The 72,089-nt window shown below is 40.2% G+C and overlaps 1 protein-coding gene, 1 long non-coding RNA gene and 1 pseudogene across 4 annotated transcripts; 1 reads left to right on the top strand and 2 right to left on the bottom strand.

The window, feature by feature from the left end:
• Positions 1 to 17,534: 17,534 nt before the first annotated feature.
• On the bottom strand, positions 17,535 to 41,732 carry LOC123592068. Its single transcript, XR_006709573.1, has 3 exons — positions 41,683 to 41,732; positions 34,748 to 34,796; positions 17,535 to 17,704 (listed from the first exon to the last, which is right to left on the bottom strand). It is a non-coding gene; the product is annotated as an uncharacterized LOC123592068 (long non-coding RNA).
• Positions 23,697 to 44,437, top strand: ZNF330 (zinc finger protein 330). 3 transcript variants are annotated; one of them, XM_045466914.1, is made up of 11 exons: positions 23,697 to 23,895; positions 24,104 to 24,240; positions 25,987 to 26,119; positions 27,993 to 28,012; positions 28,106 to 28,176; positions 30,343 to 30,422; positions 36,059 to 36,185; positions 36,626 to 36,730; positions 41,046 to 41,092; positions 42,156 to 42,273; positions 43,473 to 44,437. In XM_045466914.1, exons 3-11 carry the CDS (start codon positions 26,000 to 26,002, stop codon positions 43,745 to 43,747), a joined length of 963 nt encoding a protein of 320 aa, XP_045322870.1. In that variant the 5' UTR covers positions 23,697 to 23,895; positions 24,104 to 24,240; positions 25,987 to 25,999; the 3' UTR covers positions 43,748 to 44,437. The 3 variants fall into 3 exon arrangements, with proteins under 3 accessions (XP_045322870.1, XP_045322863.1, XP_045322856.1); XM_045466907.1 differs by lacking the exon at positions 24,104 to 24,240 and having other exon boundaries at positions 23,697 to 23,904; XM_045466900.1 differs by lacking the exon at positions 24,104 to 24,240 and having other exon boundaries at positions 23,699 to 23,895.
• Positions 44,438 to 50,009: 5,572 nt separating this feature from the next.
• Positions 50,010 to 55,985, bottom strand: LOC123596397 (annotated as a pseudogene).
• Positions 55,986 to 72,089: the final 16,104 nt, after the last annotated feature.

Below are 72,089 nucleotides of genomic sequence, written 5' to 3'. Positions count from 1 at the left end.
AAGTCAAATGTTGTTTTTCTGCAAATAAGGAGTTGACAATGTGTTTTTTTGTCTTTAATCTGTTACTGTGATGAATCATTTGTAGATTGTGTGTGTGTGTGTGTATGTGTGTGTGTGTGTGTGTGTGTGTGTCTATTAGGCCATTTCTGTGTGTATTTGTTTGTCTTTTATCTTGATCTCATGCTTGGTTGATTTTAATCTGTGGCCAACCTGGAGGCCTAAATTGGCAATTCTTTCCTCTGGCTATATTTATGTTTGCTTCTTGTTGAAGTCAAGAACACCAGCGAGCTGGGGCTATTTCAGCTGCCTTAAAGGACCCAAGTTATAATCCAAAGCTGTGATTGAGCTCCTTGAACTGGTTGCTGGCAAGAGGCTAAGTTTCACATGTGCCGTGTTGATGTTGGTTTTGGTCCTCAGACAAACACCCCTTATATGTTCGTTTAATTTAATTAATGTATGTATGTATGTATGTATGTATGTATTTATTTATTATTTTAATTTTTTTTTAATTTTTTTTAACGTTTATTTATTTTTGAGACAGAGAGAGACAGAGCATGAACGGGGGAGGGTCAGAGAGAGAGGGAGACACAGAATCTGAAGCAGGCTCCAGGCTCTGTGCTGTCAGCACAGAGCCCGATGCGGGGCTCGAACTCATGGACCGCGAGATCATGACCTGAGCCGAAGTCGGCCACTCAACCGACTGAGCCACCCAGGCGCCCCTTATTTTAATTTTTAAATTTTTATTTATTCTTGAGAGAGAGAGAGTCAGAGTGCAAGTGGGGGAGGGACAGAGAGAGAGGGAGACAGAATCTGAAGCAGGCTCCAGGCTCCAAACTGTCAGCACGGAGCACGACATGGGGCTTGAACTCACAAACCATGAGATCATGACCAGAGCCAAAATCAGATGCTTAACTGACTGAGTCCCCAGGTGCCCCATATTTATTTACTTATTTTAGAGAGAGAGAGTACATGAGTTGTGGAGAGGAGAATGGGGAGAAGTAAAGAGGTCTTAAGCATGCTCCACGCTCAGTGCAGAGCCCAACTCAGGGCTCAGTCTCATGACCCCGGGATCATGAAGTGAGCTGAAATCAAGTGTCAGAAGCTCAACCAATTGAGTCACCCAGGCATCCCATGTTAACTTACTTTTTAACACCCTGGTTGCAGCTCTACCTGTTTTTGGTAGGGAAAGGGTGGTGTTAGTGTTAGAGATTTCCCTTACTTCCTGTGAGCTCAGCAATGCATTCAGAATTATGCTGCTTGTGGATCTAGTTGTTTTGTACTGAAAGGGATTTTTTTTAATGTTTATTTATATTTGAGAGACAGAGAGTGTGAGCAGGGGAGGGTCAGAGACAAAGGGAGACACAGAATCTGAAGCAGGCTCCAGGCTCTGAGCTGTCAGCACAGAGCCCGACGCGGGGCTCAAACTCACAGACCGCGAGATCATGACCTGAGCTGAAGTCGGCCGCTTTACTGACTGAGCCACCCAGGTGCCCCTCTTATTTTTTTTAATTTTTAAAACATTTTTTAAATGTTTATTTATTTTTGAGAGGGCGTGCGTGCAAGAGACAGAACATAAGTGGGGGAGGTGCAGAGAGAGAAGGAGACAGTATCCGAAGCAGGCTTCAGGCTCTGAGCTGTCAGTACAGAGTCTGACTCGGGGCTTGAACTCACTGACCTAGAGATCATGACCTGAGCTGAAGTCGGACGCTTAACCGACTGCACCACCCAGGCGCCCCAACCTCACTTTTATTTAAGGTGGCAATGTGTTCAGATGAAAACTTTCTGGCAGCTACGCATGCTCATGTGATTCAGTTCTTGTCGATTATCCAAACCCAGAGTCACCTGGGTTTTACAGAAAGCCACTGAACGGGCTGGCTCAGCTGTTGTGGGTCCTTTTGCCTTTTTCCCCTTCCTCAATTTTTCTGCCTAACCGCTTCCTCAATGGTGATTACCCTTGAAACCTTGGCCAAAAGAATCCCAAAGACTTTGGCAGTAAAGTCTTTGAGCTACTGTATCTGTTCTGGACTTCTTGTAACATGAGAGAAAAATAAACTATCTTGTTGAATCCACTATTACTGGGTTTTCAGTTACATGCAGCTGAATGCAGTTCCCAACGGATACATTTCATATCTAAGTTTGATGTAATTTTTAAAGCTTATTTTTATTTATTTTGAGAGAGAGAGAGAGTAAGGAGGGGAGGGGCAGAGAGAGGAAGACAGAATCACAAGCAGGCTCAGTGCTGTCAGCGCAGAGCCAGAGGTCTGGCTTGAACTCAAGACACTTATGGACCATGAGATCATGATCTGAGCTGAAGAGTCAGACACGTAACTGAGCCACCCAGGTGCCCCTAATTGTGATGTGTTTTTTTTTTTAAGGCTAACCTCTTTAAGTAAGTAGCAGGCTTAAAAAATCACAGTAACAAATCACATTTTTTTATATGTTTGATAATTTGAAGTGTTTTATTTTGTCATACTTAATTGTGGAAGCAGCTGGAGATCAGATGTATCTATGCTTGTTATTTCAAGAAATTTTTACTGAAGTTATAATTTGATCTTCTCCAAAGAAAAATGAAACTTTAAGTCAATAGTTCCTATCTGATATTATATATCATGATTCACATATTAGAAAATTAATATGATTCTGGTATTTTAATGCCTTGCTATTTCCTCCAGAGATTTAACTTAATGTATTTCAACTTTCATCGTATTGAGTCTGTTTTAGAGTCCTTGAAGGTTATCTATACATTGTTCTTGCAGTAGTGTCCAGGTAGAAAAGTAATAGAATCAACTATCCCTTTAACTATTTTCATTTATTTTAATGTATCGATGTTTTTTTGGACATGTGGAACTATTGTCATCCAGATGGCTGTATTGGATAAAAATAACGTTCTATGTTCAAAACTAACAGTAATTGATTTTTTCGGTTTAGAAGATAAGGCAGTTTCACTTTGCTGTATAATCTTTATTGTCAATATTTTAATCAATTTTTAAAAGCTTATTCCATCTAAAACTCCTCACTAAGGCAGGGTTGTAATAATGATCATTCCTCAAGTGAAGGGAAGAAATTAATAGGAGAGAAACTAGAAACGAAGTGAATGCTTTGCCCATTTTGAGTTGTCTTTATGGTATAACAACTACCTTGTTTGATTTTGTTTTCTTTCCCCCACCTATATTTGTTTGTTTGTTTGTTTGTTTATTATTGAATTCCAGCTTTATGCCAGAGTCTTCATATACCATCTTACTCTTTTAGGCCACAGGGCCCCTGTCTCAGTGCACATGATACTTACTAGAATCCAAGTTCTAGGTCACTGAGTTTGTAGATGGTCTCAGCCAAATGTCAGCTCAGGAACTTGATACTGTTTGGATTCCTACTTTCATCTTCTTCTCAGTTTCCTTGAACTTCTACTACTTTACTGTCCGTTTAGCCACATACCAGAAAAAGTGTTTCTTGTTTATTTGCTTTAGTTTTGTTTTATTCAGAATTTTGTGTGCTCTGTTCTTACACAGTTTCTCTAGACATCTGGCCAGAAATAGATATCTGGACTTTATTGAGAGAATGAGCTTGATAGGTAATTTGGAGATCATGTTACAAAGGCTTAATTATAAGAGTGATGGATAGAAGAGATGAGAGTGTTTGAGTTGATTCTCAGATTTCTGGCTTAAGCAGATGGATCAGTGCCTTGTGTTCACTGAATTAAGACTCCAAAGAGGAGGCATCAGTTTTTGTGGAAAGATGCTGAATTCAATTTTGAACAGGTATCATTTGTCATGACTGACACAACTAATATGCATCTTTCGTATTTGTAAAGTAGAGATAATATCTACTTCACAACAGAGTTTTTATGGGTATTAAATATAATAATGAGTGTGAAATCTTAATGAACTATGAAGGGCATTAGATACTAAGAAACCTTGCTTCTTTCCACAAAGCTAATTGGTCAGACAAAAGAGGTCCTTAGAGGGGTGCCTGGGTGGCTCAGTTGGTTGAGTGTCCGACTTCAGGTCATGATCTTGCAGTTTGTGAGTTTGAGCCCTGCGTCGGGATCTGTGCTAACAGCTCAGAACCTGGAGCCTGCTCCAGACTCCTTGTCTCCCTTTCTCTCTGCCCCTTTCCTGTTTGTGCTCTCTCAAAAATAAATAACCATTAAAAAAAAAATTTTTTTTTTTTTAAGGATCCTTAGAGCCTTCTTTATTAAAAATTGGGCCAGTGTCTAATCGGGTGTGATAACCAGTGAAAGTGGGAGAAATAAGTGGCTAGCTCCTTCTGAACACTATAAGTCTTTTCCAAAACACACAAACCATTTAAGGATCATTTATTAGCCTAACTAAAAAATGTGACACTTCAAAAGAGCGAAGGTGGAATCAATCATGCAGTTATTTTCTGAACCACAGTTATTTCCCTTCTGATTCTTAATGATACAGAAAATATGGACAACATTAGTTGTCTGGATTTGGAAAGTGATTCTCTGAGCTAGAGAATGTATTTTTGTGTGCAGAATTAAAACTAAAGGAAGCCAAACTGAAAAGTCCTTCAATGGGTAGGGTAAGAACTCCTGTGGTGTAGAGGTCCCCAGACTATCTATCCCAACATACTCGTATGCTGCAAATAAGTTGTAAGTGTGCCTTGACCTGGGTCCTTGAGTTGAGGCCAGAAATAAAAAAGTCAGACTACTTCTAGAAACAATGAGTATGAGATATACCTGTTATGAAAACACAAAAAATTCTTCTTTCCAGGAAGAGAAACGAATAGAGATTTTACCTTTGCACTAAAGAAAGGGGGAGTGAGGGTCAGAGGTGGAGAAAAGTCACAAAGAAAAGTGAAGGGAAGGAAACATTCTTCCTCCAGCTAGACTAAGAATTAAATTTAAATGAGACAGATTAATAGGAGAAAAAGCCAAAAGTTTATTACATGCCCATGGAAGCCCAATCATGAAATCGACACCCAAGGAAATGAACAAGGCAGGCAGTTTTTATACTTTTTAGACAAGAGACAATAGATCTTGAGGAATTGATAGCAGAGAAAACAACTTTGGGAGCTTCAATTAGTAAGGAATTCTAAACAGAATTTGGGCTGGGGTAGTAAATTAGTAAAAGTAACAAGGGATATTTATGAAGACTTCCCTGCTCTATGGGCCACCTGGGTGGCTTAGTCAGTTAAGCTTCTGACTCTTGACTCATTTCATGATGATGAGGGAAACCAAGGCAAAAAAAAAAAAAAAAAAAAAAAGATGCAGTTTAAATTAATTCCTTTACAGCCTGTAGCCCATTGATAGATGTCAGAGACCTGCAATGTGTAATGCTTGCCAAGATGTTTATGGCTGCCTTAATGCCTTAATGTTTACATTCCCTTAAAAACTAAAAGCAACCTTATCTGGACAACAGCTAAATCTTCAGGGTCCTATTGATGAAATTTGGAGTGGGGTTCATGAGCAAATGGCTAAGAAAGAATTCTTGAGATGTGTTTGGTGCAAAAAGGAGATTTTATTAAAACATGGGGACAGGACCCATGGGCAGAAAGAGCTGTACTGGGGTGGCGAGGAACCACGGATTATATATGTTTAGGTTGGGTGGGGGTAGAGATAAAGTTAGTTTTTAAAGAATTTCTGTAGGCTGAAAGCAGGGTCTCACAGGACCCTGAAGATTTAGCTATTGTCAGGATAAGGTTGCTTTTAGTTTTTAAGGAAGTGTAAACATTAAGACAGCCATAAATGTCTTAGGGAGTGTTACACGCTGCAGGTTTCTGACATCTGTCAATGGGTTGCATGCTGAAAGGGAATTTAAAACTACACTTTTTTCTTGTCTTTGTTTTCCTCATCACTATGAGACCCTGCTTTCAGCATAAAGCAATATCCTGGAAACTAACTTTCTCTCTATCCCCGCTCCTTCCACAAACTTAAAAGTATATAATGAGTCGCTTCTCACAATCCCAGGGCAGCTCTTTCTGACCATAGGTCCAATCCCTGTGCTTTAATAAAATCACCTTTTTGTATCAAAGATGACTTAAGCATTCTTTCTTAGCTATTTGCTCCGTGAACCCCACTTCAAATTTCAGCAATGATCTTGCAGTTCCTGGGATTGAGCCCCAAGTCAGGTTCAGCAGTGACAGAGCCGACAGAGTCTGATTGGGATTCTCTCTCCCTCTCTCTCTGCCCCTCCCCTGTTCACCCTCACATGCATGCTCTTTCTCTGAAAATAAATACAACTAAAATAAAAAATACTTCTCTGCTCCAAATTTCCTATCTCTGGTCATAAGGATGTCGTCTTTTTACCCTCTGGTGTAGGGAGGTTACCATTTACGACAGAATTTTTTTTCTTGATTTCAGGGAGACAGAGGAGCATTTGAGTGTCCTTTTTGTTTTTTTAATTTTTTACAAAATGTTTTATTTATTTTTTGAGAGAGAGAGGAGGACAGAGGATCCAAAGCGGGTTCCATGCTAACAGGCTGATAGCACCAAGCCCATGTGGGGCTCAAACTCAAGAAACGTGAGATCACAACCTGAGTCAAAGGCCGACACTTAACCAACTGAGCCAGCCAGGCGCCCCATCTGAGTGTCCTTCTTACACAAGCTATCTCTTAAGTGACTTTTATTTAAAATAACCAACGTGCCAAAGTGGCACATCTTAGGGTTGTCTGCCCTTGGTCCCCACAAGAGTTACCTCTGGCAACAAATAGTCCTGTCCTATTTACCCATGTATGCCTTATGAGTGTTATTTTCTATTTATGCCACAGCAAGGAACTGTTGTAGACAGCTTCTTTTAACACTTTCATCTAGGTTTACCACCTCTATTTTTAATTGGTATTTCTTTTACAAAACCTGTAACAAAACATTGCATGTATATGACATAAATCATAAATTTATAGATTGGTGAAATGTTCACAGTTTGAACATAGTTGTAAATAATATATTTCCAGTACTCCCATTCATGACCCCTTCCAGTCACTACCTTTTCCTGAAGGTGTCCAAAAGAAACAATAGGCCCCAAATGTAGTCACATATGTTAAGTCCCACAAAGATTTAATATCTAACTGAATCGTAGTTTCAGCCACTCCTAAAAGTGGAATTTTAAATGGGTCAGTCTGGCATTTCCTGTCAGCACTAGTGCAGTAATCTGCATAGTAAGAGCCCTGCCCCTCCTCCCAAGGTGACCTTGTCTGAAACAATCCTTTCTTTTCTTTTGCAAATAACTTCCTTGTCCTACCCATTGCTGCCCATAAAAAGCTGGACATTTTGTTTTGCTCTTCTATTTGTTGGATGGAAGCTGCCCTACTTATGAATCATTGAATGAAGCCAATTGGATCTCTAAATTTACTCAATTGAATTTTTCTTTAACAAAGATAACCACTATACAGAATTCTAACCCCGTGAGTGTAGACTATTCGTGAACTTTATAGAAACAGAATTATACTATAATTTTTGTTTCATTGCTGACTTTTTCATTGCTAGCTTCTTTTGTTTAATCTTATTTTTGTGAGATTTATTCATATTGTTATTTGAAGTTTAGTTTGTCCAAAGTTCCAATTCATTTATCCACTATGCTGTTGAGGGACAATGGCATTTTTTCCCCCCCGAGTTTTAGGGTTAATTATAAATAGTGCTGCTATAAACATCCTTAATTTAGTATTTAGCAAATTCAGGTATGCATTTAATATATGATGTTAAATAATTTTCAAAGAGATAGTCCAAATTTATACTCTCCCAGACTGAATGAGAGTTCCAGTTGCTTCACATTTTTATCAACACTTGATATTGTCAGTCTTCTTAATTTTAGCCATTCTGATAAATGTGGTATGTAAGTGGGGTGTCTCTCCATTGGATGGGGGCTTCCAAATGTGGGGCAACGATTGGGTAGAAGCCAGTGGCTAAGGAGGCAAAAGAATTCACCTGAAGCAGAAGAGATAGAAGTTTACTGAATACACTGCAAGGGAATGCTGGGCAGGAAGGCAGAGGAGAGGCTGTCTGCAACTGAGGTAGTGGGAGGGGCTATTTTTAAAGGTGGTATGGCAACTTATTGAATTCTCTCTTTTTTGGTAACTGTGCCTGGTTGCAAGTAGGCCATTGGTCAGGGCCTATGGATATCTTCAAATGAGTTGCCTGAGGGGCCTGTTTATATTCAGCTGAGTGGTCTCTGTGGGCCCTTTCTACATTCCATTGTTCAAGTCTGTTTGGCTAAAAGCAGCCGCTACAGTAAATGTGGTATTGTTACCCTAAACTGGGGTTGCTTTTTAGTGTGTTTTAAGACAAGAGACACAACCCAGCCAAAGAAAAGGAAAAAGAAAGGATTTTACTTGCAACAAATAAAGGAGAACAATGGGAATGTTTCCTAAAGTTGTGTCTCCTCGAACAACAAAAGTGGGGGAAATTTTAACCTAAGGATACAGATGTATTCACAAAGGGACTTGCACAGGGGTGCCTGGATGTCTCAGTTGAGTGTCTGCTTCTTGATTTCGGCTCAGGTCATGATCCTAGTGTTGTGGAATTGTGGTAGAGCCTCTCCCTAAGGAATGTGGTGAAAACCTCAAGAAGGAAACCTGGTTATGTGCGCATGCACGACATTCCTCATGACTCTGAACATAGACTGCCCATTCAGACTGTATGTTACCACATATGGGACACAGAGGAGCAAAAATTATACAAAAGGCAAACTCCCACCATGCTCGGGGCTCAGCCTTTTGGGTCTTAGCCCACTGAGCCTGTGCTGGCATGAATAAAGTTGCTTCCTGGAAAGAAAAACCTTGGTGTAGTGACTCTCTGTGTGTGACTCACCCTACATTTCATGGGGGCTCTCCCAGGAGGTGGAGGTGGTGTTTCACCTCCCTTGTCTCTGTGGTACAAACCTTGGGACACTGGGAGAGGTGACCTCGCCTGGCGTCAGTGGACCACCTGATCCAAAGGAAACTAGCCTCTCCTGGTGCACCAGGACAAGAGACCCAGATGCACAAAGGAACCAGGCAAGGCCCAAGAATGAGCTCAGGGAGCATCTCCTGTCAGACTGGTAACCTGGGTTCGTTTTGGGAGACCTGCACCTAAGAGGCAGAGGGGGAGTGTGATCACCTCCCAGAGTTGCCTGAGTAGTTCCCTAAGGAACAAAACCACAACTCTAAGGTACTGGGCGCTGGGCAGTGGGTTGGAGTCACTGTGTGACTGTGTATGAATGAGACAGACAGTGGAAAGGTTTCAACCTGACCAATGGCCCAAGCAAGTGTTTAGTCCCGATCCGGGGTTCTGTGGCAACCTCATACAGCTTAGGGTGGAATCAGACTTCCTCGGGAGTCTTATCAGGGTCAAGGCTTGATACTGAACCCGACAATGCTAAGAGGCACCTAAGATATCTCTAAGAGAGGCTGAAAACAATGAAGCTACTTTGTGTCCTTTCCAAATTAGTCCCGCCCTTCCCCTATTTTTCTCTCTTGTACATGAAAGTTGTCCATTACGGGGAGGAAATGGGTGGAAAGTAGAGTAAACCAATTCCCCTAGAGTGTATGTTGAGGAATTTCAAAAAGGGATATTCAGGAGATTATGGTGTGAAATTAACTTCTAGAAAGCTCCAGATTGGCCATCATTCAGGGTGGGCTGGCCCTCCGAGGGCTCACTTGATAAGGAACTAGTTGGCTGAGTGTTCAGGGTTGTTGTGGAGGATCCAGGCCACCCTGACCAATTTCCTTACATTGACTGTTGGCAAGACCTGGTCCTATCTTGGCCGCCTTGGCTCAAGGGCTGTATTGAAGAGAACTGTTAAGTTATGATGTCTCATGTCGCAGCTTCCTCCAAATGCTGACCAAAAACTGAAAAACCCATACTGTCGGGAGAGCCTGAGGGGACCCCATCAACATATGCCCACCCCTCACTGTCACCTGTGCCTCCAGCCACACCAGCTGCAGAAACCCTACTGGATCCTGCCCCTAGTCCAAGGCCTCGCCACCTCTAGCACCACCAGCCTCTCTGGATGTGACCAACTTGCCCGGACCACTGGTCCTAACCCCATACACCCCTCCCAGAAGGAGACTAGAAGATCAGGCCAGTGTAGACAGTCCCTCCCTGCACCAACGCTGGGAAGCCCTACAGATGTCGCTGAGGGAAACTAGGAAACCCATCTATTGTGATCAGGAAGGCCAGATCCGAGGAGGCCAGCATGTTTTTGTGTACCAACCCTTTACCACTACGGGCCTCCTAAATTGGAAGCACCATACTCCCTCCTATATGGAGAAGCCCCAGGCTGTTATTGAACTAATGCAGTCCATAATTCAAACCCGAAAGCCTACCTGGATGGACTGCCACCAATTCCTCTTGACTCTCTTTGATACAGAGGATTACCCAGGTGGCCTTAAAATGATTAGAGAATGACCTGACTGGGACACTAGACACCCAGGCTTAAGCTCGGGCTCACATCTCTGGGATGGATCCCAAATGGACCCAAATGACTCAAGTGTAGATGGAGGGCTCGCAAGGACTGAGTGGTATCAAGAAGCCCTTCTAAATGGCACAAAGGAAGGGGGTGAAAAGGCCATAAATATGAGTAAAACATCAGAAGTGCTCCAGGGAGACCAAGCCAGTTCTATGAGAGACTATGTGAGACATTTCGTCTCTATACCCCTTTTGATCCAGAGGCACCCATTACCAGCAGATGAGGCTTTCATAAGACAGGCCCTAGGGGACATCCAGCACAAGCTGCAAATGCTAGAGGGTTTCACCAGCATGAATGCCAGTCAGTTCCTGGAGGTAGCATCTAAGGTGTTTGTTAACCATGACCAGGTGGCACGGAGGGAAGAATGCCAGAAGATGCAGAAAAAGGCAGACTTGTTAGATGCTGCCTTGGTGGAGCTATCAGAATATTCTTGGAAAGGTGCCCCGCGGGAATGGGGTTGGGGCCAAAAAGGGGAACCAGTGAGAGGATCATCTCACCCGGGGCAAAAGTTAGGACAGAACCAGGGTGTTCACTATCGTCAGGAGGGCCACTGGGAAAATAAGTGCCCCCTGCAGCTGGGTAATTCTCAGCAGTGCCCCAAGCAGAAAGAAAGAGGCCATGTGGTCTTGGGCTGGTACCAACCAGCATCATGACCTCACAGGGCCCCTGAAGATGATTTTGTGGGGCTAGCTGCCGTGGAGGACTCTAAGGAGGACTAGAACAAACCAGGCCCTATTTTGTTAGACCCCCAAGAGCCTATGGTCAGAATGAATGTGGAGGCCGACCCATCAACTTCATGGTGGATACTGGGGCAGAACATTCGGTGGTGACCCAACCCGAGGGCCCCCTCTCACAGAGACAAGCTACCATTGTGGGGGCCACAGGCAATCGGACACATCCTTTCCTGCTGCCTCGGTGATGCAGTTTAGGTGGCCATGAAGTCATCCATGAATTCTTGTACCTCCCCAACTCCTCCATGGCTTTAATGGGCTGTGACCTTTTGGGAAAGCTCCATGCCCAGATAACTTTAAATTCTCAGATAAACTTTAAAAACTCAGGGACAAGCTGCTCTGACCCTATGAAAGCCGGAAGCAAGGATTATGACTCTCACGATTCCCCAAGGGGAGGAATGTTGCTTCTGCATTCTCATGGAGGAGCCACAACAGGGACTTGAGCTGCCCTTCAGAGTACCAGGGGTGTGGGCTGAGGACAACCCACCAGGACTGGCCCAGAACATACCTCCAGTAATTGTAGAACTAAAGCCAGGGGCAGGGCCCATCCGCCAAAAACAATATTTCATCCCTGTAAGGCACAGGTGGGGATACAGAAGCACCTGGAGAGACTTCTAAAACATGGGATCCTTCAACCCTGTCAGTCATCTTGGAACACTCCTCTCCTACAGTCCAGAAGCTGGGCACTGATGACTACTGGCTGGTCCAAGACCTGCATGCAGTAAACTAGACCACTGTCACCCTGAACCCAGTTGTCCCAAATCCATAGTCTTGGGTCTTATCCGTGCTGAAGGTGCCTTCTTCATATGCCTAGACCTCAAGGATACTTTCTTCTGCATCCACCTGGCTCCCTACAGTCAACCACTCTTCACTTTCCAGTGGGAGAATGTTGAAAATGGTGACAAGGGCCAGTTGACTTGGACCAGGTTGCCTCAGGGGTTCAAAAATTCCCTATTTCTGGCACTGCATTAGCCTCAGACCTAAGAACCTTCCCAGTGGATCAACATGGCTGCGTCTTGCTTCAGTAAGTAGCAAGTAGCATGGAAGGAACCCAATAGCTCCTTACCCTCCTATGGGAGACTGACTATAAGGCCTCAAGGAAAAAGGCCGAACTCTGTCAAAAGAAAGTCAATTACCTTGGCTTTCACCTCTCGCAGGGGCAGTGCCAACTCAGCCCAGAGAGAAAAGAGGCTGTTTGATCCTGGTCCTGCCAACCCGAAGTCAGGTTCGGGAGTTTCTTGGGGCTGCAAGTTTCTGTAGAGTCTAGATACCTAACTTGACTGTCTTGGCAAAACCCCTTTATGAGGCCACAAAGGGGGTAAGCGGGAACCTCTGTTATGGGAACAAGTACAGCAAAGGGCCTTTAGAGAGATCAAATGGGTACTCACCAATGCGCCTGGTCTGGGGCTCCCAGACATGTCCAAGCCCTTCTTCTTGTACGTTCATGAACATACTAGCATCGCAGTGGGAGTCTTAACTCAGATGTTGGGGTCATGGCATCACCCGGTGGCATATCTCTCCAAGCAGCTTGACTCTGTTACCCAAGGCTGTCCACCCTGCCTATGGGCACTGGCATCTACGGCCCTCTAGTGTCTGAAGCTGACAAGTTAACTATGGGACAAGAATTGACAGTCCAACTGCCATGTTCAGTATTGACATTAATGGAGTACAAGGGACAGTACTGTCTAACCAACACCAGGATTGTCAGATATCAGGGAATGCTATGTGAGAACCTGCACGTTCACCTAGAAGTAGTGTGGACCCTAAACTCTGCAATCCTGCTGCCTGTCAGACCAGGTCAACCAGACCACAACTGCATTGAAGTCATGGATGAGGTATTCTCCAGCTCACCAGACTTGAGGGACCAGCCCCTCAATGACCCTGTCGCTGAATATTTCACTAATAGTAGCAGTTTTGTGAAAGAGGAAGAATGTCTTGCAGGGTACTCTGTGGTGACCCTGAATTCTATCATTGAGGCCAAACCCCTGTCAAAGGGGACTTCAGCATAGAAGGCAGAGCTCATCACACTAATCTGAGCTCTCCAACTGGTGGCAGGGATACATGTTAGTATATACACAGACTCTATGCCTTCACCACCCTCCACGTACATGGGGCTTTATATAAAGAGAAGGATCTAATAAACTCAGGAGGAAAAGACATAAAGTTTGATAAGGAAATCCTTGAACTCTTAGATGCTACATGGGCTCCTAAAAGAGTGGCAGTCATGCATTGTTGGGGACATCAAAGGGGAGACACCACGGCCACATGGGGAAACCGTAAGGCAGATCGAGAGGCAAAGCTTGTGGGCTCCAAAGGAACAGCAGAATCAGCAGCTTTAACCACCACACAGTTCCCTAGCCCACTGGCAGAATGGGACCCTAATTACTCACAACATGAGAGTACCTGCTTTAAGACTGAAAAAAGGAAGCTACCTCCCAGGTGGATGGTAGAAATTTGAAGATGGATGAGTAGCAGTTCCTAAGGCCCTGGTTCCAGCTTTTGTCAAGCAGTTCCATTAGGAAACCCATATTGGCCTGACAGCTCTTGAGACTATGTTGAGCAGACATTTCTACATCCCTTGACTCTCCAGCATAACCCAAGCAGTGTGTGAGCAATGTGAAACGTGGGCCCAGAATAACCCACGTCAGGGACCCAAGGTTGCCCCTGAGGTGCAGAGTGTCCAGGGAGCTCCATTTGAAAGTATGATGGTGGACTTCACTGAGCTCCCAGGGTCTGAGGCTGTAAGTATCTGTTGGTCTTTGTGTGCACTTTCTGAGACTGGGTGGGAGCCTTCCCTACTCGCACAGAAAGGCATGTGAAGTGAACTGACTTCTTCTAAAAGAAATCATTCCTTGATTTGGGATCCCTAACACTATGGGATCAGATAACAGGCCAGCGTTCGTGGCTGAGGTGGTGCAGCTGGTGACAAAGGGGTTAAAGATCACCTGGAAGTTACACACGGGCATACTGACCCCAGAGCTCCAGGAAGGTGGAATGAATGAACCGAACCCTGAAGCTGCAATTAAGGAAACTATGTCAGGAGACCACCTATACTGGGACCAGGTGTTGCCAATTGCCTTGTTAAGAATCAGGTAGAGCCCCACTAAGCAGATGGGGTTCTTCACTAATGAAGTCCTTAATGGGCACCCTCCCCCCATTATCAAGGGCATAAGGCAGGATCTAAATAAGATAGACAATCTAACCCTAAGGCAACAGATGAGGGCCCTTGGCTCTACTCTAACCACCTTACACCACTGGGTTAGGGAGCAATTAACTGTGAGTCTGACCACAGATTCTCACCCCTTTAAACCAGGAGATGTTGTATGGGTGAAGGAGTAGAATGTCCAACCCCTAAAACTCTTCTGGAGGGGCCTGTTCACTGTCATTTTGTCCACCCCTACTGTAATAAACGTAGCAGGAGTGGGTCCCTGGATTCACCACAGCAGAGTGAAGCCAGCATCTTGAAGCTCGGAATGCATTCCTGATCCATCAACGCTGTGCAAGCTGACCACATGGAAGAAGCAATCTGCAACTCCAGAGGTTCTGGGAGACTGCAGCCCTGCTTTAGGTACTCTGGAAACTGACTAATCTACGCACAACCGAAGCTTGAGGAATCCATCGTCTGGTGAAACAAATAGACTGTCCTTATTTTCTATATCTGTTTCCTTACTGTGATGCACTGTCACCCCATGTTTCTCCCTGTTATTTTGATTCTTGCTCTTCTTTTTACCATAGGATTGGCAGAGGCCGCCCTGGCCAGCTGGGAGTGTGGTGAGAGGTTTCTGTTAGCACTCACCTTCCCCTTCTGGCTGGGATGCTTTGTTGGTATTGGTTGCTTCTAATCTGGACCCCTTCTGTAGACCTAGATTCCTCTTCTTGTGACCCATATATTCACATAACCAGGTCAGGCCAAGGAGTCACTTGGACCTTACTATATCATACCCACTTCTCATGCCAAGGAAAAGGCCTGGGGACCTGCAGACACAATAAGACCACCTATTCTATCTGCCAACGGGAGAGTCAACACACTTGCTTTGATTCACAGTACTCCCCCAGTGAAGATTGGTTAGAAGTCCCATCCTACCAGGGGGTGAGGTAGGGGGCTTGGTCAGCTGGACACAAATTACTAACCCAAAACGACTGGTGTCAATGCTGTTTGACGTATGTGAGGTTATAGGTATTGGCCCAGAGGCATCTGTCATATGAAAGAAGCAGGCATTTTTCATAGAGGGCCCAAGGACTCTTGATATGCCATGTGGAGGCTTAGATTGGGAGTGGGAATCCCGACTCAATGACAGATATATGTGTGAGGAAAATGGTTTATGTGCCTGTACACCTGAGTTTTTATGCCCCAGCTAGAGCTGTGTTTCATGGGCTACTTGGAAAAAAGAAGGCACAACAGTGCTCCTTCAGAAGGGGCCTGCTACATCAAGTTGTCAATCAAAGGCCTGTAATTCTGTTAACTACCATCATTAACCCAGGAGATTCCAAATGGCAATGGCGCACCTGAATCGGCATCCGGATCCATGGGCGAGGCAGAGACCCAGGGACTGTGTCAAGAAAGTCACTACTGCCCATCCAACCATGTCCCATCAAGTCTTCCACTCCCTCAGCGAAGAAATAAGAAGTAGCCCCCTCCCATCTCAGTCACAGCAAGGAAGTTGTTTCTAACCCTAGCAGAGACTCTGAAGGTCTCTTCTTGCTATGTATGTATGGGGGAATCAATGGCCATTGGAGGCTAGAGAATTAGATCCCTGCAAACCTTATAATGGAACAGAACACCCCAGTCCTACTACCAGGGTTTGGCTTCTCAAAACCTCAATTATTGGAAAAACCTTCCTTGCCCGGTGAGGAAGAAAGTTCACCATCTCTCTTGGAAGCTTAATGTGCGTAGGCCAAAGATTTTATAACTTAACAGCCCAGGAAACCTGAGGGTGGGGGTCCCCAGATCACCTTGAGCCAGATCCCTACCCTGTGGCTAACTTCTCTCATCTCCAAGAGGCCTGGGACAATGTCGACGCAGCCATTGAATGGCAGGCCCCAGGTAGAGGTGGACTATACAGGTTATATGGAAGGACAGCCTATATAATATTTCCCTCAGTTTGGTCAGAGTCATGTGTGCTGGGAACTATTCATCCATCTTTCTTCCTGCTCCCACTTGCCAGAGGGGAACATTTGGGAGTCCAGTTGTATGGGGACAGGGAGACTGGAAGAAAATGACATGCCCTACAAATTGGCAATTGGAAAGATGATGAATGGCCTCACGAGCATATAATCCAATATTATGACCCTGGGCAGAGGATGGGTCCTCGGACTACCGCAGTGCCATTTACATTCTAAACCACATAATCAGACTGCAAGCCATTGTAGCAATTATAACCAATGAAACTGCCAGAGCTCTGAACTTACTGGCCAAACAGCAAACCAAAATGTGCATGCTATCAAAATTGCTTGGCCTTAGATTACTTGCTTGCTTCTGAGGGAGGAGTTTGTGGAAAGTTCAACCTGAGCAACTGCTGCCTACAGATAGGTGATGAAGGAAAGTTATAGAGGAGATCACAGATGGGATGACAAAGGTCACTCATGTCCCAGTCCAGACCTGGAAAGTTTGGGACCCCTGGGAGTTATTTGGAGGATGGTTTTCAACTCTTGGTGGGGGGTGGAGAGAGGAGAGAGAGAGAGAGACAGAGACAGAGACAGAGACAGAGACAGAGACAGAAAGGGATATTCAAAACCCTCATGGGAATTATCCTCTTGATTTTGGGAGCCTGCTTAATCCTACCTTGCCTAGCTCCCCTTGTGATACAGTCTGTCTCCAGCCTCATTAAGGTAATGGTTGAAAGGAAAATGGCCACACATGTGATGATGTTATGGGAATATAAACCTCTAAACCAAGATGATGCTCTTTGACCCAAAATAGGAGGTCTGAGCATCAAAGGGGAGAATGTGGTAGAGCCCCACCCTAAGGAATGTGGTGAAAATCCCAAGACAAGGGGAGGCAATCTGGCTATGTGTGCATGCATGACATCCTTCATGACTCTGTAATATGACTGGCCATTCAGACAGTATGTTACCATATATAGGAGACAAAGGAGCAAAAATTGTACAAAAAGCAACCCCAAGCTGCACTCGGGGCTCAGCCTTTTGGGTCTTAGCCCGCTGAGCCTATGCTGGCATGAATAAAGCTGCTTCCTGGAAAGAAAAGGCTTGGTGTCCTGACTCTCTGTGCATGACTCACCACTACAGAATTGAGCCTTGTGTCAGACTCTGTGCTGAGTGTGGAGCCTGCTTAAGATCTCTCTCCCTCTGCCCCTCTCACCTGGTGTGTGCATGCTCTCTCTCTCTCTCTGTCTCCCAAAAACAAAAAATAAGACAATAAACAAAACAAAACAAAACAAAACAAAATAAAGGGCTTGTACAAAGGGGAATGCAGCATGACATTGGGGCAAAAGTCATCTTAAGTTGGCAGAATCCAGGTTGAAGTCATGAAGGTCTATAGCCAGCAAGGATCAGCATCAATTCTTTAGCTTTCGTTGGCCTGGTATCTGAGTGCTCAAAGGGGTTTAGATCCTGTAAAGATAATGCAAGAATGTGCATCAGGTCAATCTTTACTTTTGAACCAGCACTGGGAGTTTTGTTGATAGAGTCATAGGCAGTTAACGGATATGAGCAGGGAACAGGTGCTTTCTGGCTGATAAAAGCAGTGAGGCACAGGGCACCTTACTGGCTTAGTCAGTGGGAACATGTGACTCTTGATCTTCACCTTGGAGTTGTAGGTTTGAGCCCCATGTTGGGTGTAGAGATTACTTAAAAATAAAATATTTTTTAAAAAGGGGGGTTGTGAGGCCAAGTTCCAAACAGTCTGGACAGACCCCAAGGGATATGCACACATTCTCCCCTATGACTACTGCCCTACAGTAAACTATAGCTTTATTATATAATACATTTACATTGCAGTTTTAATCCTCCTCCCTTCACCCCCAAGAATGGCTGCCATAACAATTTCTGAGAGGGGACATATAAGACCAAAAACTCCCCCTCACAACTCATAGGAGAAGTCCTTTAGACAATTGGTTGCAACCTTAGTCAGACACTGCCCTGCTATGACCCATAACCCATGCAAACACAAAAAGAGAAGACAACCCTGAACCCTGGTGTCATGGCCACCTCTGGGCCTGCCAGCTCTTCCATCTTAAGAGTGTCCTTTTGCTTAAACTGCTATTACATTTTTGCTTAAGAATTTGGCTCTGAATTCTTTCTTGGCCGAACTCAAGAACCGAGGCCAGGTAATGGGACTCACCATTGCCATTAACACTGATTTATGGTCCCTGATATGATTAGGCTATCTATCTCCTGGCCTGATAGTGGCTGTTGGCTCTTAAATTTTGTTGTTTGTTCAAAATTATTACCTACTGGGTAATAATAATAATAATAATAATAATAATAATTGTAATTCTTCTGTAATTTCAACATAAACCAGGAAGTTCTGCAAGAAATGTGTTTTGGGCAAGTAGTGCAGGTCAGACATAGTTGACAAGATGGTCAGGGGCCTAAAATGACTTTTCTTGTGTCAAGAAAGCTATGCCTCATCTTTCTTTTTCCAGGGACCCTTAACTCTTTCTGCTTATGGCATTGCATATGTTTTTTGATTAGTATTGTTCCGACAACTAAAAGTATAGCTAATGCTTCACATCTATCTGTTGTTCTTTTTCTTTCACCAGAGATAATCACAATCTGAAGTTAATATCATTTCTGTGGATGTTTGGATACTTTTACTAGGTATATATGTATCCATAAATAATGTATGTATATAATTGGTTTTTTGTTTTGCAATTTTACCAAATAGTATTTCAATTAGATTTCTCCTTTTTTTTTTTTAAGTTTATTTATTTTGAGAGGGAAAGAGAGACAGAGTAAGCTGGAGAGAAACAGAGAGAGAGAGAGGGAGGTAGAGAATCCCAAGCAGCCTCAGTGCTGTTAAGTGCAGAGCCCGACACAGGGCTTGATCTCACGAACCATGAGATCATGACCTGAGCTGAAATAAGAGTCAAACACTTAACTGACTGAGTCACACAGGCTCCCCTTAATTACTAGAACTTTATAATAAATAAGGGTATTCTTCTTTTGCTGGTGTTTAAAATGGTCTGAGTTATTCATGGGTCTTTAGCCATCCATATGAATTTCAGCATCAATTAATCATATTCTATTAAAAAGTTCCTGTCAGGATTTGATTTGAACTGCATTTGCAGTTGAATTTAGAGACAATTTCCTTGTGGTTTTTATATCCAAAATTGTTTTGTACAGTTCTGTTGTTTTATACAGGTAATGTTTAAGATTTACCCTGTTAAATGAATTGATTACCCACTTTTGCTTTTTGCATCTCCCTCCTTTCTGAATTCCTTTTTTATCATTTTGAAGTATACTCTTTGGAATTCTTTCCATGAGGGTCTGTAAATGGAAAAGATTCTTTGTCTTTGTCTGAATATTTCTCTACTTTGTCATCACTTTTGTAGTGAATACTGGGAGACACTACCTGTACCTCTCTTCAGAAACAAAAGACTTAAGGGTGTGGGTGGCTTAATCATTTGGGCATCCAACTCTTGGTTTTGGCTCAAGTCATGATCTCTTGGTTTGTGAGTTTGAGCCCCGCATTGGGCTCTGTGCTGCTGGTGCAGAGCCTGCTTGGGATTCTCTCTCTCTGCTCCTCCCCTGCTCTCTCTCTCTCTCTTTTTATCTCTCAAAAATAAATAAAGTTAAAAAAAATAATAAACAAAGGACTTATTCCCTGAGCTGCTGGAGGTTCAGCAAGCTGACAAATTTCAGCTGTCAGCCCTCTTCAGTAGTAGTCTAGCCCAGTGTTATACTCATTTTCCTTGTCAGCTCACATCTAATGACTATCACAGGTATATAAAGGTTGAGCCCACTTGCCTCAAATCTGAAGGGACATCCCAGATTCAAAGTTGAGGTCTCCATTAAAACTAGAGTATAGGCCAGCTCTTTCTTCTGTCTAATCCTGCTACCATCCCTTCCTCAGGAGTTGTTCCCAAAGCACTCCCCGATGAACTCTCTATATTCATCTCTGACGCAGAGGACCTCCAGAGAAACCAATTTAAGATAGTTGATGTTAGGAACGATTCAAGAAAATTGAATCATTCAACTTGAATCATTGGCCACATTGACTATCAGTGAGGACCTCCTCATTGGTGATAAATGTAGGACAGACAGACCTTGGCATGAGGGAACAGCACAATAGGTAAAGCTTTCATCAGTAGTTAACTGGGATGTATTCTAAAGAAAGATAATATACTAGTGGGTGCACTTAAGAAATATGAGGGAAACAATAATCTTAAGGACAGAGGAATTGGCTGTTGCTAAGCAAAATCGATTCTTTGGAAAAAGCAAAACACTGAGATGGGTAATGGCTATTAAAAATCTAAGAGTCAAATCACAAAGCTTCTTTGGTAGCAAATAAAGAGGCTTTTATCTCCTGCAGTGGGAGGGGAGAAAAAGCTGAGGAACAGGCCCAGCACTAAATCATAAGTGTGGCAGAGCTCCAAAGGAGATTAACAGCCATGCAGCTCAGCTAGGTCGGTTATGCCAAGGTCAGAATGCTGGATCGTAAAGAAAGAAACCCTGATGCAGAGAGCTGGGTTGTGATACCTGAAAATCTTGAATGCCTAGATTCTCCTGAACCCTCTGTGTCTGAACATGGCCCAACATTCCTGACTAGTGGGTACTGCCTCCATCACACACACCTTGCTTAAATACAATGTAGAGACTTCTTCCTCCTAGCACAACTAGTACTCCCTTTAGGATCTGTCCCTAACCCCCTCCCAGCCACTGGGTCAATAACTTGTCATTCTTTACAATGTAATCTGGCATAATTATTGTAATCACCAGCAAGGGCAGAGTGGCAGCAAGGAAGAGGGCTCTGACACTCAGAATATTAGGGAGATGGATGAAAGTATATAGTGTCCCCAGGAGCAGAATGGATCCCCAGGCCGCAAACAATGATCTTGCTCAGTGTGTACAATCAAAATAAGCCAAGGGAGCACATGACCAGGAGACTGAGAACAATATTCCAATAACGAGTCACAATTATTTGCCCAGTTTTTAAGTCTCAGCCAGTTTTTGGATCTAGCAACCATGGGCATTGAAAGGGCTGCCAGACACCCAGGAGGAAGACCCTGAAACATCATAATGGTGTATACTGTAATAATTCACCCAGAGGGTTATTTCCCAGAGGGCTCTTCACTGTTTTACTGGCTAACTGTATGTTAGGAAGACAAGAACATAAAAAGCTTCTCAGTGGATGGCATATGTAGGAAGTCACCTGCCTTCTGTTAAGCTTTACATTAAAGACATTTGCAAAACTGTAATACATACAACACTCTTCTATGTTTTCTATTAAGGAAAATATAACGTTTTTGTATAAATATTTATACTAAGATGTAATAGATGTGTTATTCTTTAAATGTTTATTTATTTATTTTGAGAGAGAAAGAGACAGAGCATGTGTGCTACTGTGCACAGAAATGTGGGAGGGAAAGAGGACGGGAGTTGGGAGGTGGGGAGAGAGAGAATCCCGAGCAGGCTCCACAGTCAGCACAGAGCCTGAGGTGAGGCTCTATCTCACAACTGTGAGATCATGACCGACCATGAGATCATGCCTTGAGCTGAAATCAAGAGCCAGACGCTTGACTGAGCCACCCAGGTGCCCCTAAATATATTATTTCTAATGAATTAATAAATGTTATCTTTTAATTTTTTTGTATGGTAAATATCAATAGATATAGCCCACATAAACAAAGGTTGTTAGAATCTTCAGTTTTTAAGAATTTTTAAGGGGTCTTGAGACCAAAATGTTTAAGAATTGCTGCAACAGACAACCCCACAAGCCAAACCATCTGTGTAATCTTGGGGCAAGTTTCATAGTCTTTCTGCTCAAGGTTCCTCATGTGTAAACTCAGGAGTTAATACTACATATGTAAAGTAGAATGTCAGGAGCATAAAATGAAGTATAATCATTATTGATGTTATTCTGTTTTCTCTGTGAAATATAATATCTGCTAAAATTGATGGAAAAAGTGATGGACGGTTGAGGAAAGGGGAGAAGATTTAATAACACCATATGGACCATGGGAATGACAAATCTGATTAGGAATATCTAGAAGGATTGAAGGGCAATTTTTTTTTTTTTTTAATTTTTTTTTTTTTCAACGTTTATTTATTTTTGGGACAGAGAGAGACAGAGCATGAACGGGGGAGGGGCAGAGAGAGAGGGAGACACAGAATCGGAAACAGGCTCCAGGCTCCGAGCCATCAGCCCAGAGCCCGACGCGGGGCTCGAACTCACGGACCGCGAGATCGTGACCTGGCTGAAGTCGGACGCTTAACCGACTGCGCCACCCAGGCGCCCCTGAAGGGCAATTTTGAGAGCATTGTGGAAGTTAATAACTTTGGATTCAGAATAAAACCATGATTGTGTACTCCCCCCCCCCCCTTAACAATACTAAGTCCACTGTAGAAAAGAAAAGGCAAGCTGTCGAATTAACAGTATTGGGAATGTTCCAGTTGGTTTGATGAGAAAGAAAATAAGGCAAATTGTGATTGATGTGATGAACTGCATTTCATAACCTGGGGCAAAAGGAATGGAAGAAAGCAGAGAGATAATCGATAGGGAGAAAATTGAAGAGCTGACATTTGTGGTCTTCGTTAGGAGGGAAAATTGAGTGAGAGACTTCGTAAAGTAGGAGGATGGATAGTTTGTCTGAATTTTGGATTTCAGTGGTGGAGTTGATCCACCTGACCACACAACCTGGAGTGTGGTCATGAGAGTAGATGCCTGTAGTGGCATCGGGATGATCGCTCCTGGAGATGAAAAAAATCTAGAGCCCAAGAGAATGGGTTTGGATGTTAATGTCATTCTGGGTGATGGCAGAAGTTAGAAGTCAGTTTCCAAAGTTTTCCATCAATAAAGTGTGGGTAAAAAATAGCAGCAATGAAGGAAAAATGTGGCATTGCTATAGAGAAAGGAGGAATAATTATCTGAATGACGTACTGGGGAACAACAGCATTGATCCTACTTCCTAACCGACAGATACAGAAAGTGCAAAAATGAGCACCCTTCACTTCATAGAAATTTAAAGCAAGCAGCTTTTGTAAGGGAGAGGATGTTAGGTTTCAATTAAGGGCAAGGCGGAACACACACTAAAGGTCCAGAATGTGGGAGAATTTGTTCACAAAAGAATGGAGTTCACAGTGGAATGTTAGGCATAAAAGATGCAGGTAGCAGAAAGTTTCCAAAAGAATTAGGCAAGAATTTTCTGTTCGAGTCAACTGATGCAGTGTCAAGTTTGTGAATTCATTTCCCTCTTCCTTTAGATTTCTCCTTTTCTGAAAAAATAAAATTGACGGGCCTTCCCGTTCCCTCTCCTCCTGCAGTCCATTTTTCTTCTTCACTCAGGCATTCTCTTCCCGGCTCAGTCAAATCCTCCGCAGGAGTGGGCGGGCTCAGGGCGGAGCAGACAGAAGTAGGCGGGCCCTTCCTGTCGACGTGCTGCCGTAAGGGCGCTGCTGACATAAGAGGACATCCGGTCCGGTTTCTGTGTTGGAAATTGCTTCTCTCCGCCCTTCTTCGGTTTTAGTAGGTTCTTCTCCCGGAGTCCTGTCCCGCAAGTTGGATTTGCTGCAGCCGCGGGCCGGTCTCACGCTGTTCCCTGCCCCTCTGCCCCCGGAGTGAGCCCGGCCTCCCCGCGAGGGTGAGCTAGGTCGGCCTGGAGCGCGCGCGAGGGAGGGTGTCCCGCGGGCGGGTGATGGTTGTCAGTTCCCGAACCGCGTGGCACCTTCGCGGTGGCCTCTGGACTCCCCTATCACTCCGCTGGGTGCGATGATTGCGGGCTTTTCCTCCAAAGGCGCGCTGACCTCGTGCCTTTTTCCTCATTTGGTGACACGGGCCACGTTTTACAGAAGTCGAAACGGTACCGGAGAAGGGCTTAAAACCATCTAAGGCTGAGAAAAAAATTCATTAAGTTTCCAGAACAAATTGGAGAAAAAAAATGGAGGCTCAACAAAAAATTCACCGGGCGGGCACGCCGTGATTGTTTTGTGAGTTCCTTTGGCAGGAGCAGTACACATTTTTTTCACCCTGTAGATTTTTGTCGTTATAAATCCTGAAAGGGTGATCTCCTGGGCTTCGATGTTACTTAGCCGACCACCTATTAAACCTCCTGGCTTGATTTGTCTGTATTTTTAAGTCGCAGCTTCCCACCCCACTTGGCTTTTGATTGGACATTTTGAGTTGGAACCCGAAGTAGGAAAGCATGAGTGACCTTAGTACATGTTGGTGCATGATTTTGCCCAATTGTAATTGGCCCTTTAAATAAGAAATGGGAATTTCTTAAAGGTGTGATTTCTTGGAACTCTGTCCATGTATCATGGATGTGTTTTGGTTTCTTTGAAAAGAATGTTCATGCCTTCAGGGAGGTTGTCACAGTCACCAGTGAAACTTAATCCTATCCTTGGAAGTTTAGAATTTGTAGATTTTTAGTTGGGCCTAGAAATGTAAATCTGTATTTGTTAGGAATTTTTACAGTTGATTTTTGAGAATCACTCTTAGAGAAGACTTAAAAAGTACATATTTTGAAGAATATTAAATTTGAGATTCATGTTTCAAAGCAGGTACATAGACCCATTCATGCCTGTGTCACTTCGTTTATTGACTACTTAATATATACCAGGCAGGACTGGTATATAAACATTGTCAAGAAAGACAAATCCTCAGAGAACATGTTTTCAGATTGGATGAAAAGCCAAATAAAAATGTGTTATGCAGTAAAAATCTTTTTTTTTTTTTAATGTGGTAGTTCTTTCAACTAAGTGATGAAAGATGAAAGCCTGTTTTAAAGTCCTTTTTTATATAGGACTTTACGTGCATACTCCTATGTAATACTCTTAAACATAAATTTGAACTTTGTTAAAATTATGTACTCTAGAGAGACTTTTTTTTTTTTTTTTTTTTTTTTTTTTTTAACATTTATGTATTATCAAGAGACAGAGCATGAGCATGGGAGGGGCAGAGACGGGGAAACAAGAATCCGAAGTAGGCTCCAGGCCTGAGCTGTCAGCACAGATCCCGTCACAGGACTCGAACCCACAAACCACGAGATCATGGCCTGAGCCGAAGTCCGATGTTTAACTGACTGAACCACCTAGGCACCCCGATAGACATTCTAACATAAGAGTTGAAGGGCAGCTTGTAGAGTCAAAGCAGCTATAATACTTTTAATATCTTTTCAGAGAGAGAAGTTTGGCTTTGCGGTTAATGCTGTCATTTGACTTGACTGTCAGAAGTTTTGTTCAGATATTATATAGGAGAAGTAAGACTTGTTATACTTCAGATCTTAACATCAAGTTGTCTGAATTTATAGTTCAAAAAAGTAATATAGGCTGGGTAAATGGTAAACTTTTTAATTATTTCTTGCTAATGATATGCCCAATAACTTTTTAATTTGGTACTGAGTAATTTTTAAAGAATACTTAACATCAGAGAAACTTTCTTTTTGTCCTTCAGTGGGAAAGGAAAACTTTTAGCTTTTGGGATAAATTGGTCTGATTTTTATATTTTTTAGAATTGTTTGGAAATGCAAATAAGTTCCTCATTTTAAAAGTCATATATTTTATTTGAGATAATGTATATGTAATATTTCATAAAGGCTTAAAATGCCCTTAACAGTCAAAATGACAGAGTTGAGTTTAAATTTTAAAGAGAGTAAAAAAAAACACTTCATTCTATTTTATTTAGGATAGCGAATACAACCAGGCATTTATATCTTCTCTGTTCTCTTGTGTAGAAAGAGCAGTAAAATGCCTAAAAAGAAGACCGGTGCAAGGAAGAAGGCAGAGAACCGCCGGGAACGTGAAAAACAGCTCAGGGCGTCAAGAAGCACCATAGATTTAGCTAAACACCCATGCAATGCGTCAATGGTAACAGCTTTTTTTGATATCTGTTGATGGTTGAAAAACTATATAATCTCTGAAAAATGCCTGAATAAAATTTTGCTGAATACATTGTTGCTGCATACATTTTATTGAATTTCAAATCTGTGTTTTGTCCCTTGTTTTTATTGACTCTGAGTAGCAGTGAGTGAGTTATTTATGTATTTATTTATTTCTTTGGCTGCTGTTGGTGATAGATAGGAAACAGTAAATACTAGGAACTGTGATATTTTCTAGCTTTTCTAACCTTATATGCATTAACTTAATTTGTTCTATTAGTTGGAAGCTTTTCATTATTTCTCTTAGCACTTCTCAACTCCTGTGATTTCTTTTTTCTAAACTTTTCACTTTTCTGGACCTCTCTTTTGGCTAACTATTACCTTATTTTCCTGTGCTCGGTCGGTTAGTCTTGATTGTTCCTGGGCTTCTTTGGTCAAAGCGTTAAAAAGCGAGATTATCATGTGATTATAACCCCTTTCCTTTCTTTGACTATGTTTCTCTTAGTTGTCCCTTATTTCTCTATTTCCAGTCTTCTCTACTTTTTCTATTCCTGCTACTCCTCAGTCTTCTTTTGTTTCATCCAAACATATGAAATGCTTAATATGACTCAGTTCCACAAATGTTTCTTGTGCATTTACTTTTTGCCAGGTACATTTTAGGCAAAAAGATGGGGTATAGATAGATGAGTGACGCAGCCCCTGTTTCCACAAGTTTATAGTAATCAGTTGTCTTGTTGTTTGTAAGTGACAAATCCAACTTAAGTAACTTTAGGGAGAACTAGAGTTTATTGACTAATATGTAGTTGGGAAGGGCATGGATGTAGCTGGAACTCAGGGACAACTGGAACAAACTTGTAGTTCCATCTTTTGCTTGTGTTTCTTTTTGCTTATTAGTTCCATTTTCTCGTGTTGTCTTACCCCATTTGTTTGGGTTCGTACGTACTGGTAGCCTGTGTATCTCACATCACATAATGTCCTCAGAGAGGGAGAAAACTCAGATTGGACTTGGCCAGGTGCCCAGCCAAGGCTAACGTTTATGGATGTCATCACGTGTGGGAGGGACCAGGATTACATAACACAGGACAGATGGTAGAGACTCCCTTCAGGGTCATTTTTTAGAGAAGACGGATATGGAACAGACAAAACAAGAAATGACTCACATACATAAATATACATAGTGAAGGCTAGAGTTTGGTAAGTGTTGTCTTGTCACAAATGTACAATTAAGACTAGGGTACATCTGGGCTAAGAGGTGATAAATTTGAGTGTGTTGATGGGGTACAGTTCATAGAGGAGGTGGGATCATCACCAGAACTTTGAACAGGTGAAGATTGTAAGGATAGGCTTTTCAAGGAAAAGTATTAGAATAGTAAGGCATGGAAAAGAGAGAGTAGAAGACATATTTCATGAATGACTGACAATAGCAACTTGAATCTAGAGAGAATAGGCTAGCAAGGTTTGAAAGTGTTTAGGGACCAGATTGTCGAGAGCTTTTAGTACCATGTTTAGGATTCTAGATTTTCTGGGAGCTTCATCATACTGTGTTCTGAATTTCTTATGTCCATTCTGTAATACTTGTCTGACTAAAAAACAATAACAACAACAAAGAACACAACCAAAACACAAACCACTGCTTTATTTATTTCACCTCTTGTGGAGATACCACTTCTTGCTCTGTGTGGTATGCCCAAGAACATACCTTTATTATTAAAGTATGTATAGATGCTTGTTTACATGGGTGAAATTGGAGACTTTGGGAAGTGTTAAATTTTAACATGAAAAATAAGGTATTTTTTATAATGCAAGTAAATTTGTAGTTTTCAGTCCGTAGAAACTTAATGTTCTGTTTTTATATTTTATAGGAATGTGACAAGTGTCAGAGGTAAATATTTATTTCTTTTTATATGTAATAACAGGATCTCTCACCTTTTATCTGATAGTGACCCTATTTTAAAATTTTATTTTACATGACAAGGCGGCAGAAGAATAGAGCGTTTTGCTATTTTTGCAATTCTGTACAGAAGTTACCAATTTGTGCACAGTGTGGTAAGTATATGATACCTAAGGACATATGCCTTTTCTTTTCTTTTCTTTTTTTTTTTTTTTTTTTAAATGTTTGTTTATTTTGAGAGAGAGAGGGAGCGCAAGCAGGGAAGGGGCAGAGAGAGGGAGAGAGAATCCTAAGCAGGCTCCACCCTGTCAGCACAGAGCCCAACACCGGGCTCAATCTCACAAATCCATGAGATCATGACCAAGATGAAACTTAACTGACTGAGCTTAACTGGACGCTTAACTGACTGAGCCACCCAGGCACCCCTATATGCCTTTTCTTTTATCAAACATTTGTTTTGTAGTTGATCAGTTTGATTCTATGGGTTTATCATTTTTAACAGTAATGTTAAGACTTATTAATGAAATAGCAAATTGTTATTTGGCTTGTCAAACACTATCACATCTTGATTTTGTCTCTCTGATACGTTATAACATTATAAGATCAGATTTCAGACTAATAACATTTGGTGATCTTAATTTTTAGTTATACTAACTTAGTCTTGTTGATATCTATTTGTATGCTTTTTTTAAGTTTTGATTCCTGCTGAAATTGCCCACAGTATCTTAGACCATTGAGAATCATTTTATTCCACATTTTCTTGGTGCCAATTTTTTCTTTTTGGCACTTAGCATATGATTCTTGAGTTTCCTCATATGTTTTCCCAGGTGATTGCAATTGAGTTCCTAAGCCATGTACTCAGTTGCCAGATGTAAGTGAAAACCTTTATTCAGAGTAAATGATTATTCAAAGTAAAACTAAATGGTAGTTCATAGAACAACAAGGTTGGTGCTTCGAAAATAGTCTTCCACAGAGTACTTGAGATATTAATAGGTGTTTCTTAAAATAATGCATACATTTGAGAAATGCTGTTTGTTTCATGTCCTCGTTTCCATCTGGGAGATTTCTATTACATACTTTTATGTTAAAGGTTCTGAAGACTTCCAGTAAAGAAACCTGATTCATTTTATTCACGCCATACTTCTCAAACTTTCGTTTCAACAAATGTCCCCTTTGGTTATGGGATAATAGTTTAAGGTAGAACACAGTTTGCGATATGCTCATTTAAATGTGTTTATGTATGATAACATGGCAGAAAATTAGCAGTGTTTAGGGCTATATCCCTGAATATTTCTAGTGTAGTTTTAATTTTCAAAGAGGCCATGTTTTTAGGTTTATATAAAGTTAATGAATTAGGTAAGTTGCATAATCATGGTTTGGTTTGGTTTGAGATATTCTGTGGAAAGAAGTAAGAAATAACTTCAAACCAGACTGTTTATTGTGAATTACAGACTGTAAAATTTATTTCAAAGCATATCTTTTTAAAATCTGTATTAATTCATCTGAAAATTCATAAGATTTTAAACTACTTTACTGATTGTTAGATTACAAACTCTAACCTGCAGTTTCTGATTTTTAGTACAAACAGTAATTAGCGTATAATTTTATCATGCAATACATTTTTTTTTTTCAACGTTTATTTATTTTTGGGACAGAGAGAGACAGAGCATGAACGGGGGAGGGGCAGAGAGAGAGGGAGACACAGAATCGGAAACAGGCTCCAGGCTCTGAGCCATCAGCCCAGAGCCCGACGCGGGGCTCAAACTCACAGACCGCGAGATCGTGACCTGGCTGAAGTCGGACGCTTAACCGACTGCGCCACCCAGGCGCCCCATATCATGCAATACATTTTTATAGATTTACTAATAAATTTCTAATTTTTTTTAAAGTTATTTATTTTGAGAGAGAGAAGACATGAATGGGGAAAGGGCAGAGAGGAGGAGGAGGAGGAGGTGGAGGAGGAAGAGGAGAAGGAGGAGGAGGAGAGAGAATCCCAAGCAGGCTCCTCACTGTCTGTACAGAGCCCAATGTGGGGCTTGAACCCATGAACTGCGAGATCATGACCTGAACCGAAGTCGGATGCTTAACCGACTGACTCACCCAGGCTCCCGTAATAAATTTCTAATCTTAAAAGAGCTGATTCAGGTTAGATCTCAGTTATATCTAGCTTCTTTTTTTAGTAACATAAGCAGTGAACTGCTGCTTTCTATCCATTTTCAAATTATTTCCATAGGAATTTAGGCTAGATAGAAAGCGGAATCAGTGAGTACTTACGTGTACTACTTTGCAAGGCTAATAATGCACATTTGTTTCTTTACTAGGGAAAACCAAGTGCATGATGAAGTCTTCAGACTGTGTCATAAAGCATGCTGGTGTTTATAGTACTGGCCTTGCAATGGTGGTAAGTTTTTTGTCTTCATCTCTTAGACTAGCGGGTTTCCAAGAATAAGAAGTCTTTGTGACCAATGGTGATTTTTTCTAAATAGCACTGCTTTGTTCTTGATTAAGTCAATCTGGAGTTTTTCTGGATTATCTGTGGAATGTTCTTTGTATGATTTTCCTTTAATACCCACTTGTTTTTGATTGCTTCCTCTTTTCTTTTTGGAAAACATACAAGAAATGGAAACTTATTTAAAGTTGACTTAAAAATTCATTTGTCCTTGGTACCTTTCTAGAGTGTCTTATTCAGACTTCATAGAACTCAGCACTTACTATACTGAATATCCTTCTTAAGCAAGGTTCAGGCTTTGGTTACAAGGTAACCTAGTTTCAAAAGAACGTAACGTTAGTAGATTTTTTATAGCTTTACATTTCAAAAAAGAATACATATTTAACGTAGGCTTATACATAATTTCCTCATTAGATGTAGAGTTTTCTAAGGAAATTCATTGTTTAAAATACAGGCATACCTTAGAGATATTGTGAGTTGGTTCCAGACAATTGCAATAAAGCAAATATCACAATAGAACAAATCACATGAATTTCTGTATGATTTATATGATTTCCCATTGCATATAAAGGTTAATGTTTAGGGGCACCTGGATGGCTAAGTTGGTTAAGTCCCTGATTTTGGCTCAGATCATGATATCACGGTTTGTGAGTTGAGCCCTGCTTTGGGCTCTGCACCAACAGTGTGGAGCCTGCTTGGGATCCTCTCTTTTCCTCTCTCTGCCCCTCTGCCACTTGCGCAAGTGTGCAATTGCTCTCTCTCTCAAAAATAAATAAACTTAAAAATAAAGGTTACGTTTACACTATACTGTAGTCAATTAAATGTATAATAGCATTAGTCTAAAGAAACATTTTACGTACCTTAATTTAAAAATATTGCTATAAAATGTTAACCATCACCTGATCTTTCAGGGAGGGAATTGTAATCTTTTGCTGGTGGAGGTTCTTCCCTTGATGTTGTTGGCTGCTGATCAGGCTGGTGGTTGCTCATGGTGGGGGTGGCTGTTACAATTTCTTAAAATAAGACAGCAATATAAAGTGCTGCATCAGTTGACTCTTCTTTCACCAATGATTTCTCCATAACACGTGACACTGTTTGATAGTACTTTACCTACAGAAGAACCTCTTTCAGAATTGCAGTCAGTCCTCTCCAACCCTGTCACTGCTTTTAAGCCAGTTTTTTTTTTTATTTATTTATTTTTTTTTAACATTTATTTATTTTTGAGACAGAGAGAGACAGAGCATGAACGGGGCAGGGTCAGAGAGAGGGAGACACAGAATCTGAAACAGTCTCCAGGCTCTGAGCTGTCAGCACAGAGCCTGACGCGGGGCTCGAACTCACGGACCGTGAGATCATGACCTGAGCTGAAGTCAGCCGCTTAACCGACTGAGCCACCCAGGCGCCCCGCTTTTAAACCAATTTTATGTCATATTCTCAGTCGTTGGCTGTCATTTCAACAATCTTCCCAGTGTCTTCATCAGGAGTAGATTCCATCCCAGAAACTACTTTCTTTATTCGTAACAAGGAGCTTCTCATCAGTTCAAGTTTTACTGTGAGATTGCAGCAATTTAGTCCCATCTTCAGGCTCCACTTGCTATTTCTACATCTACAGTTACTTTCTCCACTGAAGTCTCGAGCCCCAGTAAGTTATCCGTAATGGTTGGAGTCAACTTCTTCCAAATTCCCATTACTGTTGATATTTTGATCTGTTCCCATGAATCACTAATGTTCTTGAAGGCATCTAGGATTGTGAATCCTTTTCAGCTTTTCAATTTACTTTTTCCAGATCTATTAGATGAATTACTATCTATGGCAGCTATAACCTTATGAAATATATTTCTTAAATAAAAAGACTTGAAAATCAAATGACTCCTTGATCCCTAGGTTGCAGAACAGATGTTGTGTTAGCAGGCCTTTCGAAAACAACATTAATTTCATTATATGTCTCCATCAGAGCTCTTGAGTACCAGGTGCACTGTCAGTGAGTAGTAATATTTTGAAAAGAATTGTTTTTTTCTGAGCAGTAGGTCTCAACAGTGGGTTTAAAGTATTCAGTAAACTATGTTGTAAATAGATGTGCTGTCATCCAGGCTTTCTATTTCCATGTATTGAGTATGGGCGGAATAGATTTAGCGTAATTCTTAAGGGCCTTAGGCTTTTCAGAATGGTAAATTAGCATTAGCTTTAACCTGAAGTCACCAGCTTTATTATTAGTCTCTAATAGGAGAGTCAGCCTGTCCTTTGAAACTTTGAAGGCGGGAATTGACTTCTCTTCTCTAGCTATAAAAGTCCTACATGGCATCTTCAATGTGGGGCTATTTTGTCAGCATTGAAAATCTGTTGCCTGGTGTAGCCACCTTCATTAATTTATCTTAGCTGTATCTTCTGGATAACTTGTGGCAGCTTCTATATCAACTCTTGCTGCTTCAGCTTGCATTTGGATGTTATGAAGATGGCTTCTTTCCTTAAAGCTCATGAACCAGCCTCTTCACTTGAAACTTTTCTTGACCTCTCAGCCTTCGTAGAGCCGAAGAGAGTTAGGGCCTTCCTCTGGATTAGGCTTTGGCTTAAGGGGATATTGTGGCTGATGGGATCTTGTATCCAGACCACTCAGACTTAATCCATATCAGCAATAAGGCTGTTTTGCTTTTTTATCATTCATGTGTTTATTGGAGTAGCACTTTTAGTTTCCTTCAAGAGCTTTTTTTGTGTGTGTGTATTCACAACATGGCTGAGTATCTGGCACAAGAAGCTTACTTTTGGCCTGTCTTGGCATTCAGCCTGCCTTCCTCATGAAGCTTAATCATTTCTAGCTTTTGAGTTAAAAGTAAGAAATGTGCAACTCTTTCACTTGAACACGTAGAGGCCACTGTAGGGTCATTAACTGGTTTGATTTCCATATTGTTGTGGCTCAGGGAATAGAGAGGCCCAAGGAGAGGGAGAAAGGTAGACAGACAGCTGGTCAGTAGAACAGTCAGAATACATACAACATTTACTGATTAAGTTTGCTGTTTTATATGGGCACAGTGTGTGGTACTCCAAAACAATTACAATAGTAATAACAAAGATCAGTGATCACAGGTCACCATGACAGATAAAATAATAAAGTGAAATATCATGAGAATTACCACAGTGTGGTGCAGAGACACGAAGTGTGCAAGTGCTGTTGGGAAAATGGCACTGATGTTGCACGGAAGCCACATACCTTCAATTTGAAAAAAAAAATTACACTATTTGTAAAGCGTATAAAAAAATGAAACGCAATAAAATGAGGTATGGTGTAATTAAAATAGTAGTGTTGTGTGATGGATTTTACTCTCTCTTCCTTTCAACCAATTTTACTGTATTCTGTTGTGTGATTTTATGCTCCGGTGCAAATTTCATTTCATGAGGAAGGCAATAGTATTTAGATGTCAAACAGATATTTTATTTATTTATTTATTTTTTTAATGTTTTCTTTATTAGAGAGAGAGAGAGACAGATCATGAGCGGGGGAGGAGCAGAGAGAGAGGGAGACACAGAATCTGAAGCAGGCTCCAGGCTCGGAGCTGTCAGCACAGAGCCCAATGCAGGGCTCAAACTCACAAACCATGAGATCATGACCTGAGCCGAAGTTGGACACTCAGCTGACTGAGCCACCCAGGCACCCCAGATATTTTATTTATAGTAACTTCTCAAGGACTTAATTTTCCATCATGAAGCAGATCTTAATATATTCCATGTGTGCATATCTTAAAGAAGCAAGAAACTAGACTTATTCATAAGTATCTTGTGAATTCCTCATTTTAAATATAGGATTTTCAATGTTATCTTTATTCATAAATCAATGTAGTCTTCCTTGGTAGCTTGCTTATGCCCAAATTTATTAAACGCTTTTAAAAAAATTCGCTAAGTTGTAGGGGCACCTGGGTGGCTCGGTTTCATCTCACGTCATGATCCCAGGGTCGTGTGATTGAGCCCCGCATTGGACTCCACACTGAGTGTGGAGCCTGCTTGGGATTCTCTCTCTCCCCCTCTGTCCCTCTCCCTGCTTGCACATTCTCTCTCTTAAAAAAAGAAAAATTGAAAAAAATTCACTAACTTGTGTGAATGTGAATGATTGTTTGCATAAAACATTTCAATAGACTCCTGTGTCGTTAGCTTTACATTCTAGAAAAATGATTTTCTGGGAATCTTCTAATTGTCTGTTGAAATTCCCTCTACCTTCTCTCTTCTTGATCCTGCTTTGCCCTGGGAGCCTGACCTGTGTGTATGGATTGGATCAGTGGCTTTCTTACCTTATGGCTTCACTTTGGGTTCACCCAATGGAAGACCTTGGCAGGAGACCTGTAGATGGGAGGATAATAAAATCTGGGTGTTTATTCTCCCTCGCTCACTCCCTACCAGGTTATCCTAGTTTGGGCATGATTTGGCCACAGTTTCTCTCTATATGGCTATGTAATCCTCTCCATACTGGTTGTTTCTTAAGATTCTGGTAACTCCTTCCGCTCCCTTGTTTCAGGCTCAGGGGTGGTAACTACATCATACCTTATGTTTATTCTAAGCCCTTCCTTGTCCTTTGTAAATTATTTCTTTTAAGCTTTTAAACTGTCCTGGATTATTCTGTATGTCATCTTTTTGGTGCTAGAACACTGAATGTTCCAAGAAATGTATTTGAGGATTTGCAATCCACAGTGGTAATCCATATTTACATCTCAAAAAACATCCTTCCTATTTGCTCTTTATGGCTTCTGTTACAGAGTCTTGAATGCTAAACACTGAATTGAGGTTCAGAACACTGTGGTTTAAATCTCAGCTCCACTATAATTTTGCTCTGGGATTTGGAGTTAAGACTTGGGCCACTGTTTATTATCTGTAAAGGAAAGAACATCTAATCCCATTTTCTTAAGATTCATTCTAGCAATTAATATTCTGTAGATGTCATTGTGTTATCGAAAGGTATAGTTGGTCTATCTTGATGTAGAATTGGAGAGTCTTACCCTGTTTTTTAGTTTTACATATTTTATTTTCTTTTTTTCCACAAAGAAATGTAGTAATGATTTAAATCATGAGTTGCCTTAACAAAAAAAAGATGCTGGCAGAAGTTTAATATTTTTTCTCAGTTACTCCAGAAAAGCTATGTAAATTACTGTATAAATGATTCAGGAAGGAGTTTTCTTAATTCAAAAATATTTCTACTTGAAAAAATTTCGTTACTGTGATTGCTGTAGATAAGAACGCTTAAAATGTGGACTCCAGACATCATTTGAATTAGAATTCAGTTTGAAGGCAACACTTGTAGCTCCGTGACTTACTTTAATGATTAGGATTAGGGTTAAGTATATAGTTTCCACCTTGCTTTTTCTTTTGATTTATAGACAAATTTTGTATATTATAAATAGTTGTTGGTGAAGTAGTTTGATTTTCAGAGAACCCTCTTTAATTTTGGCTTAGTGTAAACAAAATTTTTTCTTTAGTGAAGCCCCCACTATTACTGAGGGTTGTTAAATTCCTAAACGCATACAATTTTGATGGTTGCCATTGGTTAAACAACGGTTGCAGCCAGGCAAGTGACAAAGATTCATTTTTTGTGTGTTCCTTGGTTGCAGGGTGCAATATGTGACTTCTGTGAAGCTTGGGTTTGCCATGGGAGGAAATGTCTCAGTACACATGCCTGTGCCTGCCCTCTTACTGATGCTGAGTGTGTGGAATGCGAAAGAGGTGTCTGGGACCATGGTGAGTGATTACATATGAGCAATGAACTTCACTGTAAGAAGGGCTGACTTTGACACATTCTGGATGTTCTTTTTGTGATTTTTTTTCAGGATACTGTCAATCCTGACTACTGTTGTGGTTACCAATTTAGTTGGAAAAGGGATTTATACTAGCAGTAATAGTCACTGTTAGGACTGCTTATGTAAGCCAGTAGGGAGGGGAGTTATAGGACCGCAAGTGTCTGTAAGCATTGCAAGTAGCCAGGAGATAGTGGGAGCCTGCTTTTTTATGGTTCACTTTGGCAGTTTTCATCGAAGCCTTTACCAGAACAAAATCTGCTGTGTCATTTTGGTATAAATCTGAAACAAATTGCTTTCTTATTGAGCAGTGTTATGAATATGAGTTTTTTAATTGAAGTTTATCATTTTTACATTTGTGGGTTTTATGTTTTCATCCAATAGGAGGCAGAATATTTAGTTGTTCCTTTTGTCATAACTTTCTCTGTGAAGATGATCAATTTGAACATCAAGCCAGCTGCCAGGTTTTAGAGGCGGAAACATTCAAATGTAAGTTTTTATAAATTAGATATCCTTTGGGGCGCCTGGGTGGCTCAGTTGGTTAAGCGTCCCAACTCTGGGTTTTGGCTCAGGTCATGATCTCTGGGTTCCTGAGTTTTGGTCCTATGTGGGCTCCATGCTGACAGTGTAGAGCCTGATTGGGATTCTGTCTCTATCTCTCTCTCTCTCTCTCTCTCCACCTCTCCCCTGCTTGCGCACACACACTCTCTCTCAAAATAAATAAGCTTAAGAAAAAAAATACACTTGGGGCGCCTGGGTGGCGCAGTCGGTTAAGCGTCCGACTTCAGCCAGGTCACGATCTCGCGGTCCGTGAGTTCGAGCCCCGCGTCAGGCTCTGGTCTGATGGCTCAGAGCCTGGAGCCTGTTTCCGATTCTGTGTCTCCCTCTCTCTCTGCCCCTCCCCCGTTCACGCTCTGTCTCTCTCTGTCCCAAAAATAAATAAAAACGTTGAAAAAAAAAAAAATTAAAAAAAAAAAAAAAAAGAAAAAAAATACACTTAAAAAAAATTAGATGTCCTTTGTACCCAAGATTCTGAGTAGTATTAGTGTTAGACTCTGGAGCGCCTGGGTGGCTCAGTTTGTTGAGTATCTGTCCTACTCTTGATTTCGGCTCAGGTCGTAATCCCAGGGTCATGGGTTCAAGCCGCACATTGGGCTCCATGCTGGGTGTGGAGCCTGCTTGAGATTCTCTCTCCCTCTGCCCCTCCCCAGCTCACACCTGCACTCTCTTTCTCTCACATTAAAAAAATATATAGTGTTAGACTCAATGAAAAAAGAGTCTAGTTTTTCATGCAGCTTCTTATGGACTGTAAGTCAACTTAGTATCTATTTTCTGTTTTTAAAGAAAATTCAGAACCACATAGTCTTTTATTTTTTTCAATAGGGATGCTACTGGCATCTTGGTTGGGTCATTTCTTCGTTTTGTGGGGTTGATCAGGCATTATAGGACTTGTAGTTTTCCTGGTACAGAGTATTAAATATCATTTTTAGTTCCAAGTTACTGTAACAACCTCCACTCCCAACCCCACAAAAACCCCACATACATTTCCAAATGCCTTCAAGTAAGTCATACGTGATACTGCCCCTAGTTTGTTCCATGTAGTTGGTATCAGTGATTGTTAGACAGGAGTATGCATCAGAAACATCTGGGGGCGGGGGGTGTTTAAAAAATATAGGTGCCTAGGCCTCATATCTGGAGAGTTTGTCTTTGAAGTTTGGTAGGTTCAGGCATGTATATTTAACCTGCACACATAAGTGTCATGTACCTTCCAATTTAAGAACCCAGTGTTACCAACTGGGTATTATCAATGGTATTACATTTACAGATAGATTACAATTTATTTCTACTTTATTGATTCTCAAAAGCTCAAGATTTAGAGTCAAACATTAAATTCTCCTTACTGGTTATGTGATTTTGGACAAATCACCAAATCTTTCTAAAGTTGAGTTTCCTTATATATTAAAGAAGACGCTAATTTCTTTTTCAAGGAGTTAATTAAAATGAGAATCCGTATAAAGTGTTATTGTACCTGTTACTTAGAAAGCCTTTATTAAATAGTAGATACCATTATAGGAAAGGCTGAAATTCCCCAGATGGTCACTTCCTTGAATTTGGTTCTTGTTTTGATATGAAATGCTCGTCTCTGTATTTTATAAATTTAAAGTTGACCCGTTGTCAGTTTTAATGTATATATAAATACATACATATGTAATTCTTACAGTGTTCCTATAGAAACTCTCAGAGGTTAAAGAACATCTCAAAGTATATAGCATTTTTGAGCCATTCTTAGGTTTCTGCAAAATGTGTAATATAAAATTGACTTACTTTATTTGGGGCTTGAGAGCTTTGTGTATTTTGTAGCATTTGAACCCCAAAGATCGGCAGTTCTGAGTGATAAGACTATGATTTCATCAGGAAGTTTTAGTGATTCAGTAAAAGACAAAGGAAAAATACAAAATAGACTATTGACAGGATTTTAAGATAAATCTGTCAATCATGTCTTTGATACCTGATAATTAAGGTCATTCTCATTGCAGGCTTACTCATTGCAGGCTTACTTCTAATTTAAAACGGCTTGTTATCAGTAGGCTTTGAAGCATCCCAACCTCCTGTCCTTTAAAATACCCTGGGAGCTCCTGGGTGGCTCAGTTGGTTAAGTGGTCATCTTCTACTCAGGTCATGATCTCATGGTTCGTGAATTTGAGCCCCACGTTGGGCTCTCTGCTGTCTGCACAGAACCTCCTTAGGATCCTCTGTCCCCTTCTCTTTTTGCTCTTCCCCCAAGTGTGTGTTCTGTCTCTTTCTCAAAAATAAATAAGCACTTAAAAAATAAATAAAATACTCTGAAGACATGGAAATAGACTGAAAATGAAAACCATTCCTAGTCTAAGAAAGTCAGGCTATTTTTGGAATCTGGGCGAAATGCATTCTTTATATAAATGTCCAAGATTGTAACTCTTGGGGAGAGAAATAACTGGGCAGTTAATTGGAGTGCATGTGTATGGGGTTGAGGTAATTAGGGAAAGGATAGTGGCAGGGCCATGTTCCATCCTAGTTTGAGTTCCCAGAAGAAAAGATAAGGGTAAGATAGGCAACAGCTTGTCTTTGTGGCATGTCAAAGACTCGGGTAGTGTGGATAGGAAAAGATTCTGTATCGGAAATGCCTGGTGTACGCTGGGAAATTGGGTAGGGAGCTTTGTACTTTCAGTATGTGTTCTGGCTATGTACTTGAAAGAGACTTATAACATTTTAGTTAAATATATCCTTTTCTTTTGACTGAATGAAAAGGGAAACAGAAAACCCCGCCTGGGCATATCTTCAAGTGGAAATGATTGAGAGTTCAGATTTTTTTCCCCTCACAGACTGAATGAAACAGTATGGTTATTATTGGAGTAATTAGGTATACCTCTTATACCTAATATAGTTAACCCTTGAACAATATGAGGATTAGGGGCACCAACCCTCTGTGTAGTTGAGAATCTGCATATAACTTTTGACTCCTGCCAGTAGCGAACTGTTGACCACAAGGCTTACCGATAACATAAATAATGGTTGATTAACACGTATTTTGTGTGTTGTATGTATTATGTCATATATTCTTACAATAAAGTGAGCTAGAGGAAGTAAAATGTTATTAAGGAAATCATAAGGAGGAGAAAATACACTTAAAGTACTGCACTGTACTTACTGAAAACATTTGCATATAAGCAGACCTGTGCTGTTCAAACCGTGTTATTCAAGGGTCAGCTGTACATAGTAAGTACTCAGTTGATTTTTAACTTTTATTATTAGCACATAGGACAAATAATACATATCCAACTGAATTATTGGTATTGCTGTAGAAAAAAGGATAGTGGGATAGAAGCAATAATAATATACCTATTTGAGAATCATTTCTGATAAAAAAAAAAAATACTTGCCTGTTCAGATTAAAAGGGTTCCCCATGAACCAGGCAAAATTAAATAAAAGAATTCCCAAATTAGCAACATCTGGTCAAATATTTGAAGTACAAAGATAGGCTTTCTTTTATTTGTTTTCCTTTTTATTTTTTCAAGAACTCTGAATAAAAGTTAATAGTTTACATTCAGGCTTTATTAGGGTACAGCTTAATTTATTTTCTCTCTATACCTCTGGCACTAATTTTTTTTCTTCCATTTCTAGCACAGTCAGTATGTGCCAGGTATTCTGCTTTTCTAATGTATTTGTACTTACGTTTAGGTTTTTCCTCAGTAATTACAGAGAATAACCCAAGTTAACATAGTTTAACGAAAATAAGGATAAAATATTTTGGGATTTTTTTCCTATCTTTTACTGCCCACTTGAACATTACTCTCTCTTCATAGTCACCTTTTCCACCAGAAGTATTCTATTCTCTTATCAGACATTATGCAAAACATAGCAATAGTCTGCACCATTAGGAGAAGTCCTATATTAATGGAGAAAATGATTCTTTATAAAATGTAAGCATTATATGATTAAGGGAAGAGCTTTAGCCAAGTGTTGTGGGAAAAAGGATGTCTCATTGCAAGTTTTCTAAGTATAATTAAGTTTGCCATCTCCTAGATCTGGAAAAGTGGAAGGAGATTGTAGAATAATTAGCACCGTACTAACTAAAGAATGCTGGGTATGTGCAGTTTGTTCTTTTCTTCTGGCTGGGGATTCCATCTCATTTTTATATATCCTCTAGGTTATACTGAGACAGGAAAAAAATGTTAATAATCTAAGTGCATCAAGTATAAATCTGTGGAAAATAGTGTTTTAATTTCAAATTTGAATCTGGACATTATGTATTTTCACCCATAGGTGTTTCATGCAATCGACTTGGTCAGCATTCCTGTCTCCGTTGTAAGGTATACTGGTCTATTTTTTATTTTTTGATTTTGTTTTTAATCCCAGGACTTTTCCATCTTGGATTATTTATAGCTATAATTAATCTACAAGGGTCTTTAAACATTATGTAGTTTACTTCTTTTATTTTGGAGATTGTGAAATTGAATTAAGAAAGCTGAGTGACTTTCCAAAGGTCATCTAGTTGGCTTGTCTTAGGGTTGACACTAATGCACATGTCTGCTGAATCTTGGCTCCTTGTTTCTACACATTATACACATTACATTTTATGGAGAGTATTCTGACCAAAATGTTGAGAGTATATTTTAATTAATATCAAAATTCACTTGCTTAGGAAAGTTTAAGTAAAGTGAAGATTGCCATAATGTTCCATGTCCTTAGATCTTGTGTCCAGCATTTCTGTTTGTCAAAGATCAGGTGCACTGATTCTCCTCCTGTCAGAAACATTTCCCTAGTTCTTCCTTCTGTTCCTAACCCTATCTCTTGGTTCTCTCCCAACTTTGCTCCCATTTTACCAAATGGCTTTCAAGTGTTGTCTATGCTGTTCCCTCTGCTTTAGATCCCTTTTCCGATTTTGCTTACCCTACTGTACCTTTATTTTCCTTCAGATCTCAGCCAACACTCCATGTTTTCCAGGAAGCCTTTCCTGAATCCCATATCCAGTTTAGTGCCCCTCCTCTGCACTTCCCTTTCAATGCACAGTGTCTCGTAGTTGCCTTTCTACTTGTCTGTGTCACCAGTTAGTTGTGTATTTGAGGTTGGATAGGCTAGTCACCATTATGTCACCAGGGACTTTGTGAATGCTCATGTGTTTATGAATGAATAAATGTGTTTATACTATCATACCCTGTGTATAGTTTCTGTCTTATGTTAGTGTGTAGTTCAGAGGGTCCTGGCAAAGACCATTTCCCTTGAGAAATTTAAATCAGGACCAATCCCAACAAAACTCTTAATCTTTACCCTTAACAAAACTGTGTCTTTAAAGTTCCTTGAGATATTGAATGATAATTTTGTGTATTTTTTGAATTATTTATTTACGTGCTTATTTTTGCTTCTCCTATATAGGCTTGTTTCTGTGATGATCATACAAGGAGCAAGGTGTTTAAGCAAGAAAAAGGAAAACAGCCTCCCTGCCCCAAGTGTGGACATGAAACTCAGGAAACTAAGGATCTCAGCATGTCAAGTAAGGTTCTTCTTAAAATACCAATGGAGGGATTTTGTTTTCTTGCTTAGGCAAGATTTATCTCTTTTTTTTCTCTATTTTTGTTTTTGCCACTTCTTCCTATTTGAAAAGATGAATGTGTTCTCTTAAGCAAATGGAATTTTATAGCCTTTGAAAATTTTTAGGTGAAGTTTCTCAATTTAACTTGAGAAATATACCATCATTCACTTTGATATTTGGCATTTGACTCAGTTAATGACACAGTGAATACTGAAATTTAAGACCAAAAAGAGTGATTTTTCCATTTCTGCTGAAGCTTTCCTTGTTAAATAATTGAGTAGCTATAAATCTTTAATATTTGAGTGCTGGTAGTCTTCGGTACTTGGAAGTTGGAATTCATTCTGAAGTCTTTTTGTAGGTGTGTGGTATTTGAGCAGCTATACTTACGATGTAATATATCATTCTTATAGGAAATTGTTTTGTGGTTTTTGTATAACTTTTCTATGAAAGAATAAGACTACTGCAAACATGCTTATAGTAATGCAGCTCACAGTTTTATTAAAGAGAATTTGACTCTTTACCAAATACAGCAGAATGGAACCATAATTCTAAATGACTCTGACAATACTTTTGTTTAATCAAAGGTGTAGTTGCACAGTGAGGTAGGATTGATGATTTGCTGGTTTTTTGCACTAAACTATATTGCTACTTAGAAGAAATGAAGGGCTTTGTCTTGAAGGTCACCAGAATTCTAAAATAGCTCTTTTAAGAAAAATGTAATGACATGAAATCAACTGTTCTGTGATTTGAAAATAGAATTTTAACCCATCAAATGAAGGACATTTTAGTTTTTAACATGCCTTATTTGAATTATATTTGGAGAGTGCTCTTAGTCTTACTTTGTTTTCCAACTTTTTCTAGATTTAATGAAATGACACTGTTCTCCTTATTATTTGTTATATATGGTATGTGCATCAACTCTGAGTAGGATAGAGTTGATTGTTGTTACTAAGGTCTCCATTCTTTCCAGTGAAGGGAGGAAATTAGGAAAATGGGAGTAAGAAGCAGCCAATCAAATGCATGTAACTTTGTATATTGTAAAGGAGAGTGTTCCGATTCTTTACATCTTCACTCTCCTTTACATCTTCACTCTCCTTTACAATATACAAAAGATGTAAAGAATCGGAACAAAGTGCCACGTACGTATCTGTCTTTTGTAGCACGCTCCCTGAAATTTGGCAGGCAGACTGGAGGTGAAGAAGGAGATGGAGCTTCTGGGTATGATGCCTATTGGAAGAACCTTTCTTCTGATAAGTATGGTGATAGCAGCTACCATGATGAAGAGGAAGATGATGATGAAGCAGAGGATGACGAAGAGGAAGAAGACGAAGTAGGAAAGGATTCAGATGCGGAGCCGTCAGATTTGTTTACCAATTTGAATTTAGGGAGGACCTATGCCAGTGGCTATGCTCACTACGAGGAACAAGAGAACTAGGAGAGCTGCTTGCCCATGGGTGACTGTGTCTGAGAGGAGCCAGGATATGTGTGCTTGATGAATTGAGTGTGGGTGTTCAGAAGTGCTGTGCAAAAGACTGGTCACACTTACAGGAGCAAGGAGTAGGGCATAGCATTTTTATAGGAACTGATAATCAGTCTCATAGCATAAGAAAAATGAGTTCCAAATGTTAAGATGTGTATCGATCCAAGCAACTGAAGTGTCATGGATTGGATTTTTGCTGATTTTAGTTATCAGTGGGTTATGCCAATTAGATACATATACAGGATAAATGAACAGGATGGTAATATATTCGTTGGAAATTAAATTGTTGTTTTTATTAAAAAACACTGCTTATATTCGTTTTGTCTGATTTTGTAAAATGTGACGGGTTAAATGAATTACTGTGTTTTTCCCTGTAGGTCTGCAGGATGAAAGTCAGATGTTAAGTTCTAAATTTTCATTAAATATTCATGTTATCTTAAGTAGTCGTGATATGTATGTTTTAGCAGTTGACTCATTTCATTTTTTTCTAAACAATGTATGCCCTGAACAGTACCTGTTATTAATGCCTAAATGTATAGACCAAGGTGAGTACATAGCCACTTTTCAGAGACACAGGGACAGAAATAGTATTACTACACAGACGTTTTATGTATTTCTCTTTGAATAAATATAGTATTTCACTTACATACTTTTGATATTTCTCATTCTCCATTTTTTAATCATTTTGGAAAGCATTCCGATGTTTATGTAGAAACTGCTTCATTTTTTTGTGTACTCTGAAATAGGTAGCAGAGATTAATGGTGTGGTAGATGCAGAGTTACGCAGCCAGACCCCCAATATCTGTGGTGAGAGAAGAACAGGCATTTGGTTGGCGCAAGTTCAAGTTGTACACCTTGCACTGGCGGTGAACTGGGCTGGTGTGGGAGGGAGGAATGCGTTAGTGCACTGGCTGGCGTTTGAGAAGTATGGAGAAAATTGTAACTGTGAGGATAAAAGGGTTGTATGGCTATTGCTAGGCCATTCTTATTCTATAGAAACATAATGAACAGCTGAGGGCAATAACAGGCAGTGGGAAGCCAGGTGTGAAAGCCAGAGGCCCCTGGAACTAGTTTTTCATCTGAGCCTGATGGCTGAGAAAACTGAGGACCAAGCCCAGGATTTAATAGTCTGTCTGGATAAAATTCAAAGACAGTCGCCAATTAAGGCAGGTCCATTATGCCAAGGTCAAGGCACTTTTTGGGAAAAACCAGGACCCCGACAAGTGAGGTGGAGGCACCTGAATGGATGCTGCTAAAGATCTTTACTCCGCTGACTACTGAACTTTCTGAGCCTACAGTCATGCCCCACCCTTCTCTGGTAAGGGCAGACACTCCCACTCCACCCCCAAGCTGGCTGGCAAAGCCGAGCTCTCCCTCGATAACAGGTGCCCCCTTCAGGACTTGTCCTATCTCCAGGTTACTAGGCCTTGAATTAGGGCTAAGCAACACTCAGCTGGAGAGGTACTGGGCTTGCAGAGAAAAATAAACCCTACCCCAAAGGAGCTGTAAGAATTGGCCACCTGGAAGAGTACGTGAGGCAGGCATCAGGATGAAGGTCAAGTCAGAACATAAATTAGGGGAGAGTTAAATAGCACCCACATTAGGTCCTTGGGTTGCAGGATAAGAGCTGTCTTAATAGGACTTAACATCCTGGTTGGAATCCTGGAAGATGGTGTGAACTCACTACCAGGATGGCTTCTAGAAGCGTGTAATGGTGTGCTGAAGATACACCGATGGCAGCAGCTCAGAGGCAACACTCTGCAAGGATTTGATATCCTTTAAGTCGCTGATACTCATTAAATCAAAGGTATTTCTTTTTTTTTTTTTTTTAATACATTTATGTATTTTTGAGAGAGAGGCAGAACATGAGCGGGAAAGGGGTAGAGAGAGGGGGAGTCACAGAATCCGAAGCAGGCTCCAGGCTCTGAGCTGTCAACACAAAACCTGACATGGGGCTCGAACCCACGAACCATGAAATCATGACCTGAGCGGAAGTTGGACGCTTAACTGACTGAGCCTTCCAGGCACCCCTAAATCAAAGGTATTTCTATTTCATTGTGTTCCCCATAGATAATCCATTTGTGGTGGGTTGGGTAGTGTACCGTTTCTGGCTTTTTATGTCCAGAGACCAATAGGAGAGAAGGGATCAGTCTGGGCAGAGATAAGTGACTCTCTTCATCAGGAGGCAGGTAGGGCTGTTTTTACACGATGGTGACAGGAATATGAATGGAATCCAGATAATTCACTTGCGTTTTCTAGGTGCTCCTTTGCCCACCTGTGGCCATAAAGGGACATGGTAAACCACCGCAGCCTATGAAGGGCATGGTGACCATCTCTGGGGGATGGGGGTCTGTGCTGGGCCACCAGCTAAGTCACTAAAACCAGCAGAGGTAGAGGTATTTAGGCAGCCCTAGGGTCTGCTTCAGCTGCGCAGCTGCCTTGGCTGCATCAAGCTCTCTCCAGGGCAAAGCATGCATCTGATGACTGAGTCACTGGTTGGCTATTTTGGCTCAGTGTGGCCCAACTATGACAAATAGCTATTAAGCTGATACCTCTGTACAGAATCTAGTAGCTGACACTTAATGCGGGGCAAATATATTTTTCTCCTTTTCATTTTGGTCATGGTTTGGCAAACTCTTGGCTGGGATATTGTAATGATGTGTGTGAGGGCGACCTTTATGAGTCACCGACAAGCTTCTGCTCATGTAGAATGTTTTACTCCATTTCGGAACGTGAATAGACCATATAGCATGCATACGTGTACTTTTCAGGATGGTCCTGATTACTTATTTTCCTAATGGGAGCAATTCAAAGGATGAAACTTAATATATTAAATCCTTAATCATATTTTGTGGAATCAGACATAGTACAATGATAAATTAGACATACTGAAGCATTTTTAATAAGGAATCAGACTTAAAACCATGTATATAAGGGCCAGAGTGTTTCTGATAGAGAATCTTTGTGGGAAGGCAAAACAATATGCTAACTGCAATATGCTAATATTCCTGTACTACATTGAGAAACCTAGCTACAAGTCTATCCAGACTCAATTCTTTGACCTCTGCTCAAGGCATCTGTGGGGCTCCGTCTGGGTCCCCTTCACTGTGCTGTGACTTGTGTAAAATCTCTTAAGGAACTAAGGGGCAACTGTTTGTTTCTCTCTTAGAGATCACCATCCTCTTCATTACTTGATGTCCCGTGTCTTAAAAACTTGTTTCATGTATTTCATCCTCCCTGTCCCCTTGTTTTTCAGGTGAGAGAGTAAATCTGGTTTCTGCTACTCCATCCAGGCTAAAGTGCAGTTAACTACTTCTGTAGGGCTGACCCTCCTTTGACCTATTATTTTCCATCCATGCTCATAAGGATTCTCTTAGTATTTTTAATCTACCAAAGGAAAAAGGGATGACAAAAATCTAGTTGCAGTTGTATCTATTCCTAACTCTGTTAACTTAGTTATATTAGTAATCTTGCCTTAAAAATATATATATATATATATTGTCAGTGGTCTTCCATCTGTAAAATAAGAATAATTCTTACTACCAAATTTACATTTAGTTGATATAATTAATTTTTAAAAATTATATTTACTGCAGGTATAATGTAAGTACATGTTTTTACTTGTCAGGAGAAATTGTGGCCACCAGTGATCCTTGATTTTTTTTTTTTTTTTTTCCCTCAGACAACAGAGATTTTGCCTTCACAACTAGTTTATGGTCCTCCACCATCTTTCCATTATACCCAAGGGAAAATATTTTGGCTTCATCTGGTAAAAACAGATTATGCGGTTAAATTACAGATATATAGTCAGATCCCCAGTTATAATTTGAGTTGATTCTTGAACACAGGCTTCACACAATGTGACCAATGATACTACTCCCAAGGATCCTGCTTCATATTACTCTTAAAGCTGGAGTTCCCGATCTCTGATTCTGTATTTAAAAAAAAAAAGAAAGAGAAAAAAAAAAGTTGTTAACCTAAATTAAGTTTTGACCGACAACTGAAACCAGAAACATCCCTAATTAGATTCCGGAGAGGAAGCAGGAAACCACCTAGAGCCAAAGAGAACAAAAAGTATCCCTTAAGGACTTTATCTTGGGCTTTCACACACATGTGACCATGTGGAACCACATATAAATTTATGAGGTAGATAAATATGTAATATTTAGTAATTAGATCAATTTACATGTGCAGTCTTTAGTGTTAATAATTATATATTTTTTTAGGAAACATTATTAAGTCATTGTCAGAGCTCTCTCGATTTCTTGGAAACCATGCTTCCAGTTAAAATTTCAAAGGGCATTTTTCTACAACATAGCTCCGTCATTGCCGAGTATCTTCATACCAAAACAATTGATGGAATTTTCTTTTATCCAAGGCTTTAAATGTGAGTTTATTTCCTACTCATTCCTCCTTACACACACAAACACTACCCAGTAAATTAATAACCTAAGATTTGCAAGTATCTCAGTGGGCATTTACACTTGCAGATCTAGTCCAAGACTTCAATACCCTGAACTTACTTGCCAAGAGCTATGTATGTTGTTAAGAATCTATCAATTACTAAGATCCCCTAAGTAATTTCTTACTAATGAGATTGATTTCCTTAAATAAAGCATATATAGTAAATATCCGTCATGAAACTATTATGAAATAATCTGAAATGCCATTAGATTTTATGGAACCATTCAGTTAAGAAAATATAAAAAGCATAAGTTAAGATAGCTGTATTTTATTTATTTTTTGTTTAAAAAAATTTTTTTAGGGGCGCCTGGGTGGCACAGTCGGTTGAGCGTCCGACTTCAGCCAGGTCACGATCTCGCGGTCCATGAGTTCGAGCCCCGCGTCAGGCTCTGGGCTGATGGCTCAGAGCCTGGAGCCTGTTTCAGATTCTGTGTCTCCCTCTCTCTCTGCCCCTCCCCCGTTCATGCTCTGTCTCTCTCTGTCCCAAAAATAAACGTTGAAAAAAAAAATTTTTTTTTTAATGTTTATTCAAACATTAAAGTGGGGGAGGGGCATAAAGAGAGGGGGACAGAGGATCTGATGTAGGCTCTGTGCTGACAGCAGAGCCCAATGGGCTTGAACTCACGAACCGTGAGGTCATGACCTGAGCCAAAGTCAAGACGCCTAATCGACTGAGCCGCCCAGGTGCCCCAAGCTAACTGTCACTTAAAATTACACTCAAAAAAAGAGAAATACACCAGGAGTTGTTTTGTAAACTTCATTCTCTTCAAATATTTATGCGGTTTACAGTGATGTGTCACAAAATGGTTCCTTGCGGCCTTTTTCATTTTGATCTTCTTTTGTATCAGATAACTGGGTTTTCAGGCATGTGAATCGTGGTTGTGTAATCCGTAGTGGGAAAAATACCTGTCATTGAGATCAAGTTCACATAAATGAAGTATTAGTGGACCAAATTGTCTTGATATGAACATAAACAACATTCTCCTTTATGTGGCGATGATGCTCTGCTCCAGTGGCACGTAGGCAAACTTCTTTCCTGATGCTGGACTGCCCCAAAGGTAGCAATCAGGATTAAAGTCCAGATGTTCTACCCATAAGTGTTTAAGTCTTTGGCAGTGGGAGGAGCACACACCTGATGTCCTGGAGGAGTGATACACCCAGCTGTAGCTGGAGGGTTTGGGCCATTCTCATCATGTTCATTATAGGTGGTCAAAGTCTTGATGGTTCTGTTACACAGTTATCAAGGAAATTTAGATCCTTCAGCTGGTCACAAATTAAAGGAGTCAGATCTTCGCAGACTGTTTTCTGTTCCAAGTTACACGGTTTCGTGTGGCCAAAAATAAGCCCATCCAGGCATAGTGATTGAGGATGTATGCTGCCCTGCCAAGAGCAGTCCAAGAAACATGGCTGCCGTTTCCTCATCTGTCAGAGGATGTCCATCCTTGTAAGTAGAATCTACTAAAGTTTGGAGAATTCTTTTGACTATCTGTGTTCTTGGATTGCTTTATAGAAAATCTTCTTGACCGCTTGATGAACTCTGTCCCTGTGTCTGAAACTAGGCAAAGGGAGCCAACCTGGCCGCAGCCAAGCTACGTGGCTAAAACTTCCATCCAAATCTGCATACAGTTGTGCCACTGTGTCATTGAGTTGACTTCTGATTTTCTTTCCATGTAAGCAATGGCTGGCTATTGAAATTGTGAGCTCAGAAAGCGCTTCAAACAAGTTTTTCTCTTCACTTTCTCCTCAACTTTGAAAGTATTCTGGGGCATTTCGGTGGCTCAGTTGACTGAGTGTCCGACTCTTGATTTTGGCTCAGGGCATGATCTCACAGTTCATGGGTTCAAGTCTCGCATCTGGCTCTGTGCTGACATCCTGGAACCTGCTTGGGATTCTCTCTCCCGCACGCTCTTTCAGTTATAGAAATGTGCTTTCTAAAGTCGGCTATGTTAAGGCGAGTTTTTAACATTTTTTTCTCCAAAAAAGAGTTAGGATTAGGCACATCACATGCAACTCCCCTCCCCAACACAGGTTTGTCAGACATCTGTAGATACTCTTTGCATTCAGGGTTTCATTTTTACTATGAAAAACCAGTACAACAGCGCCATTCCCCAGAAGGTAAGTAAATGTCTTGCCCACTGTGTTAAAACTAAATACAGGTCCATACTTCTCATGCATTTTCTAGGAATTCAGTTGGAATTCTCCCAAATGCTATGGCATGTCCAAGGAATGGAATTGTAGAGAAAACATATGGGGGACTTTTCGTCCTGGCAGGCAGGGGGGGCAGGTGGCCTACTGCAAGGCAGGACAGGTAGACTAGGCCAAGGGTGAAGTGCAGGCAATTAGCGTGGATAGGAAGTTGTCACCAGTTGGTCACCCTCTCCATAGCCTGCCCCAGCACCGACTCACCCGCCTGCAGTAAACCCAGCAACATTATCACGGCCCTGCGGCAGTCACCACAGTTTGCTGGAGAAGCTGGAGGCTGAGGTCGCTGCCACTCCTCCAAATCCACAGAGCTAGAGAAAACAGCAGTTGGGTGTCTGGAGGTGGCCTTGACCTCCAGTTCTGATTTTTTATTTAAAAAAAAAAAACTTTTTTTTTAAGTTTATTTATTTTTGAGAGAGACAGAGACAGCATGAGTGGGAAAGGGGCAGAGAGAGAGGGAGACAATCCCAAGCAGGTTCCGCCTTGTCAGTGCAGAACCCGATGTGGGGCTGGAGCCCACAAAACCATGAGATCATGACCTGAGCCGAAACCACGAGTGGGATGCTTAACCGACTGAGCTACCCAGGTACCCCCCCACTTAAAAATTTTTTTAAGTTACATTTCCGTGTTTACAGGAGAAAAGTCCTAAGGCTAATTTGGTGAGAATGCTGTAGTTTTGATGGATCTTTTGGGGAGCATTTTTTTATTTCTATGCCCTGAAAACCTTAAGCTCTGTGGCTCTGTGGTGTGTGAGAGGAAGGGATAAATTGAGGAACAGGACTTAGTAGATCCTCAGTAGGTTTACAATGTTAGAAGGAGCCATAAGTCCCTCTAGATTATTTATTCACCCTGTTCAGGAGACTTCTGTAGATAATGGCCAAGTTTATTTAAACTATTTAAATACTATGCTCTCTCCTCCACCTCCTCCTTTTTTAGAACTGCATATAGCTCTGCCTGTATCTTTTTGTTTTTTCTTTAGAAAAAGAGCTTTATTGCCTCTCATGATAAATAGTCACCACCCCGGATAGCACAGGCCTCCAGTAAACAATTGCCCATGGCTTGGGTCTGTGCCTCCTAAATGTGACTTCTCTGTCAAATGAAAGCAACAGCCAACCCTTGTGAGTTCTTGAGGGTTTCATGATCATGCTTCCCCTGCCACTTTATCTTGTTATTATCATTTGTTTTTACTATTTATTTTTTGTGCCTGCATCTTAACAGGAAATGAATACTACATAGAATAAAGTTTGTTAACTTATATGTGCCTGACTCATGGATAGAGCTTAGATTTTTGGCAGCATTAAAAGTCTTGGTGTGGTAGGCAGAATAACGGCTTCCCAAAGATGTCAACGTCTTTATCCCGGGAGACTGCATATGTTATGCTACATTGCAAGGAGGCATTAAAGTGGCAGATGGAATTAAGTTTGCTAACCAGCTGACTTTAAAATAGGGAGAGAATTTGGGATTCTCTGGATGGACCTAATGCAATCAGAAAGGTTCTTAACATTGGAAGAGGGAAGCAGAAGAAAAGGTCATAGTGCTGTGATGTGAAAAGGACTCAAGTCTTCCTTGCTGGCTCTGAGTAGGAGGAACGAGACCATGAGCTGAAGAATGCAGGCATCTTCTAGAAGACAGAAAAGTCAGGGAAATGGATTCTCCCCTGGAGCTTCCAGAAAGGAACATGGCCCCACACATTGATTTCATTGCAGGAAGGCCTGCATCAGATTCCTAACCTACAGAACTTCAAGATAATAAATTCGCATTGCTTTAAGCCACTAAATTTGTGGTGATTTGTTACAACAGCAACCGGAAACTAACAGACTGAGTTATCTCCAAAACCTCACTTTGGCCTGTTTCGTGCGATGACAGGATCAAATGTTTTCACACAGAATAGTTACTTTTTCCAAACAAAATTTAAATGCTCTGAGAGTTTACTGTGAAGTAACAATAAGCTAAACTATAAGCTAGCTTTTTTTCAGAAAGAAAAAGTAGAGGGTGGAAAACGAGAAGTCCTCTACAACATCAACACATTGTCTGAAAGTGTTTATATTCACAAAACTTAAAACTGACTCATGAAACTCTATTCTTTTTGGAATACTGTTACCAAGCCATAATTAAAAGAAAAACTTAAATTGTTGATCCTGGCAGTCATCAGGACTCTTGTATTTGGTTTTTGGAGTTCTTTATTCAGTACTGGCTGGGAGCTTTGTAGACTAAGGATGAAGTCATTAATGAAATCTCAAACTCATTCTAAACATTGGAGAAGTACAATTTCATTACTTAAGAATTTCCCTGGCCTACAATGTTGAGCATCACACTTGAGTTAATGTAAGAAAATGTACAGAGAGAGAAGAAATGCTCTGTGACTGGTTTTCATAGTTGAGACCTTGCACAGCTGTGACTGAGAATGCAGTTGTGGGCTCCCCCGGGTCCATGGGATCTACCAGCTGGAGGTCAGAGCTCTTTTTGTGCAAAACGTATGAACTAAACACAGGTATTAAAGACAGTAAAAATAGCAACAGATTCTCTAAATAACTCATGCAACTATACAACAAAAAATAAGTTTTACATGGTTGATGCCAGAAATGACTACCATATAGTAGAATCATAATTATAAACCTACAGGGTACACACACATGTATTGCTATTTTAAAATTTGAGATTTACATGTTACCCGTGTAATATCTTTACATATTTATATATTGCTTATTCTACAAAGTTAGCATAACTTGATTCTAATCTTTGATATCATAAGTTTTTCTTAACCTCCAAGAGAAGAAAAATGTTGTAAAAACACACTGAAAGCAGAGTTCAGATAGTCTGTATGGTTTTGACCTTTAGGTGTGTGGTACCAACTGCTATCTACACCTAGGAGTGTATAATGTACTGTATGAGCTCATCAAATTATCCTACTTTGCTGATGGGATCTGTTTTTAAAAAGAAATGTTGTACTTAATGCCACTAGACAATTACTAAAAAATAGTGTTATTGAAGCTTTATTGTCCTGGAAACTCTTTCTGTTGGATAAAAGGAGAGTTTAAAGAAAAGATTTTTTTTTTCTCAGAATTTCAGTCTAGTGTGCTGCCCAGGCCTCTCAACACAGCTTTGAACTTGGAGTCTAAAAAAACGTTTGATCTTCTTTGTCTTTCAACTTGACAAAACGTCCTTCTTCTTTGAAATCCCCATTTTATGTGTGCTTGTCAGTGTGTTTTAGAAATGAAAAGCTCTTGGGGGTAAGGTACGAGTCTTTTTTGTTTAACCTTTGAACGTCCTCCTAAGCGCCTGCTCTACCAGTTGGCATTCCAAAAATATTGCTCATTAAAATTCTCATTCTTCCTATAGTGGTTTGGAAATGATAGTAGTAGGTGTTGGATTTAGCTTCTTCACTTAGAGGCTTTTAAAAATAAAAACACTCAAAGGTAACATTTCATTCCATTCAACAAATATTCTTAAGGTCCTTCTGCATGGCAATAATTAATGTTCATTGAAAGATGAACTGACACAGCCAGTATGATCAAGTTGTATGGTTGAAACATAAGAAACTTAAAAGTAACTCATGGATTCAAAAAATTTATTCTTTTACTAGGACCAGAAAATCTAACTTGTTGCCAAATGATGTAACTTGGTCAAATGACTAAACCCTACCAGACATAGCCCTATAATCGCTACCCCTCCTTGAATGAAAGGAAAAGAAATATACAGAGAAAAACGCAAAGTTATACTTTATTAATCAGGTGGGGATTTTGCTTTAATTTTATGCAGAACCCTGGTGACCTATAAGCTGAACCCCATGGAAAATTCTTTCCTAACCACTACTGTCCTGAAATGCCCAATGTCTCCCTTCCGTGAAAGTAGGGTGTGTGGATAAGGAGTAAAGAAAAGGCAAAATGGGAACCAAGTGATCACGATAGAAAACAACACAGGAAAGAAATATAATTCATTAAAATTTGTCACATGAGTCTACCTAGAATAACAAGGAGAGCCCAGCCGTTGTTCTAAATGATCCTCTGCAACTTAAGATAAACTTTTTAGTAGGAGGTATCTGGTGTTGCCTTAATTTCTGTTGAAATAAAGTAGAAGGGTGACTATTCTGATTTTAGATTAAACAGCTTAGTCCATCGGCTTTCTTTCTGTCTTGGCAAAAAACCTATTAAGGCTGCAAACTCACCATTAGAAAGAATGTGTTAGTAGCTAAGATAGCCATTAATAAGTAAGAATATAATCATGTCTGGTTCAAATAAATGCATTTGCATAACATTTCAGACTGCATCTTGAATAATAAGGCATTCGCTGATGAGGTGAGAGACTCTTTTTTTTTTTCTTCTCCCTGGCATTTGTCATTTACTCACTTTTCATTTTAAGAAAGCACTTACTGACTCCTCAGCCTGTTGATGTCTTTTAATAGCAGAGTGCAGGGGCGCCTGGGTGGCGCAGTCGGTTAAGCGTCCGACTTCAGCCAGGTCACGATCTCGCGGTCCGTGAGTTCGAGCCCCGCGTCGGGCTCTGGGCTGATGGCTCAGAGCCTGGAGCCTGTTTCCGATTCTGTGTCTCCCTCTCTCTCTGCCCCTCCCCCGTTCATGCTCTGTCTCTCTCTGTCCCAAAAATAAATAAACGTTGAAAAAAAAAAAATTTAATAGCAGAGTGCAACACTGCTGGTGACCTTCATTTATGTTTCAACCATGAGCTGAGTCTAGAAATAGACATCAGAGCATACTGCTATGTTGGCAAACCACATCACAGAGACACTATTTTTAAGGATAACTAAAGAGTTTTGTTCTTAACAGCTATGGCAAAATAAGGAAAACCAACATGACTGTGGCAGACAGAAAGGCCTGCCACCCACAAGAGGAGGAAAAACTGGATTCCCCCAGGGCTCCGCTGGTCCAGTTTGGGGGTTGCTGGGTGAACCTTGAAGCCTGTGGCAAAAATGGCTGGTGGAGTGGCAGCGACACATGCAGCTATTGGTAGTAGAGGAGCAAATCCTCAAAGAGAATTTTAGAGTCTGTGATGTCACCCCTCCATCCATTCTTTTTCTTTCTTTTCTTTTTTTTTTTTTTTTTTTTTGAGGGAGAGAGAGAGCGTGCACTTGTGAGTTGGGGAGGGGCAGAGAAAGAGGGAGAGAGAGAGAGAAAGAGAGAGAGAGAATCCCAAGCAGGCTCCCCACTGTCAGCGTGGAACCCGACGAGGGGCTTGAACTCACAAACCATGAGATTATGACCTGAAGTCTGATGCTTGACCACAAGGCGCCGACTGCCCCGCCTCTTTTTTTTTTTTTAGCTATTCTTCTTAATGCCCATCTGGCTTTGCCCACTTCTCGGAGACTGCTTTCAATGGCTGTACCAGTGATCACCAGTGCTGCATCCAAGGATCAGCTCCCTACGTGCTTCCTTAGCCTAGTTTCAGTATTTTACACTGGTGGCTACTATTATTTTCCTCAAACATCTTTCCTTTGGTTTCTGCCATATCACACTCTTCCAGTTTTCCTCTTGCCTCACTCACCATCTGTTCCCCATTCCCCATTCCTGGCCATTCCTCCCCAGTGAGAAGATCAGAAGAAAAAGTATTTAAAATGTATTTTAGCAAGTGAAAAATACATACTTTCAGGAATATTGATAGACTAGCTGGATATATGCTTGCTTGTTAATCTGATTGCACGTATTAACAATCACACATTAATAGAATAACATTTAGTGTAGAGAGATTAATTTTTCCAATCTCACATTTCATGAAATAATTCTATGCAAAATCTTCACTTGTGGCCTTAAGATTAGTCTCTTACTGTTAGAATCACTTTCAAGTCACTGAATACAGTTTTCCTGAATACATCCATTTAAGATTTAGCCCTTTTGGAATTTTGCATGATATTATCACTGGAAGTGTTATCCCATTAGGGACATTTGTACAACATTATCTGCACAGTGTTAAGACATCTATTTTTTCATTTGTCTTTTAGATACATATTCATGATCCCCACAATGTAATCACTATATTTCTTTAAATAATTTCAATAGGTTTGCTTATAAGGATATCTAACACTTACAATTGTGAGGTCCTACCTTCCATAATACTAAAATCGGTATTTCATTTCTAGGCCTCCATTTTATGGCAAGTGGCTTCCATTAGCATCTAAAACTAGAATTAACTGAAGTCCTTTGTGTCTGGACATAAAATCAATTTCCCTAAATATTACTTTGATTTTTGAATAGAGTTATCTGTTAATCTGAGTTTTTGGTATCCTTGAGATTTGTTTGTTGTCTTTTTATACAGAAATTGTGTTGACTTTTTTTTTCTGTTTATTTATTTTTGAGATAGAGCATGAGCAGGTGAGGGGCAGAGAGAGAGGGAGACACAGAATCCAAAGCAGCCTCCATGTTCTGAGCTGTCAGCACAGAACCTGATGAGGGGCTCAAACCCACAAACTATGAGATTATGACTGAGCTGAAGTCGGATGCTTAAACGACTGAGCCACCCAGGTGCCCCTGTGTTGATTTCTGGTTTAAAAATGCAATATTTAATATTTTGAGTTATCATAGTGCCTTTTGTTCTTTAAAGTTCAGCCATTTTATATTTTTTTGTTTTGTTTTGTTTTATTTTATTTTATTTTATTTTATTTTATTTTATTGAGTCCCAGTGGGGGAGGAGGCAGAGGGAGGGAGAGGCAGAGGGAGAGGGAGAGGGGGAGAGAGATAGAGAGAGAGAGAGAATCCCAAGGAGGCTCCGCACTCAGTGTGGAGCCTGTTGTGGGGCTTGATACCACAACCCTGGGATGACCTGAGCCAAAATCAAGAGTCAGGCACTTAACAGACTGAGCCATCCAGGCTCCCCTAAAGTTCAGCTTTTTAAATCTCTACCTTCTATTTATGAACATAGCAAATGTTTTGAAAAATACTTGTTTCTGTTTATAACCTTAGTTAATAAAACATTTCAGATGTTTAAACAGCATTTATAAATTTAATATATTTAATTTAATTTTGTACTACTTTAATTACCTGGCTTTAAAAGATAAACATTCCCAAGTACTAAAAAAATTGTGTAAATCTAACAAAATAAACTTACACATATAACGAATATGTTCTAACATTATAATGTAGTAAAGTGCAAACTCCGAATCCTAAAATATAAACTACTCAGTCATGGATTTTAAGTTGTCACTCAAATAGGTCAAATTTTCTTAATCATTACAACCACATTATGTCACCATATATGCAGATTCCCTTTTAAAACAAAAATAATAATACTCTGGTCTTGATTCTCTACTCTTTTTAATCTTAATTTTATATCTTACTGGGATTGAAAAATAAGTTTATTTAAGAAGATGGTTACTGAGGTTATTTAAAATACATTCTCATCTGGGTCGTATGAACTGGCTAAAACCAGTTTGTTATTTTTGGTAAATGTCTGTTGTCACTTTTTGTCACCAGGATATAATGCAAATAAGTGTCAGACTAGATTCTACCTGCCACACCATGTCTTTTAGTGAGCAATCACATCACAGTAATGGTATCTGCTCTGTAAGTCTCTTGAAGTCATATTCTTCCTGTTCTTTTTCAACAGCCTCTTATAGCAAGGCTTACCTAAGCAAATTCAGTAATATTCTTGTATCAAGATTTGGCCAATCATCTGTTGGAGACAGGCAACCAAGAATATTCAGAACCAGCATGTGGACAGAAGGTAATTTCAAGATCCAGCCCAGGGTGCTATATCTAAATGTATAGGTTACAGGGCTCTGGATTTTCAGTGAGCCAAATGTGGGGAAATGTCTCTATAAGATTCTAAACAATCTAAACAATACTCTAAGCAACTCTATACATATCCTGAGTATCACTAATTTTTGCCAGTGAGAGGTCTATTTCTTACATGCATTACGTGAATTCTCAAAGCCCCGGCTATTGCTAAGGGCTAAACACAGTTGAAGTGCATTTAGTAGCCACCCAAAGAATGTGAACTTTCCAATTAAATGCTGAATAACCATATTTAAAATGTAAATTTTTTTTATCTTTTTAAATATGTAGTTTTAAGTTTATTTATTATTTTGAGAGAGACAAAGACAGCACGAGTAGGGGAGGGCCAGAGAGAGAGAGGGAGAGAGAGAGAATCCTAAGCAGGCTCTGCACTGTCAGCACAGAGCCTGGTGTGGTGCTTGAACCCATGAAGATGGGAGACCATGACCTGAGCTGCAACCAAGAATTGGACACTTAACCCACCGAGCCACCCAGGCATCCCTGAAATGTAAATTTCTCCTTTAGACAACTGTCTTCTCCTAGATGTAGACTGAAACTAACATAAATTTGCATTACACTGGTTATATTCAACAATTTAAAATAAATTATAAATGTACATACAGTGGTGAAAAAGGCATACTCATTAAGGAAGACAATTACCATCCTAGTTGATTGAGTTTATATATATTCTAGCCATGAAGCTGACTGGATTCTTTTCAGTCACTAAAATGGGCTATACTGAACTTTGTAGTTGCTATCTCAATGACTCTATAAATCAAAGTAGATACATAACCTTGTTTTTTGGATTCATACTATATACCAACCAACCATTGAATTTTGCACCCACCTCTTACAATCTCTCCTTCCTGTGGATTTTCATGTCAGCACAAAAGCACCACATTCATCCATATCCTCAGGCTAAATATTTATGAGTTATTCTGTTTCCTCTCTTTCTCTTTTTCATCCCTCCCATCCTACCCATCACCAAGTTCTGTTGCCTCTGCCTGTAGAACAGATCCTAAATCACCCATCCAAGTCACCATGACCTCTGAGCAGTATGATTTCAACATCCTGGCTTTGCTGCTTCCCCCTTGCCCCTTTATCATCCATTCTTCATGCAATGTTTGGTTAAAATTGAAATTAGATTTTTCTCCTCTGCCCAAAATCCTCTAAAAATTTTTACCACACATAAAATAAAATCCAAAGTCCTTACCTCATCTTATAAAATAGGACCTTTGCAGATTATCTGACCTCATCTTCTAGCCCTTTCCTTACCCAGCTGAAGAGCGTTTATTTTCCTAAAACTTAGCTGATTTCTGCCACTGGACCTTTGCCCTAGCTCATCTCTCTGAACAGAGCACCATTTCCTCTTATTGTAGGAAAATTGATTCTTTTGGGATTAGAATTTCAATGTAAGTTTACCTCCTTAGATAAATATCTCCTGCTCATCTAAAGTAGACCCTAGTCACTCTTTATCATTTCACACTATTTTAATTCTGTCCGTTGCGGTTATCAATATTTACCTTTTGTATGGTCACCATGTTTATTCTCTAATAATACATGCAAATGATGTTTATTTTGTTCACTACCACATTGCCAGGGCATATGGGCTATGCTGGGCACTCAGTGCACATTTTTAAAAGCATAATCATTCAGAATGTAATCCAGGTCTCAAGATGTCTATTGACAGTCTCTGTTGTGTATCCTATAAGCACCTCATTATTTAACTACTTAATTGCTTTCTTCTGTGGCCCTTGTGACAAAGACCATCAATCATCTGTCAATGCAATTTTTTTTTGCACCCTCATAGGTTATGGGGCCCAGAAAAGGTTACTCAGAGGCTACATTTGCTTTAGTATTTTATGTTTGCTCGAGTCTACACATTCAATTATTACATGTATTAATATGGCAATTTTAACTGCTTATGTTTATTTTAACTACTTACACTATATTTAAATATCTACATTAAATTTCTTTTAAAAAAGTACTTCATCTTACTCACTAACAAAATCTTCCCAGGTATTTAATCAATTCTTGTAAATCTAGTAAATAAAACTTATATATATGCTAAATCTTACATTCTTAGAAGTGTTCCAGAATTGTTTATGAAACTAGTAAAATTATAATTTAAAACCCAAAATCTGGGCACCTGGGTGGCTCAGTAGGTTAAGTATCCAACTCTTGATTTTGGGTCAGGTCATGATCTCAGACTCAGGTCATGATCTCATGGCTGTGAGATTGAGCCCTGTGTTGGGCTCTTTGCTGGGCATCAAGCCTGTTTAAGATTCTCTCTCCCTCCCCCTCTCCCTCTGCCCCTTCCCTGCTTGCATGCATGTGTGCTCTCTAAATAAATAGATAAAAATTTAAAAATAAATAAAACCCAAAATCTAAGTCAACTATCATTTACACATTTTATGTTAAGAATTACAAAATTTAAGAAGAAAACTTCCCTGAAACCTCAAAAATCTAATAGGCACAGATATTTTTCCTTCACACAAAAATACCAATTTACAGATTTTATTTACTTCATAATTTTGATACATAATCCAAGTCTTCCTGGGGTTGAGAATATAATTATGTAATGCCTTATGGTTATGAGGTTACCACCCCAAGCAATTTTTAGGGTTCACTTCTCAGTTGGCTGAGGTTGCATGCCAATAAGCAGTCTGGGCTGGAGGTGAGGTCTTACACTGCAGATGTGCAAGGTGAACTTTTCTTTTTTAGGCCACCGTATGTCAGTCCAAGCTTTCAAGTTGTGATGTTAGTGCCCTCCAGACGGGGCAGGCTTGACGTTGATTCCTTGGATTCTATTTACACATTATCTGGTCTTCACATGCGATGAATTTGCAACACCCTCACAAGATTTGTAGCTAATTTTCTTCTCTGAATAACTTGGATTGTTTCCTTGCCTTCTTAGATATTTGTCATCTGATTGGATCCTGCATATATTTTAAATATTTTTCTCACTCTCTTTCTGCAATCTCAAGATCACTTTTCATCCACCTTTCCCATAACTCCCATCATGATTTTATCATTGATCTCAAATTCATTCTGTCCTTCTCATTATCACTGCCATTGCCTTAGCGCAGGTCATGATTTTTTTTTTCTCACTTGGACTCTTGTTCTTCTCCACAACTATTCAGACCCACTTAGTATGCCACACATTTGTCATAGCAATTTTTCTTAAATGCAAATCTGCTCATATTCTGCTTAAGTTTTTTTTTTTTTTCATAGTTGTAGGTAACCTTCAGTATTAAGTTTAAAGTTCTTAGCATGGCATTTTCATCCATCCATTTATTTTCCATCCATTTGCTATCCATCAAAGAGATAGCTCCTATTCACTGCTGGATATTATCTCTATCTTATTTTATCTATAAAACCTATTATCTCTATCTTATTTCTATCTACAAAACCTTATTTATCCTTAAGTTCTATTCCCCTAGTCTCCCTACCACTCTGCCTGCAGAAAGATAGACCTATGTCCACTTCCTCAAATCTGCTATGATGTCTCCTATCTTGGTTTTCCTCCAGAAGTTCCTTCTTTCCAGAATTCCCCTTCTTCCTTAGTCACTGGACAATGTTATACTCCTTTCTCAAAGTTCAACTCAAGTAACGCTTTCTGTACAGTGTCTTCCGTGACTTGATTCTTCATTTGGGATGAGTTACAACTTTTCTCTGCTTCCATGGACATATTTTAGCATTAATTACAGTGTTGTAACTCATGATTTTGTTGTGCATGTCTTCACATTCATGGAGTTTTTATCTCTATGTTCAAATGCATAGAAAAAATTAAGCATTGTAAAAACTTTTAATATAGGTGAATTAAATAAATAAATAAATAAGTGAATAAAAGATGCCCATCTTTCAGATTGATTGTGTTTGGTCCCCAAGCCACTCCTAGGGATTATCTCTGCTACTTGACAGTTCAAGAAGCTCATCTTCAGCCATGGTGTCAGGTTGGGTCTAAATCGCTCATTCGAACAAGCAATACGTAGTCTGCAAAATTCTGGGGCGCCTGGGTGGCGCAGTCGGTTAAGCGTCCGACTTCAGCCAGGTCACGATCTCGCGGTCCGTGAGTTCGAGCCCCGCATCGGGCTCTGTGCTGACCGCTCAGAGCCTGGAGCCTTGTTTCCGATTCTGTGTCTCCCTCTCTCTCTGCCCCTCCCCTGTTCATGCTCTGTCTCTCTCTGTCCCAAAAATAAATAAACGTTGAAAAAAAAAATTAAAAAAAAAAAAATCCTGATGGAAAAGTTGTATTTCTTGAAAGCATTTAACATAAGGACCTAAGATGGGAGACTTCTTCCTTCTTTATCATTCATACACATTCATATCCCCAAAAGAAGGTAATCATTTAGGTAATGCTTTTAAAAGCAACGGTATGCTTTTAAAAGGAATTTGAGGGGTGACTGGGTGGCTTAGTTCGTTAAGTGTCAGACTTTGGCTCAGGTCATGATCTCACAGTTTGTGAGTTCGAGCCCCACGTCAGGCTGTGTGCTGACAGCTCGGAGCCTGGAGCCTGCCTTGGATCCTCTATTTCCCTCTCTCTCTGCCCCTCCACCACTTGTGTGCTCTCTCTCTCTTTCTCAAAAATAAATATTAAAAAAAATTTTTTTAATAAAATTAAAAAACAAAACAGAATATGTTCATGATAGAAAATTTGGGGAAACGGGAGCCTGGGTGGCTCAGTCATTAAGCGTCCAACTTCAGCTCAGGTCATGATCTCGTGGTTTGTGAGTTTGAGCCCCATGTCGGGCTCTGTGCTGACAGCTCAGAACCTGTAGCCTGCTTTGGATTCTGTGTCTCCCTCTCTCTCTGCTCCTACCCCACTCACGCTCTGTCTCTCTCAAAAATAAATACACTTTTTTAAAAAAAGTAATTTTATTATTCCAATATGCATACCTAGATACTGTATTTTAGCTTTGTCCATTTTTTTTTAACTTTGATATATCTTTTAAATGTCTTTTCATCTCTAGGCTCCTCTAATATCCCTTTTATTTGCTGGTCACTTATCTGTTGAAGAATTAAGGCCATGAGACATGCAGAATTTCATACTTTCTGGATTTTTCTGATTTGGTATTCTCGGTGAGGCTCTGTGCATTTTTGTGTCTTTGATGTTTCCTGAAAATGGAAGCTGGATCCAAAGGCTTGATCCGACTCCTATTTGGTCTCTTTGGCAAGACTGTAGGTGGCTTTATGTTCTCTCACCAGGAAACACATATTATTTTTGGTTGTCTCCCTTTTGGACATGTCAACAGCCATTGATACACAGGGCCTATATCCATTAATTCATTAGACATTGCAATTCTTTTTAATTTATTTGTTTGTTTTCATTTACTGGAATAGTTTCATAAAGAGACACTTCCCTCCTTTACAACGGGCTATCCAGTGATACCATTCATATAAGAAATGCATAATAAATGCTTGATTTTTTTCTTTCATTTTCTAGTTTTCAGAACAGATAGTTGATTCCTGTTATCCTTTGAAAATGACCAATTAGTTAATCTTTAAAAAAAAATATTGCTCGTGGAATGGCCACTGTTTCTGGCCAAAAATACTGTTTTTTAAAGATCCAAGTGCTAAGACTACTCAGTTTGTTATCCCTACTGGTTAGGGTTAGAAGGATTGGGATAAACTGCTTTCCTCTACCCCAAATTACTTTAGGTAACTGACAATTGGTTGAAAATTTTACACTTCATTTGTGTCTTCTTTTAAAATATGAATGCATTTAGCAACACCATGCCCCACACATCTATCTTCACGGTCATTTCCAACCTGTGCAGGTCAGAGGCTATCAAGTTGAGAGTGAATTTAATGAATAACATAGCCCAGGGTTATCTCAGAGGCTGTCTTAAAACTTGCAGAGCTGTGCTCCTGAGTAAATTTTTTCTGGAAGCCTTGGGGCAATCCCTCCTCAACAAGAACCCTAATATAAATTTGAATTAAGCAAACATATACCATGCAAAAGAAAGCGAGTGTTTAGCGTATCACTTCAGGAACACAAACAAACATGACAGAATGAACAATTCTTTCCACAATCATTTCACAATTTATATGGTTTTTACTAAATAAATCTGTTTTAAAGAAATCAAATTTCTCATTTGGAAGAAATGTAACTTCTCATTTCTTATACAACTGTTATATCCTCGAGGGAAATGTAAATATCCAAATGAGAATCCTTTTTTTTAGTAACAGCGGGTACATCGACTTGGGTCATATTGATTCTCAATTAGATGTTGAGATCAGTTGTTGAATGAATACTAGTAGCTATGATTTATTAAGTTCCTACTAGGTGCTGGCTATTGTATTCATGTTTTGTTTTGTTTTATGTCTGTTATTCTCACCGTAACCCTGAAATGTATGTAGTCATTTCTCCCTTTTATGGATTAGAAAATGGAGGATGGTGTATTTGAAGAAATATAGCTAGGAATTTTGGATCTGAGAATTCATTCTGGGGCCCTTGGCTTTCAGAGTCCATGTTTTTGTTTTGTTTTGTTTTGTTTTGTTTTGTTTTGTTTTGTTTTAATCTATTTTACCACACAGCTAGCCAGGCTTTGACTACACAAACAGATGAAATTTCATCTCCTTTCATGAGTAGAACATGAATGGTCTTTGTATACAATTTGTCATTAATGTCTCTTCTACCTCCTTTGTACCTTGATAGGAATAAAAAAATAGCTGTCGCATTTCAACAGATTATGAGAGGAATAGATCTTAAATTCTAAGTGGCTAAATAACTTCGAATTAAAACCAGGTCACAAACGTTATCAAGTAGACAGTCGTGCATCTGTTAAATACTGGGCGCTGCAGGAGATACAAAATGAAAAAGGCACGACTCCTGCTCTTTAAGCAGAAGATAACCTAGTGAAGAAATACATGTGGACATAAATAACACAAGGTGTTTCCTTGCTGTCAGAAACCCGAGGTAAAAATTGTCGTGCAGAGGCTGTGTGGATTAAAAGGATGTTTATGCTGGCGTTGTGGGGAGGGGAGGGGAGGGGTGGGTGGCCTGTGAAGGATCTTGGCTGGATAGACATGGGTAATTTGAGGCTGGGATAGGAGTGTGGGTGAAGGGAGCAAGGTCTCTCCCCTTGCAAGGAATGAGCCATTCAGAGCGTTCAGAGAGGGCCTTAGTTGCAGAGTTGCGCCAGGGAGGAAGATGGTCACAACTGCAGGTGCCAGAGCCTGCGTTGCACCCCTTACTTGGCGCCACCCCTCAAATTTTGGCCTCTTCCTCCATCTCACTCTCAGCAGATACACTTGACCAAATTTAGAGAGAAAAAAAGCAGTCTATATTTTAGTATGACACAAACAAACCTACCTGTATGTGTTTAGTGGCTCCTTCCTCCCAGGGCGGTAGAACAGTTGTTTCTTGTAAAACTAATTCCTCTGCCTGCTTTAAATTCACTTTCCTCTCCTCCCCACCCCCAATCCTCACACCCCTTTTCTCTCTTTTGCTTTCAACCTCCCTCTCTCAGCTGGATTCTTCTCAGCCCAATTCTTCCCTATTTACTCTCTCCAAATAAAAATGAAAGCTTCACTAGCTTCTTGATCCCTGTCCAGCTCCACCCTCCTGCTCTGCCCTTCAGAACCAAATTACTGGAAACCATTGTCTACAAATCTGTCTTGATGTCCTCATACTCAGTTCTCTCATCTGTGGCTTCCTCAAACATCTCTCCACTGAAATGAAATTAAGAGCACTGATGACTTCACTGTTGCTAAGCCCTGTTGATGTTTTTCATTCCCATCTGTACTAGTCAAGGTAGTTAATGCAAACTTGCACAACAAACCTTTAAATATCAGTGGCATAACATAATAAATGTTCCTTTCTCAGTCATGTACAGTCTGATGCTGGTCAGATGGCCCCTCCCGTCCTGTAGCTATGCCATATGGACTATGTAACTATGTGAAAATTTAGTGGCTTAAAACAATGTCAGTATTTATTTTGTTCATGGGTCTGCAATTTGGACAGGGACTTAGGGATGTAGTTTTTCTCTGTTCCACTCAGCATCTGCAGGAATAGCTCCAAGGCCAAGGCTGAGGTCTAGACTCACCCAGACATGCACTCCCTCACATGTCTGGAGGTTGGTGTTGGCTGTGGCTGGGAGCTCAGTGGGGCTTTGCTGGGACGCCTACACGTGGCCTTCCCACATGGTTGCTGGACCTCCTCACAGCATGATGTCTTGGGCAGGCATGACAAGAAAGTGCAAGGCACAGCTGAATGCTCTTTCCTGACCTACTGCTAGGAGTCATGCAGTATCACTTCCACTGAACTCCATATATATAGAGAGAGAGAGACAGACAGACAGACAGACAGAATGGGAAGACAGAGAGAGCAAGTCAGTGAGGAGAAGAGAGAGAGAAGCGGGGCTCATGAACCATGAGATCATGACCTGAGCTGAAGTCAGATGCTTAATCTGACTGAGCCACCCAAGCACCCCACTGCACTGCCTGTAGAAGTGAGTCACTGAGGCTGGCTGCCGCGACTGACTTGACTCCTTCGCAGCATCGATGCATTAACTCTGCTTCCTTGGATGGAACTTTCTCTTTCCTTCTTTTTTATGACCCACATTCTCCTAGCTCTACTTGTATTTTTTTTTTCCTTAGGACAAAACCTCAAATCCACGATATGGTCTGGACCCACACACTTTTTCACGCTTCTCTCGCACTGTGTTCTCCTTTGATTTTTCTGTTCCAGCTACATGAGCTGTATTTAGTCTTTCACCTAGACACATCCCTAGCTGTTTTCTCTTCCTGTATGCTTCCCTTAGCTCTTGTGTGTATTCTACAGGTAGTTTTTCTTGACCTTCAAAATTAGTTCAAATCTATCTATTATATACTCTCTAATACAAGCATATCTGTCTTTCTTCAAGGCATTTATATCAGTTATCAATCTTGATTAATTTCTTATTTATGTCAATCTTCATCTTTATAATATAAGCTCCATGAGAAGGGCCTACCTGTTTCACTCACCAAATTATCCATACTGTCTACTTAGCACAGTGCCTGGCATGTAATAAATATTTGTTGAATAAATGAATATATCACTCAGCCTAGGAATCTTGGGTAGCAAGAAATATAGTCCAACTTTTATCAATAGTTCTTAAATTTGGAAAAGTATATGTGTGCACATGCACGTGTGTGTGTGTGTGTGTGTGTGTGTGTGTGTGTGTGTGTGTATCTGTCCTGACATTTACTATTCAGAGTCAGATATGCTTACCATCCTGCAGTGAACAGAGCAGTGTTGTACGATGAAGAATTACCTGACACCACACACAAATAGTTCCCCTTTCTTACTTTGAGAAATCATAAACCAATGGTTTGACTGAACTTCTAAGCAGGCCTTCTGTATGAGAACAAGCAAATATTAAAATCTGATGGAGATAAACGGAAGTGTTGTGGCATTGAGTGTCTTCACCCCATCTTCTTTATACTGTAGAGAGAATGCCAGATTCCTGGGTCTCCACTTAAGAGCATGAATATAGTAGGAAGTTGTGGCTGTTTGGCCTTGAAGACTATGCAGACCTGTGTACCTCCAGCAAGTAAGTCCACCAAGCCTCTGAAATTTAATAGAGTTGCCTTTATGTACTGGCAAGGGGACAAGTTCAATGGCTCCAAGCGTCAGTGCTGTACCTGTGAGTGCAGCAACAGACACACAGCAGATTAACTCTCTTAAATTTGGTTACTGTCACTGAAATGACAAAACAGACAGGATGAAAACTTGACATGATCAAAATGCTTATGGAAGAACTTAAATGCATATTACTAAGTGAGAGAAGCTAATCTGAGCAGGCTACATACTATTTGCTTCCAACTATACGACATTCTGAAAAAGGCAAAGCTATGGAGACAGTAAAAAGATCAGTGGTTGCCAGAGGTGCAAAGAGAGACGAATAGGCAGAGCACAGAGGATTTTTGTGGCAGTAAAAATATTTTGTATGATATTATGTATCATAATTTTGTATGTATGATATCGTAGGTATAATATCTTTATATTATAATGATGGATATATGTCATTGTATATTTATGCAAACCCACTGAATGTATGACATCAAGGGCGAACCCTTAGGTAACTTATGGACTTTATATGATCTAATGGATCCTTGGTAACAAATGTACCACTCTGATGAGTGATGTTGACAATAGGAGAGGCTATACATGTGAGGGGCAGGCAGGGCATATAGGGGAAATCTCTGTACACTCCTTTCAATTTCGATGTAAACCTAAAATTTCCCTTAAAAAAAGATAGGCTTTAAAAGAAATTTTAGGACATTATCCAGTGTAATAAGTGAAGTTAAATACTGGCTAACATTTTTCCCGCCCCTGGGAGTTAACCCTAAGGATTACAGTGGAGATAATGTCTGTATTCGTTATCTCTTGCTGCATAACAAATTGCCCAAAAACTAGTGGCTTAAAATGAAATATTTACAATCTCTCAGTTTCTTTATCACCAAAATGAAACTGCCTTACTAATTAAAAATGACTTAAAAATTTTGGAACCACACTGAGATGCTCAGAAGGTAGCCCACTGAGAGTAAGTTTCCATAGAGCTGACTTGGTGCAAGTTCCTGGCACATTAAAACCCCAGTAAGGGGGCGCCTGGTCGGTTAAGCGTCCAACTTCAGCCAGGTCACGATCTCGCGGTCCGTGAGTTCGAGCCCCGCGTCGGGCTCTGGGCTGATGGCTCAGAGCCTGGAGCCTGTTTCCGATTCTGTGTCTCCTTCTCTCTCTGCCCCTCCCCCATTCATGCTCTGTCTCTCTCTGTCCCAAAAATAAATAAACGTTGAAAAAAAAAAAAAAAAACCCAGTAAGTTGAGATGCTTCAAGAAAGCAAGGTATAGAACCATCCTTCTTACAATAAATAACATTATGGCTGTGAAGGTAATGGTAACCATCCAATTAAAGATACACCCTTAGTGTCAGAGGCTAAATTTTCCGCATTAATAAATATTCATAAGTCTCAGCTGTGCTGCGTGTCTCTTGACCAGAGTTGTGAGCCCTAGGTAAATTACAGGGCTCCGTGTGTGCAGGCTCCTGGATCGTAGGAACAATTGCAAAGCATGGAGCACCATAGTGAGCTTCTAATGACTGTTATCATCCTGGTTAAATCAGGAAGGAAGTAGAGGAAAATGAACATCCAAATGTTACTCATCAAAAAAATAATTGTGTGTTGTTTTGCAGCAGAAGATGTACAGAAGACAGATGACAAGTTCAAGAGCAGGAGAAAGTGAGGTTTGATTTGAATGTCTCTCTGGGATGGATACTTGTTTAAAAATATTCCTGTGTTTGTATAGGTGGAATGGAGAGAGCTCTTTCAGAATCTAGCAACCAACCCATTTCCTTGTTATTCTTTCAAAACTGCAGTGTGAGATTTAAAATTTTTATATGATCTCTTCTGTAAAGCAGAACCTTTAAAATTATATCACGTTTGATTTTTTGCAATAAATTGCAAACACTAGAGGCGCCTAGGTGGCTCAGTCAGTTGAGTGTCTGATTTCAGCTCAGGTCATGATCTCGCAGTTCATGGGTTCAAGCCCCGCGTCAGGCTCTGTGCTGACAGCCCGGAGCCTGGAGCCTGCTTCAGATTCTCTGTCTCCCTCTCTTTCTGCCCCTCCCCTGATCATGCTCTGTCTCTCAAAAATAAATAAACATTGAAAAAAATTTTTTTAAAAATTGCAAACACCAGATTAATCAGAGCTTTCATGTCTTATGTAGGCTTTTTAAAAAATGTGGGCAATTTTCTAATGATATTATTTAGATTTTGATAAGCCTTCCACATTTCAGCTCATGCATATTTATTCAAGCATTAAAAATATATAAAGAGTGAAAGCAGCCTTAAGCCATTTTCTTTAGTGTCTTAACTCATACAGAGTCCCAGGGTGATGGCTAGAATCCTGACACCATGAGACATGTGTGGCAGAGGGGACGTGACCTGGGTTTTTAGAGTCAGATAGACCTTAGTTAGAGCTGAAATCTTTGATTTCCTCTCTGTGTGAACTTGGAAGGTGATGGTATTTCTTTGAAGATGCAGTTCTCCATCTACAGAGCAGGTACAACCCTTCACGCTTGTGTGGGATCCAATGTTATACATGAGATGCCTGTTTTGTCTCCTCTCATTATGTGCTTTAAAAGTTTGCATCAATATGTAGAACAAAAGGATGAAAAAACTCTAAACCAAATGCTTGACGCTTCTACAGTTTTATATATTATACTATACATGAAAGGGTATTCTTGTTTGTTTTGTTTTTAATGTAAGTTCTTGCAAATTAATATACCATTCTTTCTTTTTTATTGAGGTGTAATTAACATACATTAAATAAGTCTCATGTGTACTACATAATGATTCGATAGTTGTATATTTTGTAAAATGATCACCACTGTAAGTCTAGTTAACATCTATCACCACACATAGTTACAGACTTTTTTTCTTTTGATGAGAACTTTAAGATGTCAACTCTCTTAGCAATTTTCAAATATGCAATATAGTATTATTAACTATAATCTTCATTCTGTACATTCCATCTCCATGACTTAAGTATTTTATAACTGGAAATTTGAACGTTTGACCCCCTCCACCCATTTTGCCCAACTCTACCTTTGGCAACCACCAATCTGCTCTCTAAGACATCATTATTTCTAAGTTTGAATAGTACGTCACATTTAATTATGCTAAGTCTCTAGAAAAAAATTGTATACATGTAGGGCTTAATATATAAGGTATATAAAAAGTGTTAGGGAGAGCATGTGAATGGGTATGAATATAAGAGACTGGCTTTAATTACATTACAATAAGTTATAATTACAAATACAATTAATTCAACAAAATTTCTTTTGAAAATCTGTGTATCACGCATTGCCCTAAGTATGGCAGATAAAATGGTGAATAATATACACAATATTTATTCTCATGAAACCTGCATTTCACAAATAGGAACTTGTAAGGTTATCGGGAAAACTACAACTAGAAATTGCAAAATCCTGAAATTGATAAAATATGATCAGTTAAATTTTATTCTGAAGAAATAACTCGGTTCACTTCTTGGAGAAAGACAGTGTAAAGTTAAGTAAGGCAGAGTTAAGGTAGAACTGATTAAGTCCTGCATTACTGCATACCTGTTAGCATAGTCTTAGGCTATGCTGATCATTCATTTCAGAAAATGATACCTACTAAACACTGGGTGGTGCTAAGCAAGGGTAAGAAAAGTAAAATACACTAATCTTCTCTAGAAGATCTTATAGTCTGGTATAAGGTTAAGATAATTACTAAATACAGTATATGATATGTGATATATCCCACAGAAGAGGGATAAACAAATTAATAATAAAACAACAGAGCAGGAGTTTAAAAGAAGGGAGAGATTCAATTTGCTGTAACCGGGAATGACCTGCTGGTGAGGAGAGGCAAATGCGAGAGATCTTGAAGGATGGGTAGGGGTTATTCATGGAGAGATGGTGGTAGAATTCCAGGGTCCAGTTAGAGAACAGAAAGAGCTTTACCAAGGTCTTCAATTAGTTGGAGAGCATATATTTAAAATGTTCCACGTTCCGATCAATTTGACTGCCCACTTTAATCACCAAAATATTCGGGACCTCACATCTTAAAAGGAAAGGGGACGAAATAGAATCTATTCCAAGGATGATGAGGGAGTCTGAAATGCCATTTGAGGAAGGGTTGGCAGAGTTGTAAACTTACCCTGAAAGAAGAAGCCTAGGGGACACAATGGGAACAGAATTTAAATATGCAGAGGAGTGTCTCATGGAACTGGGCAGAACTAGAGTCAAAAGGTGGAGGGAATTTACAGCTGTCAAGTCTTAACTGTCTGTGGAGATGTTTCAATAAATCTGGATGATCTTTGGCTAGAACAATTGCTCCTCACTGGATTGCAGGTGAATTAGATGAAGCCCAAGGCCCTTC

Source organism: Leopardus geoffroyi, chromosome B1 (assembly GCF_018350155.1).
Source record: "Leopardus geoffroyi isolate Oge1 chromosome B1, O.geoffroyi_Oge1_pat1.0, whole genome shotgun sequence".
Taxonomy (NCBI): domain Eukaryota; kingdom Metazoa; phylum Chordata; class Mammalia; order Carnivora; family Felidae; genus Leopardus; species Leopardus geoffroyi.
Note: the sequence above shows the minus strand (reverse complement) of the source record. Positions and strands in the feature narration are given on the sequence as shown.

What these genes read in the sequence shown, in the direction of transcription:
- ZNF330 (XM_045466914.1), top strand. Translation starts at nt 26,000, where the DNA reads ATGCCTAAAAAGAAGACCGGTGCAAGGAAGAAGGCAGAGAACCGCCGG. An exon ending in ACCCATGCAATGCGTCAATG is followed by an intron (nt 26,120 to 27,992) that starts GTAACAGCTTTT and finishes TATATTTTATAG; the next exon opens with GAATGTGACAAGTGTCAGAG. An exon ending in GAATGTGACAAGTGTCAGAG is followed by an intron (nt 28,013 to 28,105) that starts GTAAATATTTAT and finishes TTACATGACAAG; the next exon opens with GCGGCAGAAGAATAGAGCGT.